This window comes from Pyrus communis, chromosome 2, assembly GCF_963583255.1.
Source record: "Pyrus communis chromosome 2, drPyrComm1.1, whole genome shotgun sequence".
Taxonomy (NCBI): Eukaryota; Viridiplantae; Streptophyta; class Magnoliopsida; order Rosales; family Rosaceae; genus Pyrus; species Pyrus communis.
Genome location: NC_084804.1, coordinates 6,897,058 through 6,969,146, shown reverse-complemented (window position 1 = coordinate 6,969,146; position 72,089 = coordinate 6,897,058). Strand labels below are relative to the sequence as shown.

The window sequence follows — 72,089 nt, the reverse complement described above, 5'->3', positions numbered from 1 at the left end:
ACCTGGGCTACAACCCCTGACTCTCCTCCCTGCGATTCGACTCCTTTGTCGACTCCGAGTCGCTCAAGGACTCCGCCACCGATTCCCCAATCTTCCACAGCTCCGCTGTAGACGACGCTTTCGCCACTCAGCCGGCATCGGAGGCCTTCTCTCCTCCATTGATCTATGCCGAGTCGAACGGCCAGGGCTTTGATGGAGGGTTTGGCGGGTCCGACGATCCAGTTTTGCTGGCTCCATTGGATATGCTGCCTGAGGAGGGCTTCGCTCTCAGAGAATGGAGGAGGTAGGGTCTCGAATTCTAATTGTTTTCGATTGAACCGATAGTTCTGTATAGCAATTAAATTTTGACTCTTTTGTGCAATTTGAAAGTTGGTTTTGATTTGGCTTGATCTTTCTGTTGCTGAGAAATTGAGTGGAAGTTGTTTTGATTTCGGTAGTTTTCAAGAATTGGATGCTTAGTGATCAGTGATCGTCTGGCTTTATCGGGTAAGGAGATAATTAAAGCAATTAAATTTCAAAATTTGGATTTACAGTTCGTATTTTGAGCCTGAATTCATGAAAACAAACATAACCCATTATTTATTAGCGATTAATGATATGATTAATTTAGTTTTTAATCATAATCAATAGCATGTAGCTTTAGCAGAAGTGGGGTTTGGGAAATTGGCTAGCACCCATGTTGCTTTTTGTTTGTCTGCTTTCCATTTCTCCCCTCTCTTGCCATCTTCTCTGTATTTTTGCTGCTTCTCTCTCCCGCACTCCCTTTTTTACTCTTGGTTCTGTGGTTCTCCGGCCGCCATTAGGTTTTTGTGGTCGGACAACGATGGAATCCGAGGACGATGACTACTTCAGCAGCGACGATGACTACTAGAAATTTTTATTTTGAATTCGTATCCCCTAATTTTTATTTTGCCCCAAGCCGGCAAAGGAATCAGGGTAACGGAGCTCAGACTATCAGAGGTATAAATTCACATACCTGATTTTTTTTTATTAATTTCAACCGGATCTGAGAAATTCTAAGTCATGGATCTATGAATGGTGTCTGTTGAGTCTCCGAGTGTCTCTATTTTTTTTTCATTGGTCTCTGTAGTGTCTCTCTGTATTTGTGCATCCATATGGGAATATGATATTTAAAAGCTCATTATTGTCCTGGGAAACCTCCTAAATTATCGATTCCTTGCTTTCTATGTACAATGTTTCATATTCTATGTTCTAATTTTCTAATTTTGGGGTGGAGGGAGTGCTAATATGGTAATTTTCAGGGATTTTGGGTCTTTGCGGGATTTTTTTGGGTAAATTTGTGATTTGCAGTTGATTTTAGGAATTGATTTATGGGTTTGGTTTGAATGCACTGACAAAAGTTATTGTTTCTGTTAACGCATATGATGAAAGGTAAGTTTGAAAGGAGAAAGGGTAGAAGTGGTGTCTGGTTAGAAGGAGAGAGATCCATGGCAGTTGGCACAACCATGGCCACAGCCACGAAGAGGAGACATTGTTGGGGATATCGAAGCTTCTCAAGGAATTGACCGAGTTGGAGGACATGAAAGTACAGATTTGGATTTCATCAGCACGACCAAGATCATGAGCATTTTGATTGTCTGCAGCTCTCAGTTCTTGGTATTTCTTCTTACATTTAACCTGATTGACTTTTTTATTTTGTGGGTTTGGAAATTCAAGTTTTTTTTTTTGTGCAATTTATATTTCCATTGAACTTTTTGAACTGTTCTGTTTGGTTGCCAATATGATTACTTATAGACTATTTCGCCATATGCATTTGCTACAAAATGTAAACTTATTTTAAATGAAACATGTTGAAGTCTCTTTGCATTTGCATAAGCTATTGTGTGTTGTTAAAAGAGAGGGGGCATCTAGCATACAACACACATGCCATGGGTGTACAACTAAGTTTGCCATGGAAGGATTTCTGGATTTCTTCGATGCCTCTCCTTCAGCCAAACCTCTGCATTTACATGAATTTTTAGATTGCAGAGTCTGACAGCATGAAGCATATAGACCGTTAGCAGCTATGGTTTTGTTTTTCAAAACATTTTGGATAGGAAAATCAATGGATTGTAAAGGTAAAACTGAAATTGAAAAACACTGAGGTTAAACATGTACAGTTGATACCGTACCATTTTTATAATTTTTTCCAAAAAAAAAAAAAAAAAAAAGAAATTAGGATCACATGGCTTCGCCAAGCTCACAACACACACGCCATGAGAAGAAATTTAATGACTATTGTATGTTGCTAAAAGAGAGGAAAGGTAAAAGGTAATGGAATAAATATGCTCTCAAAATCTAAAACTAATATTCTCAATGTGTTTGAATTCTCTTCTTTTCATTCTCATTATTTGGCTTCCTTCTTTCATTGTTTGTTCATTATACAACTGTTTTACTTACCATTAAAATCCAATTGATATAGGGTTATGGGGACAGATTGAAGAAGGTGAAGATCACAGGGGTGGGATATTGGGGAGGGTGGTAGGGTTATGGGGAGTGGGCTCTGGTTGGTTTCGATTTGACCGAGGCCACGGTTCGATGGAATTGAGGTGATGTGGAGTATTCATGAGGTCCCAGCCAGACGATATAGGGCCTACGCGTGGGGTTTAGGGGTTTCACGGGGAGGGTTACAGAGGGAGGGGGTGCACGCATGAATTGCAGAGGGAGAGGGAGAGGGTGCACGCATGAATTGCAGAGGGAGAGGGAGAGAGGGAGAAAGAGGGGGAGTATGGTTGCTATATTCGAGCTCTCTTTTTTATTTTTACTTGAATTTGATTTGATTTGATTTTTTTTTTATTTTTTTTAGGCGACAGGTTGAGAATGCGAAAGCTCTGCTGGAGGTGGAGGTGAGAATTTTAATTTAATTCATGGTATATTGCTGTTGTTTTTTTTTTTTTTTTTTTACTTTATTTTTGTGGGATTGTGCTGTTTTTGGAGAAAACAATATTAAATTGAAGTAAAGTTTAGATATTTCTGTAATTGGGATTTAGAGTAAGAGATGAAGAACTGAATGTGATTGCAAAATTAAAAGTTTAGAACTTTTTTGGTTTGGAAGCTAATTTTAAATTCAGTTAGCTGAGTAATTAATAGAGAAATGTATAACGAATGCGTGATATGTTTTTCGATGCGCATGAGCAGACATTGGTACTGCTTCAGCGGCAGCAGCTGCTATATGATGGTAGATGAGGAATTCTGAGATGCTGAGTGCTCTTAGTGTCAGAGATGAAGACTTGATAATGATCGTATCCAATTCCACCTTATGGTTATGGTATGCTTGATAATGTTGTCCTTTATGTGCAATTCACTGTATGATGTTCATGCCTTTAATGGGACTGTCAATATTGGTTTTGTCATCATACATCATTCGTGAGAAATGGGATGGTGAGTTTCTCAATACAGTTTTAATTTTTGTGCGAATAATGTTTGTAAAAAGTCTGTTTTTATTTAGTTCATTGCAGATTCTTATTCTTTTATTTAGTTCACCATTCATGCTTTTAAAGATAAGAAGTGCAAGGTTCTCTCAGATGTTAGTTTTGGGTGGCAATTGAAAGTTACGAGGATAAACAAAAATACCTACCAATTGAAAGGATAAATTCAATTGAAAATATTTGGTTCATCAATTATTATAGTTTGAGCTTTCTGCATTAAATGTCCTGTTTTCGGGAAGAGTGATTCATATAATTGGGTTTTATTAAATTTTTCATGATTTTATACAGTTTTTCGTTTAAATTTGTGGATTCTAAAACACTTTTATGAGTGTTAAAATCTTATTGTATGTCTAAAATTTGTTTGGAATTTGGCGGTTTCTTCAATTTCATCACCACCCATTCTCACAACTTCATCTAAAGTGTTTTGCATGTATAAGATTCGTGTTCATGGAGGTTATTTCAAACAGATTTCAAGCTGTGCTGCAGAAATTTGATCAAATTGGTGGATTTGGGTAAGAAACTAAGAAACCATATTCTTTTCTTTCGGTTTTAAGAACTGAATTTGATGGTTAAGTTTATGTTTGAAGATTATCTTCCTTTCTCCTAAATACTGAGTTTTATGGGATTACATTTGGCAAGTCTGAAAACGAATTAGAAATACTGAGTTTTATGAGATCTATTTGGCAAGATTATCTTCCTTTCTCCTAAATACTGAGTTTTATGAGATCTATTTGGCAAGTCTGAAAGCGGATTGCGTATGTTTATATCTTCCTTTCTCGTAAATACTGAGTTTTATGAGATCACACCATCTTATGTTTATTGTATAATCTTATGCAGTCAGAAGAATTATCATCTTTTTTCTTTCAGATTTCAACATATTTGGAAATACTTCAAATTTTTTGTAGTGCAGTTTGTAGTTAACATGATTACGTAAGTTTTGTTTCTTTAGTAAATTTTTATGCAGGAAAGAAAGTCATTTCTCAGTTTGTAGTTAACATGATTACACAAAGTTCTGATAAACGATCTCATTCACTCGTGTGTTCCTGTGTTCATTCATGATTGTGTTAAATGTATTCAGGTTAAATATGTCTTATTCATGCGAGTTACGCATGAAACAGTTGTTCCCACCACAACACGCGGGCGGATTTTCTAGTTGATACTATTAGTCAAGACTCAAAAGTTGGATCTTAATTCGTTGACTGGTATGCAACAATGAATTTTTCTAGATGCTAGCAATCTACGAATTTTTCTAGATGCTAGCAATCTACGAATTTTTCTAGATGCTAGCAAATATATAGACCGAGAGAAGGCAAAGTCGTTTATGTACATACAAAATATTAAAGTCCCAATTAAGACGTTACTGGCAAATATATGGACTAAGAGAAAGCAACTTTATCCCAATATTTGTATCTTACTAACCGAACACCCAATTATCATTTTAAACACCTTTCATCTTCTTTCTCATGCGTGTTTCAAAGTTTTGTTGCTGTTGTATTTGGTGGATTGGAAGGAATTGTTGAGTTTTTGCAACTATATGAGAAATTTTTAATTGTGACGAGAACACAAATGGTACACCTCATGTTTTAATAGAAGTTGTGGGAAATTTTATTTTTTAAGTTATTAACTTTTTAGCACACATATCCCACTATTTGTATAGTGACACGTGGTGTACCATCTCGTATACTGATCACACTGAAAAATCTCTTGCAACTATATATGAACTAGCAATTGTGGCGTTACATATGTCAATGTTGGGCCTTGGGCATTAAGTTTTGCCATTAATATCCCAACGCCATTGCCAACTATATATGAACTACTATGCTTCGCTACGGTAGTTTACTTTTCCAATGATTGAGATAGGCTTTGGGCATTAAAAGCGACTGTATTTTCTGTCAGCATTTATTTTTATCTTTTACACATTTTTATTAATTTTTTATAATTAATATTCTTCAACTCATTTGATTTGACTGCTTAAAATTAAAAAAGATTTGTGAAAAGCAAAAATAGATATGTGAAGAAATCTTGTAAACGATGAAGTGAGAAGATGAGATAGGATTCGATAGTCACCAGTACTGATTCCCGACAAAAATCCATGGAAGGCCAAACGTAATGGACGTGGATGACTTTTTCTTTTGTTGACCGAAAAAGGTTGACTTGGGTTTTGATATTTCAATATGTATCAGTACTAGGCTTGGCAATTCCTGACACGACCCGATAACCCGACACGACACGACACGAAATTAACAGGTGTTCGGGTCGACACGATAACGAATCGGGTCGTTATCGAGTAACCCGATAAGCACCTATTAAGATAACGGGTTGATTCGGGTATACACGTAGGTAACACGATACACGATAAGCAGAATATTATTTTTATAATTTTATAACCCTAAAAAAAATACTGTAATAATTATATACATTAATTTAACAATTTTATACCCCTAAAAACTATAATAAATATATATATATATATATATATTAAATTAACTATAAAGTCTATAATAATTATAATAATTATATATACTATAATAATTATACCCCCAAAATATTAACTATCTATAATAATTATATAATTATATATATATATATATATATATTAAATTTTGAATTAAATTTTATAAAAAACTATAATAATTATTAATTAATATGCATGATGCATCCATTGATTTGATTCCATTCCATTCCTACCGCCCTTTTTGAAGAAAAATAGAGGGAAAATGAAAATGATAAGAAAAGTTGAAAATGAAACAAAAAAGTGAGGGAATTAAGGAAAGATTTTGGAGGGAAAAGTGAAAATTATAAGAAAAGTTGAAAAGGAAACAAAAAAGAGAGGGAAAAATGAAAATTAATAGAAGTGGTGAGAAATTTTTTTTTTTTTTAAGTTATTAACTTTTTATCACACATATGACATATCTCACTATTTTTATAATGATAAATGTGATATACTACTCCATGTACCAGTAAATTATACGTACAAAATAAATAGATTTAAATCTACTTAATAAATAAATAAATATATATATATATGTAACGTAACAAAACTTTTCGACGCTTATAAACGAAAAATCACGATTTAACGGTTATTTTAACTTCGATTTTGATGATTTTTTATAGCTACACTCCTTGACCCTATATGAATACAATGAATGAGTTTGATCTTCAATTTAAAATATTTACACAAGTGGATACTACAAAATCTTATGTTATACTTGATGAAAGTATAAATAAACTCTAAGTGTTAGTTAATCTATTGTTTTTATGGGATACGAATTCTCTTAAACTAATTTCAACGATCCCAACCATCAAACTTATTTTGTATATGCTTTGAGATCACGTCAACAAAAAATCACAAAAAACAAACATTCAGAGATCAAGTAATGGGACAAAGCTTTTCGACGGTTATAAACGAAAAATCACGATCTAACGGTTATTTTAACTCCGATTTTGATGATTTTTTACAGGTACACTCATTGACCCTATATGAATACAATGAATGAATTTGATCTTCAATTTAAAATATTTACACAAGTGGATACCACAAAATCTTATGTTATACTTAATAAAAGTATAAATAAACTCTTAAGTGTTAGTCAATCTATCGTTTTGATGGGATACGAATTCTCCAAAACTAATTTCAACGATCCAAACCATCAAACTTGTTTGTATATGCTTGGAGATCACATTAACAAAAAATCACAAAAAACAAACATTCAGAGATCAAGTAACGGGACAAAGCTTTTCGACGGTTATAAACAAAAAATCACGATTTAACGGTTATTTTAACTCCGATTTTGATGATTCTTTACAGTACATTCCTTGACCCTATATGAATACAATGAATGAATTCGATCTTCAATTTAAAATATTTACACAAGTGGATACCACAAAATCTATTGTTCTACTTAATGAAAGTATAAATAATGAAAGTACAAATAAACTCTAAGTGTTAGTCAATCTATCGTTTTGTTGGGATACGAATACTCAAAAACTAATTTCAACGATCCAAACCGTCAACCTTGTTTGTATATACTTGGAGATCACATCAACAAAAAATCACAAAAAACAAACATTCAGAGATCAAGTAACGGGACAAAGCTTTTCGACGGTTATAAACGAAAAATCACGATTTAACGGTTATTTTAACTCCGATTTTGATGATTCTTTACAGGTACATTCCTTGACCCTATATGAATACAATGACTGAATTCGATCTTCAATTTAAAAATTTTACACAAGTGGATACCACAAAATCTTATGTTATACTTAATGAAAGTATAAATAAACTCTAAGTGTTAGTCAATCTATCGTTTTGATGGGATACGAATTCTCCAAAACTAATTTCAACGATCCAAACCGTCAAACTTGTTTGTATATGCTTGGAGATCACATCAGCAAAAAATCACAAAAAACAGACATTCAGAGATCAAGTAACAGGACAAAGCTTTTCGACGGTTATAAACAAAAAATCACGATTTAACGGTTATTTTAACTCCGATTTTGATGATTTTTTACAGGTACACTCCTTGACCCTATATGAATACAATGAATGAATTCGATCTTCAATTTAAAATATTTACACAAGTGGATACCACAAAATCTTATGTTATACTTAATGAAAGTATAAAAGTGTTAGTCAATCTATCGTTTTGATGGGATAAGAATTCTCCAAAACTAATTTCAACGATCCAAACCGTCAAACTTGTTTGTATATGCTTGGAGATCACATCAACAAAAAATCACAAAAAACAAACTTTCAGAGATCAAGTAACGTGACAAACCTTTTCGACGGTTATAAACGAAAAATCACGATTTGACGGTTATTTTAACTCCGATTTTGATGATTTTTTACAGGTACACTCCTTGACCCTATATGAATACAATGAATGAATTCGATCTTCAATTTAAAATATTTACACAAGTGGATACCACAAAATCTTATGTTATACTTAATGAAAGTATAAATAAACTCTAAGTGTTAGTCAATCTATCGTTTTATTGGGATACGAATTCTCCAAAACTAATTTCAACGATCCAAACCGTCAAACTTGTTTGTATATGCTTGGAGATCACATCAACAAAAAATCACAAAAAACAAACATTCAGAGATCAAGTAACGTGACAAACCTTTTCGACGGTTATAAACGAAAAATCACGATTTAACGGTTATTTTAACTCTGATTTTGATGATTTTTTACAGGTACACTCCTTGACCATATATGAATACAATGAATGAATTCGATCTTCAATTTAAAATATTTACACAAGTGGATACCACAAAATCTTATGTTATACTTAATGAAAGTATAAATAAACTCTAAGTGTTAGTCAATCTATCGTTTTATTGGGATACGAATTCTCCAAAACTAATTTCAACGATCCAAACCGTCAAACTTGTTTGTATATGCTTGGAGATCACATCAACAAAAAATCACAAAAAACAAATATTCGGAGATCAAGTAACTTGACAAACCTTTTCGACAGTTATAAACGAAAAATCACGATTTAACGGTTATTTTAACTCCGATTTTGATGATTTTTTACAGGTACACTCCTTGACCCTATATGAATACAATGAATGAATTCGATCTTCAATTTAAAATATTTACACAATTGGAGACCACAAAATCTTATGTTATACTTAATGAAAGTATAAATAAACTCTAAGTGTTAGTCAATCTATCGTTTTATTGGGATACGAATTCTCCAAAACTAATTTCAACGATCCAAACCGTCAAACTTGTTTGTATATGCTTGGAGATCACATCAACAAAAAATCACAAAAAACAAACATTCAGAGATCAAGTAACGGGACAAAGCTTTTCGACGATTATAAACAAAAAATCACGATTTAACAGTTATTTTAACTCTGATTTTGATGATTTTTTACAGGTACACTCCTTGACCCTATATGAATACAATGAATGAATTCGATCTTCAATTTAAAATATTTACACAAGTAGATACCACAAAATCTTATGTTATACTTAATGAAAGTATAAATAAACTCTAACTGTTGGTCAATCTATCGTTTTATTGGGATACGAATTCTCCAAAACTAATTTCAACGATCCAAACCGTCAAACTTGTTTGTATATACTTGGAGATCACATTAACAAAAAATCACAAAAAACAAACATTCAGAGATCAAGTAACGGGACAAAACTTTTCGATGGTTATAAATGAAAAATCACGATTTAACGGTTATTTTAACTCTGATTTTGATGATTTTTTACAAGTACACTCCTTGACCCTATATGAATACAATGAATGAATTCGATCTTCAATTTAAAATATTTACACAAGTGGATACCACAAAATCTTATGTTGTACTTAATGAAAGTATAAATAAACTCTAAGTGTTAGTTAATTTATCGTTTTGTTGGGATACGAATTCTCCAAAACTAATTTCAACGATCCAAACCGTCAAACTTGTTTGTGTATGCTTGGAGATCACATCAACAAAAAATCACAAAAAAACAAACATTCAGAGATCAAGTAACGGGACAAAGCTTTTCGACGGTTATAAACGAAAAATCACGATTTAACGGTTATTTTAACTCTGATTTTGATGATTTTTTACAGATACACTCCTTGACCCTATATGAATACAATGAATGAATTCGATCTTCAATTTAAAATATTTACACAAGTGGATACCACAAAATCTTATGTTGTACTTAATGAAAGTATAAATAAACTCTAAGTGTTAGTCAATCTATCGTTTTGTTGGGATACGAATTCTCCAAAACTAATTTCAACGATCCAAACCGTCAAACTTGTTTGTGTATGCTTGGAGATCACATCAACAAAAAATCACAAAAACAAACATTCAGAGATCAAGGAATGGAACAAAGCTTTTCGACGGTTATATACGAAAAATCACGATTTAACAGTTATTTTAATATATTTTTATATGGTATAGTATTATTATTTTATTTCTTTTCATAATTATTTTGGTAAACTTCTCATAATTTGAATGATTTTTAATGTTTGGTTTTTCTATACTTAGTTTATGCGGAAGAGAGTTCTGACATGGAAAACCTTACTGAAAACATCTTCAACATAACTCTTCAAGGCAATAGATGAAGCCAAAGCTTCAATACAATTTCATGATGATCGATGTAAATTGAAGATTTTGTAGATAGAGGTGTAAACTTTTGAGAAAGACTTACAATCTTGAAAACAAAAACTCTTTCATTTTGCATATCCTTGCAAATTTAATATTTGTAATAGATTAGTAGTGTATGTATTATTTTTTTATTAGGCTCTTATTTTCGAATGTAGATATAGTACTTAAACGACAAATGTTTTAATGTTTTGAAGTAATAATTATGTGGCAATGTGTGATATGTGCAAATTTAAAAAAAAAAATATTTTTTTCTTAACGGGTCATAACGGGTCGGATCAACCTGTTAAGGACCCGTTAATATAACGGGTGTGACACGACACAACCCGTTAAGATAACAGGTGTTACACGAAAACGACACGAACACGACAAACACGACCCGTTTGCCAGGCCTAATCAGTACCCACCACAGAAGTTGCCAATGATCTCGACCGTATTCATATATGTATCTTTTGTGAAATTTCAACCTGGGCCGTCAACGTCCTTTATTTAACCTTAGCCGTCAACGTCCTTTATTTGTTGCCACACATTTTGGGATGCACGATTTTATATCAACGTAATGGACGTGGATGACTTTTTCTTTTGTTGACCGAAGGAGGTTGACTTGGGTTTTGATATTTCAATATGTATCAGTACCCACCACAGAAGTTGCCAATGATCTCGACCGTATTCATATATGTATCTTTTGTGAAATTTCAACCTTAGCCGTCAATGTCCTTTATTTAACCTTAGCCGTCAACGTCCTTTATTTGTACTCTCTGCCATCTTATTTGCTTGATATAATATTTTATAATATTGATATAAAAATTATATAAAGAAGATGAAGTGTTCGAGAGTTATTGAAAAATTCTATTTTGAAAGATTCTATTTGATATTTCTCTCTCTCTTTTTTTTTTTTTTTTTCCAAAAAAGGCAACTCTGCATGCTTTTCCACCGTCCAATTACGTGTCGGTAGGGTTACAGGACCATTTTTGTCTCCCTGGGGCCTCGCTTGAAGGTGCTTTTCTTTAAGAGGACACTTCAAGAGTCTTTCACTTGGACTAGATGATTACACACATCATTTTTAAACAAAACACAACCCTAAACCATTTTTTTCAGTAGTGATCTAAACCACTGCAGTGCCATAACGATGGGTATCGTCATGACAACCCATCTCATGGAGCCTCCTCTTCATCCTCCTTCCAGTCAAAATTTCAGTTTTTAATAACATGGTTTGTTTATTTATTATATGACTATTAGATTATTAAATTTGGCTGAATTTTAGTATAATTAATTTTTAAAGAGTGACTTTGAAAGTAAAAGATTCAAATTATGTACACCAGATGAAAATAAATAAATAAAATACAGCGAAATTATTTTAATGAGAATATTGCTATCATTACAATTAGGGCTGGGCAAACGGGTCCTGGACCCGCGGTTAGGGGCGGGTCCAAGTGGATCGGGGTGGGTACGGGGCGGGTCTTATTTTTAAAAATCTGAAACGGGACGGGGCGGGGCGGATCCATGTTATTTGCGGGGCGGGACGGGTCGTAATTACTGAGGAAACGGGTCCCCGACCCGAACCGTTTCCACCTTCCAAAAATTTAAGATTTAATCTGATCCGTTGATTAAAACCACGATCGCACGATCGCACTCAAGATCAAGAGTCTCTCAGATCAGACTCTCAGTCTCAGACAGTCAGACCTCGACAGTTCCCTTCCCCCATTCCCCAAATCTCCTCTCCTCTCTACTCTCTCGTCTCAGAGTCAGACCTCGATCGCTCGCGCTCCCATCTTTTTCCATCGATTCTCCACCCCTACTGACTCGACTCGACTCGACTCCTTGAGACTCATAGTGAGTCAGTGACTGTCGACCTCGACTGTGTCTGTCGACATTACATCAATCCTCCCCAATCGCGAGTTCCGACCACCACCACACGGTCGACACCAACCTCGCTGTCGAGAACACTACCATCATCCTGCAAATTCCTAGGTAATTTATGAATTAGGGTTTCTGATTTGGGAATTTAGGGTTTTTGGGGCTATGATTGCATAAGCTTTTCGATTGATTATATGGACTGCTGCGATTTGATTACTAGCAGAAACTTGTTTATTGGTTTTGAATTTTATGGATCTGCTTATAGATTGTAGATTTTAAGTTGTTTGGTTAAATTTGCAGAAATTTAAGTTGTTTGTAGATTTTAAGTTGTTTGGTTAAATACTTTGGTATTTAAATTTGCAGAAAATTTTCGAATTGTTACAATTTTTGAACTAAAATTGGTAATTGAAGCTGCAATCTTAATGCATGTAAGTCAAAGCCGATAGTTAAGAACTTAAGAGTTAAGAGTATTTAATAGCTTCTTCTGGGTTTAAACTTTAAAGAGGTTGTTTTAGACATTTAATTTATGGGTTTTGTTGCTTTGTTTGTTAAGCATGAAGCTCAGAAGCTCTATTCCCAGAGTCTCTCTTTTAAGTTTTTCCTATTTCAATTTTTTTTCTGTAGATCTGTTCGAATCTAGGGTTCATATATCTATGGGTTTCATTAATATATTGGTTCTGTAATTTACTATAATTTAAATATCCCTATGGTTGGCTAGTTGGGTGCGAATCACATTTGGTTTTCTCATATATAAAGAATATGATTGTCACTTGTCAGGCTCTATACGTTGTTGAAGAAGATTCTGAGTTCAAATTTTATAAATTAATTTTTTTAAAAGGAAAAATTCGATATTTTGTTGTGCATGTACGGTCCGAAACCAACAAGATTTTCAGTTTTGTGAAGGTCGGCTTTCTTGTGTTTAATGCTGTAAAATTATGTCCACTTCTTACGATATGAAATAGGAACTTCAAAATAATTATAAGCGACAAAGCAAGGGGCAATAATGGTTATGTGTTTGAAGTGTGATGGTTATGTGTTTGAAGTGTCATATGAAATGCAATTTGAGTGCACATTTCAATGCCTTGGTTGCACTATTCTCTCCTAACTTAGGTGCGTAATTTTCTGACTTTTCAGAGAGACAGAATCGTGTTGCTGTTGTGGTGAAGGCTACTGGGGAAAGCTCCGAGTCTTCAACATCTATTGTGAAATATGTTCAGAATGTGGTAAGCTCTTTCCCTCTGCGCTTTCATGATCAAATTTTTATATTTATGATTTGTGCTCAGTACATAAAGAACTGTAGAGTGTTTCACGTTATGCTTTGGCTAGCCTGAATTTGTAGGCAATATTTCCTTTCTTCTTTTGATTCCTCTAATGGTTTTCAATTGTGTGCAAAGTTTATGAATTCCCCCTTCAGTAAATTTCGAAAAAGTGTGCATTTTTGTTAGCTATGAGAATGGGCTGTGATATGGATAACACACGATTTTGTTTTTTAGCCAACTTTTGGTCCTAAGAATTTGTCATTCTATGGAATGAAGAAATGCATGCAATATTTTCTTTCTTCTTCATTCGACAGATTGACAAGTTAATTTTGATCTTTTTTTTTTTTTTTTTTTTTTTTTTTTTTTTTTTAATATCAGGCTTACTATTTTCTTCCTCTCGCTTTGATTTGAAACAGTGGGATAATTCTGAAGATCGGCCAGCTCTTGTTGCTTTGGGGTTTGCAGCTGTAGTAGGTTTATGGACATCAACGAATTTGATTACAGTAATTTTCTTATCTCTCTGTTCTTTTCAGTTCTTGAAAGGAATGAAAAGTGTTGTTGCAATAGTTGATACGAGATTGTTGTTGGAACTTGGGCGTTGGAACTTGGATTTTCGGATATTTTGTATGTTGATTTGATTTTTAGATGTTGGAAGATGTAATATTATTATTTTGAATGTATTGTTAATCTATGAACTTGGATGTTGGACTTTGTATTTAGATTGGATGTGAATAATGGTGAATTTGTGCAAAATATGCGTAAATGCAGTATGTGACTTTCTGCAGTTGCAATCTGTGCAAATCTGTGCAGTTTGCAATCTGTGCAGTTTTGTGCAGATTGCAATCTGTGCAAATCTGTGCAGTTTGCAATCTGTGCAGTTTTGTGCAGATTGCAATCTGTATTCTGTACAAATTTTTTTTTTTTTCAAACAACCAAAAAAAAAAAAAAAAAAGGGACCCGTGGACCCGGCCCGAACCGGCCCGTTTCAACCGGGCCGGGTAATGTCCGGTTCTTATATTAAAAAATATAATCCCCGGCCCGGCCCGCCCCGTTCCCTTTGAACCTAGGTCCGGTCCGGCCCCTTCAAAATTGGGCCCGGCCCGGCCCGTGCCCAGCCCTAATTACAATTAATGGAAGAGGAAATATAATGAGCTAGTGTTATCTACATCCCCAAGTGAATGAGAACATTCAACAACGGCAAGTTGCTGAGGAGGAAAGCGTATGCAGAGACTTGGTCCAAATGTAAAGTTGGGTGTGAGAATGTGAGGACAAAAAAGACTAAATTATATAAGGACGGATCCGGGGATGAAATCCATCCAAAACATATCCTCTTTTGACTTTTCTCGCTGCATCATTCAACTCGGAAAAGCGGGATAAGAGGATCTTAGGATCATGTTCGTTTATTGTACATTGTGCAATCATAAATCATTTAAAATTTAAAATTAAATATAAATAGTACTTAACAAAAATTAATTGCATAACGTACGATAAATAGACACGATCACGAATTCTCCCGAAAAAAATCCGGCAAGAGTCTTTTCCATTCAACTCAACTTGCAGATATTTTCATCCCGATTGAATTTTCAGTTCGGCCACAACTTTTGAAAATTCCACCTGAGATTTTTCGTTTTTTTTGAAAATTCCACCTTTGTTTTTCTTTGAAAAAATCCACGTCCACTTATCTAAAATTCATTGTATCGTTGTATTTATACACAAAATTATGAATGAAATATTATTCTTTTACCGGACAAACTTACAATATACATGCAATTTTAGCAATATTTTAAGCTAATCGTGAAACTCCTAAGTTCGATACTTTTATAATCTGCGTACTTGTTTGAATAGGATTACTGGTAGGTAGGGTACAATATTTAACTAGCCTATTCAGAGCCCGAACCACTAATTGCCCATCTTTTTAGAAAGAAAGAAAAAAACTAATCGAATAGTGTGTTTTGTTGGACATAATAATGTGATTAGTTTAAGAATTGTCACAATGACATTTGATGTCATATCAAAATCACCAACTAACAAAGAATTAATCCTTTGTTCTTTCGCTATCGAGAAAAATCCCTCTCCATAATTACAGTAATTGGACAACTGAGCAAGAATGTTTATCCACAAGTCAATCCCTTGATTTTTCAACCAGAAAAATATTAACAATCTAGAATTGTACATAAATATTTCAACACTAAAGCAGCTCAATGTGTAATATTACAATATACAATTCAACTAATATGATCAAAGTCTTGGCCAACTCCAGGTGGGAAATTAAAAAAGTGGCCGCCATTTGATCATGCAACTTGGACAAAATATATTATATATGTATACGTTGTCAATATATGACTAAAATCTAATGGTCTTCTTCTTCTTACATGCGGTGCATGATTCAGCCAATCGGAATGTGCTAGCTGGAGACTGAGACTTAGCTTGAGACTGAACTTGAGCTAGAAGCCGAACCGCTTACCAACAGTTCAAGTGTTGGTCGTTTAAGTTCACGCCGTCGAGGAGAGCAAGTTCTGCACATGTACAATATGAAGATAAAGTTGATGATGAGGATACTATTACTCTGCTTCCTCAGCTGCTTCTGGTTTCAGCTGTCCTTTGCTCAAAATGCTACCACTGATCCATCTGAAGGTTCTCTCTCTCTCTCTCTCTCTCTCTCTCTCTCTCTCTCACACACACACACACTTTGCCACATTTAAGTGTTTTTGACCAGGAACTGGGTTTTTTCCCCTCAACAAAATGACATTTTAAGTGTTCTTCAACAATATGAAATGAAGTTTCGAAGAAATTATTGTAAAGCCCTTTTTCTTCCCATATACAAAACATCCAAAAATTAAGGGTAATTTTCCCTTGTAATAATCAATTTGATCTTTCGTTTGGTTCGAGATAGTCTGGTAAGTGGTAACACAAGTCAAATTATGGTGTGATATAATCTAATACACACAAGGACTGAATTAACTGAGAGTGCAGTGAGTGCGTTGAACTCAATATTTGAACAATGGGACACACAAGCAGTGCCGGGGCTGTGGAATATCAGTGGAGAACCCTGCAGTGGATCTGCCATCAATGGCACCGACTTTCAGGACCCCAGTAACAACCCAGCCATCGTTTGCGACTGTTCTTACGACAACAATGCTACATGCCACATCACCAAACTGTATGTTAAACTACTCTCTCTTGATGAACAAGATTTCCATGCCACTGCTGATTTTTCACTTGCTACCTATATATATTAACGTCATAATTTGACTGTCTCGCTCCATTTTATGTAGTTCTAAATGTTCAATCTTTTTGCTTTCCAGGAGAGTGTATGCTCTAAACAAACGAGGGGTGTTTCCAGAAGAATTTGTGGCTCTGAGATATCTCACATTTTTGTATGAATTTTTTTCAACTCCCTTCTCTGTTTTTGGTTCATCAAAATGATATATTGGATATTAAAAATTGTAGAATTATCAGAGAGATGGACAAAAGGCTCACTTAAAACAACACCGATATTGTCTCGACCTTGGTAACACCTGCACAATCCGTTAGGTGTGGGGTTTATCCCAAAAGGCCTTGGTATTAGTTGGAGTGGGATTTGGATATTTAAACTCTTCTTTCTTTATTTCTCTTGCCGATGTGGGATTTCAACAAAAATATGGTGATGTTGGAAGATTAAGAGTTAACAATTACACTTCCTTTCAATTTTTGTAGGAAAATCGATCAAAATTATTTCACCGGTCCCCTACCGGCATTCATTGGCAATATGTCTGCATTGACTGGATTGTAAGTAGTGAGAGAACATTTCTTTAAGTACTCATACTTGTGATGAGACCCGTAGCAATTTGTATACTTCATTTTGAATATCATAATCTACAGTTATGTTCTTTACGCCTTTTTGCTACTATTTATGCCATAATCTACAAAAAAATCATTATGCTTTTATTGAATAATGCGGTACTAGTTTCCTGTTATGTAATGTAATTAAGTTTAATGGTGCTTATCTTTCCCTAACTGATATCTCCATTCAGGTCAATTGGCATCAATTCATTCTCTGGGCCCATCCCCAAGGAGCTTGGAAACCTTATGGAGCTAACTCTGCTGTAAGCCATGAAAAATGAGAGAGCATACAATAAAATTTTGTGTCGTAAACATTAGATACAGAACCTTCTATCACTCTTCAATAATTGCGTTCCAAGTAAGTGTTTGCCTGTTCAACATGACTTGCAGGGGCATCGGATCAAATAATTTCTCCGGAACACTCCCTCCAGAACTTGGTAATTTAGTCAAGCTCGAGGAACTGTAAGTGCTTCATTAAATCATCAAATTTGAATTACATGTTAATTCCTTACGGATGAGCAAAAATTGCACTTTATCGTATGAAATGGGTATTAATCAGTTGCCTTATGATTTTCACAGTTACATGGACAGCTCTGGAGTCGGTGGTAAAATTCCTTCAACATTTGCCAAGCTCACCAAGATGCAAGCCCTGTAAGAACGGTTCTTAAATCGTATTTTAGATTTGTTCGTTTATCCAGTACTTTGAGATTCCTTTTCTTGGATGAGCTTAGTATAAGTCAACTTTTTGAATTTTAGGCGGGCATCGGACAATCCTTTCTCAGGAAAGATACCTGATTTCATAGGGAATTGGACACAACTCTATCATTTGTAAGTAGAGAAACCTTTGATCTTTTGCAGTTTATGAAAGCAGACCTGAGATGGATAATTTGTTCACAAGCTTCTTATATGTTTCTGTAGGTATTTACAAGGGAACTCTTTCGAAGGCCCAATACCAACCAGCTTTTCTAAACTGATCTCATTGAACTCTCTGTAAGTACAAATGTTGCAAAAATTGTAATTCTCTCTCTCTTTCTCCGAAGACGGGATTTCAGTTTATTTTGCATGTAATGATGTAGGCGAATCAGTGATATATACAATGGGAGCTCTTCTCTGGATTTCATAAAAAATATGAAAAACTTGACTGAATTGTAAGTGAAGATTCTCATCGATCCAGATACTTTCATCAAATTTGATATCTTACTCCATCTACTTTTATCAAATTTTATGTTTTTGGAATACAGAAAACTACGAAACGCATTAATCACTGGTACCATCCTATCTGATATTGGAGAATATCAAAGTCTACAGACACTGTACGTACCAGCAAATATAAGCTTGAGTCCCAACGAGACCAATTAGTTTTCTTTCATTCTGACTGCTCCTCTCAACTTATCGTTGGTGTTGCAGGGATCTGAGTTTCAACAATTTGACAGGCCAACTCCCAAGTTCTTTGTTCAACTTGAGTTCTCTTGAATCCTTGTAATCCCCGTCTTTATTATTATTTTTTTCTTGCCTTATCATACATAAGTTATCAAATCTTCAGCATTCCCTACTTTGATTGAAGATCTGACCTTTTGTTTGTTCATCTCTTTTTCTTTTCTGGGTGCCTTCTACTATAATCGAAATGGCCAGGTTTCTTGGAAACAATAGTCTCTCCGGATCTCTTCCGAGCCAAAAGAGCTATGGACTTCGGACTATGTAAGTCCTCGTTTCTTAAAGTAGTCATATAGAATGCACGGTGCATGTATGTGTTTGTGTATAATCGTAAGCATTCTAATCCTATCTTACACAAGTTCTTAATAACTTTCATGCATTTTGTGTCTTTTGATTCTATTTTGTTATTTGCAGAGATTTGTCTCACAATTTTTTATCAGGAAACTTTCCCGAGTGGGTGACCCCAATATCGCCCGTGTACGTGTCCTTTTATCGTTCACCTTCATTTTACCGTTTAAATCACCAGAACATGTTCGGACAAAAAATTATCGTTGAGATTCGTTTTCACAGTGCTACTTGCCTGCTTACTAAGTTTTGATCCTGTACATGGAATTTTCATTTGATAAAGATATAGTTCTTCATATGTTGATTGATTAATGATTTTATGCAGGAACTTAGTGGTCAACAACTTCACATTTGACAGTTCAAACAATACGTGGGTTGAAGTTTCTCTTACTCGTTTTTTAGACAAGCAATACAATCACTACTCTCCCACTACATGTTTCTATTTGGATAACTAATAATTTTTCTCTGTGTTTGCAGTCCTCCTGGATTGAATTGCCTCCAGAGAAATTTTACATGCAATCGAAATACCCCACGATGTAATCTGCTCTTATGTCACCCATCATTTACTATTTTAACGCAGCGTCTTGTTAGAGGAAAAGGCATTGCTTCTTTAGTTATGTATACATATGGATATAGATAGCAAGCATGTTTCCATAAGTTCAGTAATACGCATAACTGGTTAGAAATATGTGACTGAAGAACATTAGTCTGAGTCTTCAATTTGAAGTTTCATCGCTAATCATGGGTAGATTCTGGTATTACAGCAAGCTTCTCAATCAACTGTGGTGGACAGGAAATGATGGGAAGTGACGGCATATTTTATGAGAGTGAATACTCAAATCTTGGTCTAACAACATTCAGTGTATCCAGTACAGAGAATTGGGCTGTCAGCAATGTCGGTTCGTTTACTGATGAAGATAACCCCCCCGCATCGGTGCACAAGACCCTTGCACAAGTCACCAGAACAGATGTGACCCCGGCGCTTTACCAGACTTCAAGAATGTCCACAGGATCACTGAGATACTATGGCCTGGGCCTTGTGAATGGGCCCTACACTGTAACATTGCACTTTGCAGAGACGGTTTATGAAAGTCGGAATTCGCATACTTGGCAAAGTCTAGGACGGCGTGTATTTGATATCTATATTCAGGTAAGACTGCTTATAGAATAAAAATTCCAACTTATTTGAAGTAAACACCTCATTGGACAGGTTTTCGATGTTTTAAGCTACATTAACTAAAGACCGTGATTTAAAGGAGACTAGAATTATCACCTACCTCTTCATTTGGTTGCTAGGGTACCCGCATGACGAAGGACTTTGACATATCGAAGGAGGCAGGTGGTGTTAACCGAGCAATTGTGAGAAAATTTAATGTTAACGTGTCAAAGAATTATCTTGAAATTCATCTGTTATGGGCTGGTAAAGGGACTTGTTGCATACCCACCTATGGTGATTACGGCCCACTAATAGCAGCTATCCATGCTACTTCAGGTATAGTATGTGTTAACTTATAAAGATTTCTTGTGAGTGGTTTAAATGTATTTTTCTGCTGTTAATTGACATTGAAGAATTCGTCTGTTTTATCACTTAGATTTTACAAAGAAGAATTTTACAAAGAAGAGCAAGACTGGGTTGACAGTTGGTATTGCAGTTCTTGTTGGAGTTGTGAGCTTGGTATTAATATTTGCGATTCTATATATGAGGAGGAAAAAATCAAAAAAAGAAGATGATGAAGGTAAACGACCATATCATTACTGGTACCCAATTCAAGTTTCTCTGCTCTGACATTAACACACAGAAGTAAGAATGCTTTCACAAAAGTAAAACTTACGTCACACTGTTTTGTGAATGTGCAGATATTCTAGGATTAGGCCCCCGGCCATATACTTTCAGTTATGCTGAATTGAGAGATGCAACTGAAGATTTTAATCCTTCAAATAAGCTAGGAGAGGGAGGATATGGCCCCGTTTATAAGGTGAAATTCGTATTACATCAATATCATGTACTTGAAGTAATGACAAGAGAAAGGAGAGAGAGCAAGAGAAGAAAATAACTTTTGTTTTCTTTCCTTTCACGTCACGAAATTGTCTTTCTGTGTACATTGTAGGGTACACTTTCTGATGGTAGAGTAGTGGCTGTGAAGCAACTTTCAGTATCATCTCACCAAGGGAAGAGGCAATTTGTATCTGAAATTGCTACCATATCTGCTGTGCAACATCGGAATTTAGTGAAATTGTATGGATGCTGCATTGAAAGCAGCCACCACATTTTGGTTTATGAGTATCTTGAAAACAAGAGCCTTGATCAGGCACTTTTTGGTACAAACCTATCTACCTTTAGGTTGCACAAAAACAACATTGTTTGCAATTTCAAGCACTCTAAAATTGTTAAGAAATGTTTCTGATTGGATGTGTTCACTAATATTTCAGGAACAAGTAACTTGCACCTTGACTGGCCTACTCGATTCAATATATTGTTGGGAACAGCAAGAGGACTTGCTTACCTTCATGAGGAGTCAAGGCCAAGGGTTGTACATCGAGATGTCAAAGCTAGTAATATTTTGCTCGATGCAGAACTCTCCCCAAAAATATCAGATTTTGGATTGGCAAAGCTTTATGATGACAAGAAAACCCACATCAGCACCCGGGTTGCAGGGACAATGTAAGCCATCCTTTATTGTTTTTCCATAGGTTACATATATTATAGCCACACACATTTATACTTGCATGAAATTATAAGACACATCATGTTAATAATGCCACTAATGATCTCAAGAAACATTGTGCAACCATTTGATTATCTTGCATTGTAGAGGCTATTTGGCACCAGAGTATGCATTGTTTGGACATTTGACAGAGAAGGCCGATGTGTTTGGTTTTGGAGTCGTTGTTTTGGAGATCCTCAGCGGAAGACCAAACTCTTACAATAACTTGGATCCAGAAAAGATTTATCTTCTTGAATGGGTAGGAATTGCTTTCGCTTAGCTTCATTTTGGCATTATTATGAAGAACTTATTTATACGTTCCTTTGACCATGGCATGATGTTTTTTTAGGTATGGACTCTACATGAAAACAACCAAACTCTGGGGCTGGTGGATCCAAGATTGACAGAGTTTGATGAAACCGAAGCAACTAGATTGATAAGTGTAGCTCTCATGTGCACACAGGGATCACCGATGGCACGGCCATCTATGTCACGCGTGGTTGCAATGCTCTTTGGAGACATTGACATAGGCACTGTCATATTGAAGCCAAGCTATTTGATAGATTATGATTTTAAAGATGTAACAACATCGTTAACAAGTAGATTTTTGGTGGAGGATGATACCCCATCAACTTCATCCAAGGGTAGTAATGTTCGCCTCAACTATCAGTCGGGAGGCAGCAATGCAAGTGGTGTTTCTGTAAACGTCACTCAAATCACTGCTAGCTAACATTAGAGGAGAAGGAAGGTGATAAATATCGAGAACTGATTTTCACATGCTCCTTTTACCCCTTTGTGCACCCTTGTACTTGTTTTGGACCCTTTCCTTTTATATAATACACATTGTAATAATTAATTCTAATTGTACTTTAGCTTTGGCTTTTGGTAGTGGGCAGGGGACTGGCATGCCAGATTTGAATACACCTTAGCAGATCGATGTATATCCTACTTATTCATACACAATGTTTATAGATATGTTCATGAACCACCACCACTGGATGGAGATCCCACCACTAAAATTTAAGAATGTGTTCAGAGAATTCAGATAATTTAATAAGGCCTTTTTGGGTCAATAAATTGAGCCTTGATTTTGATTGGATGTGTTCACTAATATTTCAAAGACAAGTAACTTGCACCTTGGCTAGCCTACTTGATTCAATATATTGTTGGGAACAGCAAGAAGACTTGTTTACCTCCATGAGGAGTCAAGGCCAAGGATTGTACATCAAGATGTCAAAGCCATTAATATTTTGCTCGATGCAAAACTCCCCCCCAAAAATATCAAATTTTGAATTGCCAAAGCTTTATGATGACAAGAAAACCCACATCAGCACCCAGGTTGCAAGGATAATGTAAGCCATCCTTCATTGTTTTTCCATAGGTTACATATATTATAGCCACACACACTTATACTTGCATGAAATTTTAATACACATCATGTTAACAATGCGACTAATGATCTCAAGAAACATTGTACAACCATTTGATTATCTTGCATTGCAGAGGCTATTTGGCACCCGAGTATGCAATGCGTGGACATTTGAAAGATAAGGCTGGTGTGTTTAGTATTGGAGTCGTTCCTTTGTAGATCCCCAGCAGGAGACCAAACTCTAACAATAACTTAGATCCAGAAAAGATTTATCTTCTTGAATGGGTAGGAATTGCATTCCCCTAAGCTTTATTTTGGCATTGTTGTGCAAAACTTATTCACCCTTTCCTTGGACCATGGCATAATGTTTTTCAGACATGGACTCTACATGAAAACGACCAAATTCTGGCGTTGGTGGATTCGAGATTGACAGAGTTTGACGAAATTGAAGCGACTAGACTGATAAGAGGAGCTTTCATGTGCACGCAGGCATCACCGATGACAAGGCCATCTATGTCACGCGTGGTGGCAATGCTCTCTGGAGATTGACATAGGCACTGTCATGTTGAAGCCGAGCTATTTGACAGATTATGATTTTAAAGATGTAAGAACATCGTTAACAGGTAGCTTTTTGGTGGATGATGGTACCCCATCAACTGCATCCAAGGGTAGTAATGCTCGCCTCAACTATCAGTCGGAAGGCAGCAATGCAAGTGGTGCTAACACTCCTTGGATTCACCCTGCGCCTTCTGTAAACATCACTCAATCACTGCTCGTTGGCATTATTAGAAAAGGAAGGTGATAAATAATGGGAAATGATTTATGCATGCCTTTTATCCTTTTGTGCACCTCTGTACTTGTCCTTGGGTCTTTTCTGCCTCTAAGGTTTTGGCTATGATGATGTATATCTAAAATAACATACAATTTTATAGATATTTGAGTCAAACTTTCATGTCAATTTTGTGTTAGTATGTTGCAATGTAAATCTCCTCTTTTACCCTAATGTAACTCTTTGGTAAGGTTTTTGCATAAGCCAACTCTTTTACATGAATGATTATTAATTGTTTGTCGATCAATGTCACCTGAAGAAAATCTTTGATTATTAATTGTTTCTCACATGAGTGGTCTCAACGGTAGGGCTGGGTAAAACCAAAATGTAGGGAAGTTCATCCTCACCAAAGCAAATCTCAGTTGAAAAATAACCTCGAATCAATCAAAAATTCCAAAGCAAGATCAACCCGTTTAAGGCTGTGGTGCTCATCTAGTTGTCTTTGTGCCTTTTTTCTTTACATTTGGAAGTGCCAGTGCCAGATCACTTGAGGCAACAAGTCCAGGCCCCACATTTTATTCGTTTCTATTGCCTCCACTCAAAGTGACTGTTAGAATTTGAACGTTATAAGCCTACTATTTTCCAATCCCACTTTTTTAGTTCTTGTCACTCACTTTGCTCTTCTCTACAAAAGTATCAATTACATGTACACACACACACACACACACACACACACACTTATTAGCAACACATATACCCCTATATATACTTTCTCTTAGTCTCATCAGAACTCAAAGAAAGGAGAGCTTTGGAGAAGTGAAAGTAGTAGCATAAACTAGAAGAACAAAGGGAGACATCTTAATCTCCCCCCAGAAGCTGAAGTTGCTGCCTGTCAAGAAGTGTTTGTATGTGGTCAAGGCAAACACCTTCTTGACCATCTTATCTAGCTTCAAATTCGCATTCACTACCCCTTCTAGAATCACATCGAACACGTTCCCAAAATCAACCGTCCAGTCCTGGCTTTTGATCAAAGTCTGCATATATTCGGCCCTCCAATTAAGATCCTCGCCTTGTATCGAATGCAGCTGAGGGTCTTTGCTTTAGGTGACCACATTTCCCTTCCATGGCTCGTCACTCGATTGAAGCAACAAAAGTCCCAAAGCCAAACCGACCGACAAGGTGTTGTCGACATCACATAGCCAACCAATTCTTCTGCTTCCCCTGCTTTGAGTAGACTTCCATCATTTTCTTCCACTTAACATCAGCCTCTTGGTCAAGCTCAAAATACTTGATATAGCTTAATATGTCATGCAAAAGCAGCGCTGCACGCCAGGATCAACCTCATTAGCTACAGCCAGTTGCTCTCGCTTGTACTTCACTCTATAAACCCACCAGGTTCCCAGGCCTCTGGCGCCATAGTTGTTCTCAAGGGCGACAAAACCACCTTCATCAGTCGGTCAATACAACAAAGACTATCATCCCCTTCTCAGAGGCATGATTCTGACCGGAAAACCTTCCTTGCAATGTTTTCGAACAACATATGATGATCAGCGATGGTAGGCAAAAAGGTAACTGCTTGGGTAATCTCCAAGCAATAATCATCATGATGGTCATGGTCCTTGTGATGATGAAATTTTTCAATATCAAACTTGAGGCACTAGGCAAAAATATCCAAAACACAGTTGTGCAAGAAGCGATAATCAACGTCGCGCTTGTATCTCTAAGCCGCCTCGTTGGCCGTGTGGATCACCTTCCTCCTCAACAACAATTCGCCTACCTTCGACTTGGCATCCTTTTCCTTGACCTTCACCATTCCGTTTGAATCCGCCTCTTCCCTCGTCCTCCCAGTAAATTTCAAGTGAGCTTTGCCCCATAAAACCTGCGAGAGAATGCAGGGAAGGTGTAGGATACGTCCAAAGGAGCTGGAAATTGGCACAAGATTGTATGCAAGGGTTTTCGAGTGGTTCTGGTGGAGCCACACCGCCGCCGTGAAGAAAGCTTCGTCTTGGTTGCGTTTTCCACCGTCGCCGTGTCTGTCTATAAAGTTGCAGATGAGTTTGTGGGTGGTTAGAGGATTATGCGACTAGGCCGAGGGAAGCACTTGGTTCATCAAAGTTTTGTGGAATTCCATGGTCGACATGGCATCCTTGGTGCAATGGAAGTACATATCAATGTAAGGGTTATTGATGTTGTGGAAGCCTAATTGGCGGAGCAATTGTTGTGAATTGCGATCAAATGACCTTGTTTCGGCATGCTTCCAGAATCAATATCACTAGCAGAAATGCCCGCGCTTTGCTAAGAGTTTTCAAACCATGAATAATATTTGTAGAAAAAATAACTGAAAATGCTACAGAAATACAATCGCATTCTTAAATGTAGCAATTCAGACAACACACGTTTCACATGAATAACGCTCACAAAACCACACATTTACACAATTATCTCCAAATGAAAGAAAAAGCAAGAGATAGGTGAATTGATCCATAAAATAAGTAGTTCAATTTACATTGCTACTCTCTTGTAACTTATTAGAGCTTCTTTGTAGATCAATCATAATGATTTCTTCATTGCTTTCACCAAATATTTCTACAGTTCTACTCTAGTAGTCCAATTGACAGAAAAAAATAGCAAGGGTGATTTTATTCGCTGCTTTGAATGTGTTGTAAAGATAATACCACCAACTAAGGGTGGCAATTGATTCTTGTAATAACATACTATAAAAGCAAAGGTATGGATAAAAAAGAAAATGCATCCTTTGAAAGATATAGACCAAACCTGAAATTCAACGAATTGTTCTTTTACAAAGCGCAACACCAAACTTGATTTCCCAGCTCCAACATCCCCAGAAGCACCTGAAGAAGAACATCAAACATCACTGTGGTGATCATGACATGCAATACCCAAAGAAAATAAACCTACTCATCACATAATGCTAAAATACATATGCCTACATATCCATAATTCCTATGTTTACGAAACATCTTTCGATAAATCACAACCTTCATTTTAAAATGGACTTTTGTATTTGTATTTTGCTTGTGAGTATGGTCTTGGTTAAAACTTAGCATTCTAGCATTTACTTATATGATATCATACAACAAGAAAGCTTTGAGACCCGAGTCACAGTTTATTGTATTCTCGGAGACCCTCAAAATACCAAAGCTAGACAGAGATAAACAACAACACGAAAGAGAAATTTCTACTTTACATGTACACTGACATTTGCACGTGCAGAGCTCTCTTTCCTCATTTCTTTTCTTCCTCACCTTTTGGTTCTTTCTCCTAGATTAAGGAGATTGCTGTTTTGTTTTTAGTGGTTGCCATCATCATCACATTCAAATCAACTTTAGTTAATACTAGCCTCCCTACACGCACTCACACGCGTGCGGAAGACCCTTTTGTAATTGAGGCGTTCTACGCGCGACTTATATAATTTAAATCATAACAAAATAACAGTTGATCTCTAATCTAATTGCAGACACAATCTACAAAACCGTCTTCTATTGAACTTGTGAAGCGTGGGGTGGAGACCTGAATGTAACAAATTGGTGTTAAGTGAATAATTCCAAACATATAAAATTTTGATCATCACACCGAACGCAAACAGAACAATTAGATAAAGAACTGAAGGCATACACAATCTAATTAGACAAATAAGTGAGCTTTCCCATGCTGAAATCTGAAAGACCAAAAGAAATATCTCATTACACAGAAGACAAAACTTAGCAGGACAAAACTTAAAACTAATCAAACATGGTGAACCAATTATAGAGAACATAACCCTTGTAACCAATCGAGAAAAGATGCTTTTAAATCCCAGAAGAAAATAAAAATTAAGAGGAGTTTTTAATAAACCATCATTTCAATTATTTTCCAGTCTTACATTTGGGATTAAACATAAAATATAACTAAAAATGCCAACTTTCTAAAAAAACCTACGACTATTTTTACAAATTTCCATTACCCAATACTGAAAAATGAGAATCACGAAGCAATGAAGAACAAAACACACGAGAACCAAAAAGTTAAAAACAACACGTAACCATTTCAAAGACCCAAAATCCTGCAAGGACAAAAAAAAATCCCATAAAATCAGTACATCAGCGCTCCCTGCAAAACCCCAAAATCAGAAAATTATAAAAAGAACCCAAAATCAATGGTATGGTCCTCCTTTCTCCATCATTCAGTAACTAATGACCTAATGGAAAAGAACCCAAAATGACAGCTTAAAATATGGAAAGTGCTTATAAAAGCTCATGAATAACTTTCGAAGCCTACATAGAAATGGTATAGAGCAGATAACAACACACAATAAAACTTTGCACAGTATAACCTAAATCCGATATGTTGCATTCCCCACACACAGATTGTTCAAAATTAATTTCGTCTCCGTCTTCTTTCAAATCTGATAAAATCCCCAAAACACAAAAAACAGCAGCTAACTATTTTTTACTCTGTAAACAACAATATGCATCTTAACCCATTTAACATATTCAGAAAATAACATCAAACACATTTAACCATGAGATAATATAGAAGTGAAGTCTCACAACTTTCATAAAAAATTATTACTTTCTTAGAGAAAGGCTTGAAAAAATATGTAAATTACTCACCTCTATTACAAAAATGTTACAACAGCTGATAAAAAAGGCCAAAAATACGAAAAGCCGCACCTCCTGAAATAAAAAACAGAACCAAACAACACATTCACAATATCAATCTAAACGATATCCAGAAAAAAAGAAATGAACAGACAAAACCCATGTAAATATACAAAACAAACCAAAAAAAAGAAAGAGCCGAAGCCAGTAAGAAAATCACAAATCTGATACAGCAAAAGGTAACATAATCTATATCGATTTAATTATCCATCCAAAAAGACATTTGAACGAAGAATATTTTTAAGGATCCAAACAACCATTAAACTAAACAATTAAAAGTAAAAACAGCAAAGCATTCATTGAAGAAATATATATATACACACATACATACATATATATATATATATATATATTATAACGTATTTGGCTCTTTATACCTAAAAGAAAAACATTGGCTTTCTTGTATGCACTGAAGTATGCATGTGTCTGAAATTTACAATCTATAGAGACTCAATCTCAGACTCAAAAGACATTTAAAGGAAAAGTAATAAGAAAAATAAGTAGTGGTTATACCTATACTCCATGTGTGGACTGCAATTTCCAATCACAATTCAAAATTCTAGAGGCCTATAAATCAACCACATAGGAAATGATCAGTAGAAGAAAAAGAAAAACAATTGAAGCCAAAATAGCATCTAACAAATCATTTAGAACCATCACAGAAAACAATTTTTGCATATAAGTAATTTAAAGGAATACCATCAGGTCATGCATATATACAACGTACCCAATTAGATAAGTAGCACATCAACAATTGATGATCAAAAAGTTAGTCAACCTCAATTGCTTGAATCTAATTAACTCAAAGATAATAAACAGTCCATTTAATGCACGGGCTGACTGTCAATTTTACAAAACCATAATTCTGTGCAGTTCAAAAACCAAGTGGAAGAATAGGCAAAAACTATCTCATCGCCTGTAAATGTAATTAACTAAATATTAAACTTCACAGCCACAAATAAACCTAAATTCCTCCTAAAACTATCTCATTTAAGCTTGATTTTACTATAATCTATAAGTGTGGTAAATGATGGGTGTCCTCTCAAAGATCTGTATATCCATTACAGACTAATCTTCAGTCTTGCAGAAAATGATATGTTGACTACAAATTCCCGTACTACTAAAAAACACAAATAATTCTATCTACAAACCAAATAATATGTGCAACTTTATGCTACAATGGTAGAATAAGATGGTTGTACAGGACGACACAAAGATTGAGATTTTTTTTTACTTCTAAAATTCTACACACTTTCGAGCCCTAAATTTTCCCGGAAACAAAAGAAAGTGAAAGAAGTCGTACCTGGTTTGAGAGAGTGGACGCTATCAGCGAGTTTGGTGGAGCAGTGATGGCGGAGATCTCTGGTGAGAAAGCTAATAAGATGGACAAAATCATTGAACAAAAAAAACCTCGATTTTTAAAATTAAAGTCAACAAAAATTTGAACAAAGAAAAGAGAACTCAAACCCGAAACAAATAAGTCGGAGAACTCACCTGGAAACCCAAAGTGTCTGCAGGATTGGCGATTTCCTGAAAACCAAGCTTTTGTAGGTTTAAAATTTCTTCCCTAAGGCAACAGATCCAACATTCTCAACTTTAGCTATTTCAGCTACATAATAGAAAGAAAAAAAAAAAAATTTATATAATTAACTAATCTGATTTAAGATTAATCGAAAAGCTTGGAAATTTCAGCTTTAAAATTACATGTCAGGCTGCAAATCTAATAAAAAGCGTAGAATTTTAAAAATGCTGACCTTAAATACAGAGGCCTTCGCAGGCTGCAAAGAAATGTCAGAAACCCGAAAAACCGGATCTCCTGAAACCAAAAACAAAACCAAATTAACCACCATCACCCATAATTCGAAGCCACAAACAAAATCCCCAATATTACAACCCAAATATTTAAACAAAAAAACCCATTTATAAATCCAAATTTACACTCCCAAGTGCAAGACTCTAAGCTCCAACTGTTCTTTCTCAACTTTAGCTATTTCAGCAACATAACATAAATAAATAAATAAAATTAATTTAACTATAATTAACTAATATGATTTAAGATTAATAAAAAAAACTTGGAAATCTGCTTGAATTCAATCTCAAAATTGAAAACGAACACTTCACTTTTTCAAAAGTTGTACAGAGCGAAAAAATAAAAATAAAAAAGACAAATCAAAGTCTCACGAAGGGCCACAACGACAGCAAAATTGCAACAGAAAGAGGAAAAATGTTCAATCAAACCTTTGGATAACTCTTCTCAGGCACACAAATTCAAAACCACAAAAATCCAATCTAAAACATCGATTCACAGACTGAGATGCACAAAATGATATATTAACAAATCCAAAACGAAACACAAAAATTAAGAACCAACAAGCAAATAAATACTGATATCCCCTGCATACGTGAGCACACGTTCAAAAAGCCTCTCAAAGGCTGAGATTCAACTTTCAAATATGAAGACTTTAAGCCACAATTGTTCTTTCTTAACTTTAGCTACTTCAGTTACATAATCAGAAAAAAAAAAAAATTATATTAACTAATCTGGGTTAAAATCACACCTCAGGCTGCAAGTAGAATCAAAACCTTGGAATTTCAAAATCACTGACCTTAAACACACAGGTCTTCGCAGGCTTCAAAAAACAGTCACAAACTCGAAAAACCCAATCTCCTGAAATCGAAAACAAAACCAAATTAACCATCATCACCTATAATCCGAAGCTACAAAACAAAATTCCCAAAATCACAACCAAAAAATTTGAACAAAAAACCCATTTAAAATCCAAATTTACACTCCCAAGCACATTACATTCAAAGCAGACAATTACCCAAATCAAATCGACAGCAGGAGATGCAATCTTTTATGGGCTTCAAATTTTCTTCAAACCGAGACCAAATTCGCTATTCTTCAGCAAGAGAGCGTTGCCGTTTGTAACCCCCGATGAAAAGATCTAAACAAATTTGACTAACAGTAGACAGAGAACGAGAGATAGAGAGAGAGAGGTGAAAATTCCTCGCTGGTGACGAAGCTAATGAATTCGGAGACGCATTCCTGGACGGTGTTCGACTGATCGGCGCGAGTAGAGAGACGAGATCAGAAAGACAGAAAAATTAGGGTTTGAGAGATAAAGAAACTAGGGCAGAGAGACGGAAAGAAAGAAGCAGAAAAGAGGATGGCAACTGAAACCTTCCACCGACGTCGTTCTTTAAAAATAGCTTTATGACAAATTACCCTTGGATAATTTTATGCATTCTTTTTAGCCGTTTCGAATTTGTTTTGGCCGACAGGCATTTGCGTCCAATTTTTTTGTCGAGGACCGGCCTCCGGCTTTCTATATAAAAGATAATTAACTTTAATAATTGTAATAGGAAGTAATGATTATGTCCAAGTCCAACTTTGGGTCTACATTTGTAGGCTATATCTACAAAAAAAAAATACTAAAAAAGTTCAACCTTTGGGTCCACATTACCTAGTTTTTTTTTGGTAATCTTTTTCAACTATAAACCCTAAACCCTGAACAATCTACCGCTGCAAGCAACATTACATCCGCTTTGCAAATTTTTGTGGAACCATTTTAAAAATTCAAATTTTTAAGCACCTGATGATCAAATTTACTGGAAATTCAAAACTTCAAATAGTATCCCTCCTTACCACAGATATGTAGTTTTAAAAATAAAACCAAAAGGAATAATTCCAATTAACATATACTTGAAAACTACCATAGTAATATTGATTAATTAAACTACTTTTTAAATATACCCAGCAAGGTAACTTCTGGGTTTGACAAAAATTTAAAACCTAGGAATGGACATATCACAATCAATTTGTAAGTATGATAAAAGCCCCTATGACAGTATCAAAGCAACTATAATCACAAAGAAGTTGAGAGATTACTTTCTAATTGTCAAAACCACTATTGGATTTATGCAGACATAAAATCTCACAATATTATTACCACAACCTTATGCATAATAGGAACAACACTATAATCATCTGCCTACCAGAAATTAACTCTTCTACAGCAGAAAGTTTAACAACCAACCAACCCTTGAACAAAGCAAAATAACAACCATTATCATCTGGGGAACAAATCCAAATGGCAGCTTTTAGGTACCTACAATTATAAGCAAAGTTTAGAATTCACAAAAAATACTGGGCAAATACTAAGGCTGCCATTTGAAAAAGCTAAACAACAACAAATTTTGACAAACTAACTACAACTAAATTCAGATGACATTCGATATATGAAGACAATCTGAGAAATCAAGGGCTCTAAAATCAATACCATATTTCATGTGCCTTTTATTGATAGTAACCAGGATAAAAATTTGATTTAGAAACTTGCTATCTTTGTCCTTCTAAATATGATATTTTGGCATCGGCAATATATAAAAAAAAAAAAAAAAAAAAAAAACAAATATATCTGAACTCAAAGAAAATATAGAACGAAAATAAAAAAGCAAATTATGAACGGTTAGAAGCTAATTTCATTAGCAATTAAAGCAACCAAGCTCTCTCAACATAAAGATTCATAACACGCCAGGAACCCAGAAATTTGATGAAAATTTTTCTAATCACTCAATTGGATTAGACAAAAGCATGAATTTTTTTCTAAAGCCCAATTATATTAAATCACAAATTTGAAGCAGATTTTGACATGCAATAAGTCAATAAGATAGGAATCGCTTCAGACTAACGTCAATGGCAGGGCCTCCGGAATCGCCCAATCTAAACCAACCATTAAAAAAAAAAAAATCTATTAACATGATCCTCAACCTAACTATAAAGAGGAGCTTTATAACATGCCAAAACAACCAAGCCCAACAAATTAACGAACTAATTTTTCTTAATCAGTAATAGCATACATATTATCAAATTATCAATCAATAATTCACATATCGTTAAGGGTTAAACAAATATATGACGACTGAAAATTTACTCACACATCTAATATATCCTTGCATTTCTATTTGAATTCAGAGTGTGGAAATCACATCAACAAATCAATGCCCTAAATTTTTATCATCCTGAACTGAAAAAATCTGTAAAATCTAAAATTTTTGACCAAAAATGCTAACTTAGGAATATGAGGAAATTTGCAAATTAGCTAAACAATGCTATTATTTATCCAATCAAAGGCAAACTGGAATGGTGCAGAACTAACACTACAAAATTCGTTAAACTAAACAATGGGTAGAATGTTTATAAGATTTATATTTTATACAAAAATTAATCTTCTAAAAAAATAAAAACCACAAATTTTTTGTTAAGCAATCGCATGGATTATAAATGCCAAAGTTTAGATGATGGTAGGCGTCAGATTACCTCTTTCGCCGAAGATGCGAAACCCCTCATTGCCGACGTGGCGGGGCGGATCCTCCGCCCCAAAATCTGAACCAACACAAAGATTAGGCAGTAAATCACATAATAATAAATTAATCAAGTGTTTTATATAATGAAAGTTCATAAATTGCAGAAGTAGAGGGTGTACCATAGCTGATGAGCTTCCAGCTCCCACTTTTTGCCTTTAAATTCCAACATCTTTGATTCTTTCACACAAAATCACACTGAACGCAAACAAAAATCAGAAACAAAATACGAACTAAGAACTGAAAATTTCGGTGAAAGCACTGAGAGAGATGAGGAGGAATAACAAATGATTTACTGGAAATATGGAAAAAAATCAGATCAAAATTCGGACAGAAATAAACAATACACATTAGGGATTTGGGAAGGGGGACGAACCTGTTTGGCGGATTGGAGCCGGGATCGGATCGACGATGCGATGTGTAAAAAATGAGCGTTGAGGGAGCGGAGCAGCAGCAGCCAACACTTCCCTGCGGTACTTACTTGAAAACCCAGATCAAACCAACCCTTAAGTTTTAAGGTCATTGTGCACGTAGCCCACGTCATCACTTAACGGTAGAGTTATCAGTTTGATTAAAATATTGTTTTAAAATTAAGCCTTTAAGTATGGCTCTAGAACGAAAAAAATTTAATGTACCAAATGTTGAAAATCATGAAATTTAAGGGCAATAAACTGATATTTACCCTAAATTTAAAGAACTAAATTTAACAACCACTGCTTGTTTAGTATGACACAGATTTCCTCCGTTTGATTGCTAAAATAATGTTCAGAAACAAAACAACTTAATTTCCGTTCTATGTCGTGATAGATGTTTATTTTAACTAGCTTATTGAGTTTATAACTTATGAATTTAAGATCTTCAGCTTTAATATTTAAAGATTAATTTTTTTTTTAGTGAAGTGGTTAAAGAAGAGTACAAGAAACGTTCTGTTTATTCCTCCATAATAGATCAAGGAAGATGAGTTGATCCTAAGATTTAAATTTTAACAATTCAACTTTAAATGCTGGCATATTATGGTAGATTGAATATGGTATTTCAAGTTTTAACCCTTTACTGTTTTTTTTTAATCAGTATTTGGCAAGCCATCATACATAATAACATAACTTAAGACTCGTTTGGATGTATTTTTAAAATAACTAAAAACACTTTTAGAGAAAAAATTTTTGAGTTCCAAAAGCACTTAAAGTGTTTTCTGCAAGAAACACCAATTATGTGCTTCTTCTAGGAAGCATTTAAGTGCTTTTCCAGGATTTACTTGCATTTTTACTAAAGATTGATTCTAAAAATATTTTCACCAAAAGCGCTTTGAATCATTTTAAAAGCTCATCCAAACGAGCTATTAGCACTTGCCAAAACAATTAAACATGTAATATCACTTAGCATTTACATTTTTCATTTACAGTTGGTAGCCACAAATCAACTGACTCAACTTTATATCAATATTGAAGCCTTAAAAGTGTAAGTCATCTTTTTCATTCTATTTTATAAAATGAATTAAGGTCTGAAGTTTATATATTCTGAAACTTAAGTATTACACACACACACATATATACATATCACTTCATGAACATAATACATGTAAATACAAAAAAAAATTACAATTTTTTGTATCTGGGCTATATCGATGAAATATTTTTTTATGTAAAAATTTTCTGACATTTTAAGTGTAAAGAATATTGATGCCTGAAATCTTGTCATTAGTTTTTTTTTTCCAACAGAATTTTACAATCGGTTGAATTCTTTTCAAATATGCATAATTTCTTTGTGCGGTTTATCTTTTAGTTTCTTGGTCAAGTAAATTTATATGTCTTTTTTCTCAGATTATTCTACTCGAGATTAGTTGTGTTTTGTGGGTTTAGTTAGGGGAACTGAATTAACTATTTTTTTTGTTTTTTTTTTTTGTTGGGGGGGGGGGGGGGGGGGGGGGGGGGGGTGTTTCTTTCAGAATGTGTTGAATCACTTTATTTGTTGTTTAGCTTATCTTGCGTTTAGATTCGGTGTTATGAAATACTCATGACACTACTCACCAAGGTGCAAAACCATCAGCTGGTCTCTCTGCAAAATCAGTACATTGTCATTTTATTTCTTTAATTTTTGTTTAACCATCCGTAATTCCCAAACCCAAACAAAGCACCAAATTAATATAATTTTTTTTTTCAAAAAGATCTGGGTTAAAGAAATTTTTCGGAGTTAATTCATAATATTTTATAAAAGGTTTTTCCCTCTCTCTCATGATGATTGATGTGGAGAACCAGCCCCGGAGAAGGTGAGAATCCAGCCTTTCCAAATTGCACAATTAGAAGATGTTGCCAAATACTTAATATTTTACTATTGTCAAGGCGAATTTGAACCACATTATTGCTGATCCATTGTGATACCCACTCCTCCACCCACTTAATGTGGATAATATCGTTTGTTTAAAAAAATATTGAATTTAATAGAGTTGGGTGTTTCGTATCCATTCAACAAATTTTATACCGAATTTAAAAAACAAATATACAAGTAAAATAGTAGGTCAAATTCAATATTAGTTATCTTAACTTCTGTTTAGTAGATGTACTCTGTTGTAGGGTTTAATGAATATTATTTTTAGTTGATAATTAATTGATGATTAATTTATTCCATTATTCATTATTTTATCGCCAGATATTTTGAATATTCATTAGCAAAAGATATAGGGGTAACTATTTAATTAATAGAATTTTAATGGTGGATTGCATTTCTTCAGTTATAAATATGGTGAACCCATTATTCAATACTAGCTCAATAGTCATAATGTTTTTATCTATCTTTATTTTTGAATTTTGATATATAATCTATTTGAGTTTTCTACAGAGAATAATCTATTTGAATTTTAACATTAGCAATTTCCTCTATGTATATAATGTGTTGAGTTTGTAGAATAATTGTGGGCTTTTGCCCAGGCTGATCAAAGAGAAATCAGGTCTTAGTCACAATCATATAAAAAACATGATATACAAGGTATAGAAGAAATATGTGCAACTTTGAATTTAATGAATTGTGGTGTTTTGTCTTCTGAGTTTCTAACCTTTTAATATTGGAAGACCTAAAACATTATTCCAATGTATCATTTCTGGAATTTGGTATTTTCTCTTTACTAGAGGATTGAATTGCTTTGTCATAGAGATATTTCAAAAGGGAATCAGGCTTTCGAAGTAAGATACAGATACAAATGATACGAAACTATATATGACTATCTTCTTATCTAATTAACTTCAATTTGTATTTAATACAAATAATTATTTTGGTAGATATGGAATACTTACGTTACATCCTTAGGAGTATAGTGTTTGCCTTTTTTTGAGAGCAACTATTTCGAGGTTTGATTCATAGGGTGAACACTGACAGTATCCGCATTAAAGGGACACGGTTAGTACATTTCAAGTTTTGTTACGTTATTTTCACATAATTAAGAGAATAATTTTATGTTCATTTTGAATATTCATTCATGCTCACCTATTTATATGAGTAGAATCTTTGATTGTTTCATCTCATTTGGGATTTTACTTTTTAGTGAATGTACAGTTTTCATCTTATTTGAGATTCTACTTTTTAAAAGTGGTCAATGAATATATCCATTCCTGTTGATACTTAATAGTGTTGCTCTAACAAGTTCATGATTTACGGTTTCAAGAATAATGCTCTAAATTGTGCTTCATGAACAACTTATACAAGGTTAGCAAATGCTAAGGTAATTGTTTCTATGTGAGTGGATCTAATTTATAAATTCATATTCTCACTGGGGTGTATCTTTGCTAATTGAATTTCTATCATAATTGTTTTCACCAATTTTTTTTTTATTGGAGTAAACGCAACACCATATGATTTAAAATACAGCTTTTACTAGCTCAGTTCATGGGACAACATCTTCTGCTACCTCAACCAACGGTACAAGACGAAAACTTTTCATGTCCCAATCGTAATCTTTTTTGTATGTAAACATCTTCCTAACGTTTTCAACGTAAATAATATTAATCTTCTATGTCACAATCTTCCATATCTTTGATACAATTTATTTAGCAATTTCTAATCCCGCAACAACGCACGGGCACTGTTTTCTAGTATATATTGGATGTCGACACACGTTATGGCAAACTCTACACTTATGATTGCCATCCTCAAACAAACAATGACCGAAGCTCGCCTAATTAGGCTAATTTCCTGCATGTCGTTTTGAATCCTTAAATACGAATTCACCCTATATGCCTAGTGGCCAACTTCCGTATATTATTGTTGAGTATATTCAAAAACCTCCCACTATAAATGTTTTTCTAATTTGTAAATGGGAAACGAAATTGAAAGGGAATAAAATTGACAAGGAATGAATTTAAACTTTCGTGATGATGAGGAATGAAAAGGCTTTATGAAGAATTTGATTACCATGTTTACATTTTTGTTTTGAAAAAAAAAGGACTACATGGTGGCAAAGCTACGAAAATCCATCTTTTTAAAAGTTGAAAAACTTATAGAGACGTTTCAATCTCTCTGACTACCATCTTGTGTTGTTCTAATACATGTTCAATTATGTAAATGCCTTTGCAGTTTGGTCAATTTTATTGAAATTTCAAACAATATTTTTGTCAAGGTGTGCACATCGAAAACACATGGCCACAAATTCCACCGGACCAAATTAGAAACCAAGATATTCGATATAAAATAAGAGTGGCAGCAATTAAAGATAAGATGAGAGAAAATCGGTTAAAATGAATAGACATGTGAACAAAAGTCCTACAAATGCTATTGTTAGAAAAAGACGGAGGATCAGGGTAAAAAGGGTAAAGGAAAACCTCATAATACTTGGAAATAGATTTTAAGAAAAGAATGGTGTACCCAGGGATGATGGAAAACTTGACGCAAATCAAAGCACAGTAGCGTTCCGGGAGACATATAGCCCATCCCGTTTAGTGGGACAAAGCTTTGTTGTTGTTGCATTTGGTGGATTGAAAGGAATTATTGAGTTTTTGCAACTATATGAGAAATTTTTAATTGTGACGGAAACACAAGCGGTACACCACGTGTTTTAATGGAAGTTGTGGGAAATTTTATTTTTTAAGTTATTAACTTTTTAGCACACATATCCCACTATTTGTATAGTGACAAGTGGTATACTATCTCGTGTACTGATCATATTGAAAAATCTCTCGCAACTATATATGAACCAGTAGTTGTGGCGTTACATATTTCAATGCTTGGCCTTGGGCATTAAATTTTGCCATTAATATCCCAACGCCATTGCCAACTACATATGAACTACCACGATTCGCTACGATAGTCTACTTTTTCAATGAATGAGATAGGCCTTGGGCATTAAAAGCAACTGTATTTTCTGTCAGCACTTATTTTTACCTTTCATAATCTTTATTAATTTTTTATAATTGGAAATAGACTTTAAGAAAAGACATGGAGTACCTGGAGATGACGGCAGACTTGACGCAGATCAAAGCACAGTAACGTTCCGGGAGACATACAGCCGATCCCGCTTAGCGGGACAAAGCATTGTTGCTGTTGTATTTGGTGGATTGGAAGGAATTATTGAGTTTTTGTAACTATATGAGAAATTTTTAATTGTAACGGGAACATAAGTGGTACACCACGTGTTTTAATGGAAGTTGTGGGAAATTTTATTTTTTAAGTTATTAACTTTTTAGCACACATATCCCACTATTTGTATAATGATGAGTGGTATACCATCTTGTGTACTGGTCACATTGAAAATTCTCTCGCAACTATATATGAACCAGCAGTTGTGGCGTTACATATTTCAATGCTTGGCGTTGGGCATTAAATTTTGCCATTAATATCCCAACGCCATTGCCAACTATATGAACTACCACTCTTCGCTACGATAGTCTACCTTCCAACGAATGAGATAGGCCTTCGGCATTAAAAGCGACTGTATTTTCTATCAGCACTTATTTTTACTTTTCACATCTCTTTATTAATTTTTTATAATAAATCTTCTTCAACTCATTTGATTTGACTGCTTAAAATTAAGAAGGATTTGTGACAAGCAAAAATAGATGTGTGAAGAAATCTTGTTAACGAGGAAGTGAGAAGATGAGATAGGATTCGATAGTCACCAACACTGATTCCCGGCAAAAATCCATGGAAGACCAATATCTCTCGTGTGTGGACGTCATCTCACGCGAAGCAAGTATGAAAAACAAGACGTTGTTGCCACACGTTTTGGGATACACGATTTTATATCAACTTAATGGACGTGGATGACTTTTTCTTTTGTTGACCCGAGGTTGACTTTGGGTTTAGATATTTCAATATGTATCATTACCCACCACAGAAGTTGCCAATGATCTCGACCGTATTCATATATGTATCTTGTGAAATTTCAACCTTAGCCGTCAACGTCCTTTATTTGTACTCTCTGCCATCTTATTTGTTTGACATAATATTTTATAATATTGATATAGAAATTATATAAAAAAGATGAAGTGTTCGAGAGTTGATGAAAAATTTTATTTTGAAAGATTCTATTTGATATTTCTCTCTCTTTTTTTTTTCCAAAAAAGGTAGCTCCGCATGATTTTCCACCGTCCAATTACGTGTCAGTAGGGTTACAAGACCATTTTTGTCTCCCTAGGGCCTCGCCTGAAGGTGCTTTTTTTTCAGAGGACACTTTAAGAGTCTTTCACTTGGACTAGATGATTACACACATCATTTTTAAACAAAAACACAACCCTAAACCTTTTTTTTCAGTCGTGATCTGAACCACTGCAGTACCATAACGATGGGTATCGTCATGACAGCCCATCTCATGAAGCCTCCTCTTCATCGTCCTTCCAGTCAAAATTTCAGTTTTTAATAACATGGTTTGTTTATTTATTATATGACTATTAGATTATTAAATTTGGCTGAATTTTAGTATAATTAATTTTTAAAGAGTGACTTTGAAAGTAAAAGATTCAAATTATGTACACCAGATGAAAATAAATAAATAAATAAAATAGAGCGGAATTATTTTAATGAGAATATTGCTATCATTACAATTAATGGAAGAGGAAATATAATGACCTAGTGTTATCTACATCCCCAAGTGAATGAGAACATTCAACAACGGCAAGTTGCTGAGGAGGAAAGCGTATGCAGAGACTTGGTCCAAATGTAAAGTTGGGTGTGAGAATGTGAGGACAAAAAGAGACTAAATTATATAAGGATTTACAAGTGGTTGTACTACTTCTTATATTGCCAATTAATTTTACAAAAATGCTACTCTTACCATATATTTGTATCATTATTTATATCATCTCTCTAATAGAAATAGAATTCATATGCGTTGGTGGACACTACAGTTATTAGAGAAATAAAATAAATGATAATATAAATAGGTAGTAAGCGTAACATTACTTTTGATTTTATTGTTGAATATCAACTTTCTTAATTGGGAAAAATGTATGATACAAGTCGCATATTTTGTAGCTGCCTTTCTTTTAAGAACAATACTTGGTTACTCAACGGGAGTACCGAAATTTACTCACTTCTGATGTGCCCCAATAATATTACAACATGTAAACATGTGTATTTCAAAACTTTATCCCAATATTTGTATCTTACTAACCAGACACTCAATTATCATTTTAAACTCATAACCAAACACCTTTCATCTTCTTTCTCATTCTGTTAGATGCCATAGCTAATCCACATCCACGGACCCCAGCCACCCCATATCCTCCTTCCACCAGATCCCCCCACACCCCCGCATCAGAGGATTTGCTCTCTCTTTCGTTCTTTCTCTTCGAACCAACATCAAAAGGAAGTGGCCGATGATGACATGGTTTCAAGAATAATGCTCTAAATTGCGTTTCATGAACAACTTACACAGAGTTAGCAAATGTTAAGGTAATTGTTTCTATGTAAGTGAATTTAATTTGTAAATTCATATTCTCACTGGGTTGTAGCTTTGCTAATTGAATTTCTATCATAACTGTTTTCACTTTTTTTTTTAATTTTTTTATTGGAGTAAACGCAACACCATATGATTTAAAATACAGCTTTTACTAGCTTTTACTAGCTCAGTTCATGGGACAACATCTTCTGCTACCTCAACCAACGGTACATGACGAAAACTTTTCATGTTCCAATCGTAATCTTTTTTGTATGTAAACATCTTCTTAACGTTTTCAACGTAAATCTTCTATATCTTTGATACAATTTATTTTGCAATTTCTAATCCCGCAATAACGCGCAGGCACTGTTTTTTAATATATACTGGATGTCGACACACGTTATGGCAAACTCTACACTTATGATTGCCATGTTAGGTCATCCTCAAACAGACAATGACCGAAGCTCGCCTAATTAGGCTAATTACCTGCATGTCGTTTTGAATTCTTAAATACGAATTGACCCTATATGCCTAGTGGCCAACTTCCGCATATTATTGTTGAGTATATTCAAAAACCTCCCACTATAAATGTTTTTCTAATTTGTAAATGGGAAACGAAATTGAAAGGGAATAAAATTGACAAGGAATGAATTTAAACTTTCGTGATGATGAGGAATGAAAAGGCTTTATGAAGAATTTGATTACCATGTTTACTTTTTTGTTTTGAAAAAAAGGACTACATGGTGGCAAAGCTACGAAAATGCATCTTTTTAAAAGTCGAAAAACTTATAGAGACGTTTCAATCTCTTTGACTACCATCTTGTGTTGTTCTAATACATGTTCAATTATGTAAATGCCTTTGCAGTTTGGTCAATTTTATTGAAATTTCAAACAATATTTTTGTCAAGGTGTGCACATCGAAAACACATGGCCACAAATTCCACCAATTATTGGGTGGATTAGAAGGACCAAATTAGAAACCAAGATATTCGATATAAAATAGGAGTGGTAGCAATTAAACATAAAATGAGAGAAAATCGGTTAAAATGAATGGATATGTGAACAAAAGTCCTACAAATGCTATTTTTAGATTTTAAAGTAAAGGAAAACCTCATAATACTTGAAAATAGATTTTAAGAAAAGAATGGAGTACCCAGGGTTAATGGAAAACTTGACGCAAATCAAAGCACAGTAACGTTCCGGGAGACATATAGCCCATCCCGTTTAGTGGGACAAAGCTTTGTTGCTGTTGTATTTGGTGGATTGGAAGGAATTATTGAGTTTTTGCAACTATATGAGAAATTTTTAATTGTGATGGAAACACAAGCGGTACACCACGTGTTTTAATGGAAGTTGCGGGAAATTTTATTTTTTAAGTTATTAACTTTTTAGCACACATATCTCACTATTTGTATAGTGACAAGTGGTATACTATCTCGTGTACTGATCACATTGAAAAATCTCTCGCAACTATATATGAACCAGCAGTTGTGGCGTTACATATTTCAATGCTTGGACTTGGGCATTAAATTTTGCCATTAATATCCCAACGCCATTGCCAACTATATATGAACTATCGCGATTCGCTACGATAGTCTACTTTTTCAATGAATGAGATAGGCCTTGGGCATTAAAAGCAACTGTATTTTCTGTCAGCACTTATTTTTACCTTTCATACATCTTGATTAATTTTTTATAATTGGAAATAGACTTTAAGAAAAGACATGGAGTACCCGGAGATGACGGCAGACTTGACGCAAATCAAAGCACAGTAACGTTCCGAGAGACATACAGCCGATCCCGCTTAGCGGGACAAAGCATTGTTGCTGTTGTATGTGGTGGATTGGAAGGAATTATTGAGTTTTTGCAACTGAATGAGAAATTTTTAATTGTGACGGGAACATAAGTGGTACACCACGTGTTTTAATGGAAGTGTGGGAAATTTTATTTCTTAAGTTATTAACTTTTTAGCACACATATCCTACTATTTGTATAGTGACGAGTGGTATACCATCTTGTGTACTGGTCATATTGAAAATTCTCTTGGAACCATATATGAACCAGCAGTTGTGGCGTTACATATTTCAATGCTTGGCCTTGGGCATTAAATTTTGCCATTAATATCCCAACACCATTGCCAACTATATGAACTACCACGCTTCGCTACGATAATCTACTTTCCAACGAATGAGATAGGCCTTCGGCATTAAAAGCGACTGTATTTTCTATCCGCACTTATTTTTACTTTTCACACCTCTTTATTAATTTTTTATAATAAATCTTCTTCAACTCATTTGATTTGACTGCTTAAAATTAAAAAGGATTTGTGACAAGCAAAAATAGGTGTGTGAAGAAATCTTGTTAACGAGGAAGTGAGAAGATGAGATAGGATTCGATAGTCACCAGTACTGATTCCTAGCAAAAATCCATGGAAGACCAATATCTCTCACGTGTGGACGTCGTCTCACGCGAAGCAAGTATGAAAAACAAGACGTTGTTGCCACACGTTTTGGGATACACGATTTTATATCAACTTAATGGACGTGGATGACTTTTTCTTTTGTTGACCCGAGGTTGACTTTGGGTTTAGATATTTCAATATGTATCAGTACCCACCATTCATATATGTAGTGAAACTTCAATCTTAACCGTCAACGTTCTTCACTTGTACTCTTTGTCACCTTATTTTTTTGACAAAATGTTTTATAATATTGATAAAGAAATTATATAAAAAAGATGAAGTGTTCAAGAGTTGATGAAAATTTTTATTTTGAAAGATTCTCTTTGATATTTCTTCTTTTTTTTCTTTTTTTTTTTCAAAAAAGGTAGCTCCGCATGATTTTCCACCGTCCAATTACGTGTCGGTAGGGTTACAAGACCATTTTTGTCTCCCTAGGGCCTCGCCTGAAGGTGCTTTTCTTTCAGAGGACACTTTAAGAGTCTTTCACTTGGACTAGATGATTACACACATCATTTTTAAACAAAAACACAACCCTAAACCATTTTTTTCAGTCGTGATCTGAACCACTGCAGTGCCATAACGATGGGTATCGTCATGACAACCCATCTCATGAAGCCTCCTCTTCATCGTCCTTCCAGTCTAATAACATGGTTTGTTTATTTATTATATGACTATTAGATTATTAAATTTGGCTGAATTTTAGTATAATTAATTTTTAAAGAGTGACTTTGAAAGTAAAAGATTTAAATTATGTACACCAGATGAAAATAAATAAATAAAATAGAGCGGAATTATTTTAATGAGAATATTGCTATCATTACAATTAATGGAAGAGGAAATATAATGACCTAGTGTTATCTACATCCCCAAGTGAATGAGAACATCCAACAACGGCAAGTTGCTGAGGAGGAAAGCGTATGCAGAGACTTGGTCCAAATGTAAAGTTGGGTGTGAGAATGTGAGGACAAAAAGAGACTAAATTATATAAGGATTTACAAATGGTTGTATTACTTCTCATATTGCTAATTGATTTTACAAAAATGATACTCTTACCATATATTTGTATCATTATTTATACCATCTTTCTAATAGAGATATGATTCATATGCGTTGGTGGACACTACAGTTATTAGAGAGATAAAATAAATGATGATATAAATAGGTAGTAAGCGTAACATTACTCTTGATTTTATTGTTGAATATCAACTTTCGTAATTGGGGAAAATGTATGATACAAGTCGCATATTTTGTAGCTGTCTTTCTTTTAAGAACAATACTTAGGTACTCAACGGGGAGTACCGAAATTTACTCACTTCTGATGTGCCCCAATAATATTACAACATGTAAACATGTGTATTTCAAAACTTTAAACTCATAACCAGACACTCAATTATCATTTTAAACTCATAACCAAACACCTTTCATCTTCTTTCTCATTCTGTTAGATGCCATAGCTAATCCATATCCACGGACCCCAGCCACCCCATATCCTCCTTCCACCAGATCCCCCAACACCCCCGCATCAGAGGATTTGCTCTCTCTTTCGTTCTTTCTCTTCGAACCAACATCAAAAGGAAGTGGCCGATGATGACATGGTTTCCGGCGAAGGGCAGAGAAGTGGTTCTGGGTACGTCTTTTGGGTAAATTATAGTATACAATTCAACTAATATGATCAAAGTCTTGGCCAACTCCAGGTGGGAAATTAAAAAAGTGGCCGCCATTTGATCATACAACTTGGACAAAATATATTACAGAATAAATTACATAAAACAAGCTTAACTATCGGTCTAATCACAATTTTATACCTCATATTTTAAATATTGCAATGTCATACCTCGGTTAAATTTTCTGTCAATTTAACTGTTAAATGATGATGTAGTAGGAATAAAAAATTAATTAATTTATAATAAATTACTAATTCTTATTTAACAATTAAACTTAATTAAAAAAAAAAAAAACTCTCGTCATTTCCCCAGAAATCGTCTCCTCCCCCTCCCTCCTCCGTCCCCCTTCTTCCTCATTCGTTCCCTTCACTCCCTCATCCGTCCCCCTTCTTCCTCGTCCATCCGCCGCCTTCGAGTCCACCGATTCGGACCAGCGAGTTCGTCATATCAGATCGGCACATATTCAATCTGTTCGACGGGAAAGATCCGGTGTTTTGACTCCCTCCCTGGTTCTTGTGGGGGTTGCAACGAAATGATCTGGCTACGACGTCGGCGAGCACATACATGTCTTCTTCGGCATCAAAATCGGTTCGGTTTTCTTTGAAACGGCAGTGGATCGATTCGAATGATGGTTGGGAGAAATCGAATGGTGGTTGATGGAGAACCGAACGGACGGAGACGGAAATGAGAAGGTGTAGAGGTTGACACGCATCGGGGAAGCGAATCTGTAGAAGTGGTGGTAACCCAGAAAATGGGAAAAAAAAAGGGGAAAGAAAAAGAAAAAAGTTTGACTGTAATGAACTTCCATTCTTCAATTAATATTATGGAGGATTTGGAAAATCCGGAGTTCTGGGCGAATTTTCAAATGGCCACTTCTTGAATTTTTGAAAATTTAATTTCTCTAATTTCTTGAATTTTCTGGGTTTGTATTTGTGTTTTTTGTTTTGGGTTTTGTTTTTTGGGGTTCGTCTTTTTGGCTTCCTGGAACTCTCGCTTTGCAATTTTATTTGGTGGTATTTCTTAGAACAATGGTGAACAAGAAGAAATTGAAGAAATGGCAGTGGGGCGAAAGCCCCAGTCGGTGATGGGATTTGAAGAGAGGGAAAAGGATAAGGGGATGGTTTCTGATGCTCAGTTTTCCGAAATCTTAGTGAACTTTTGATGAAGAAATCAAATTAGTTTTCTGCAAAGACTGTTGGAGCAAGATGAGGGTTCGGTTTTGGTTTGCCATCAAAACCCACTTATTTGGGGTCTGGTTTTGGTTTGCCATCGAAACCCACCTGCGTTTTGCGATCGGCGGTGTATCAGTTGTTCCCGGGGAGGACGAAAATTAGCTGTATTTAAGGAGGACGAGGAAGAAGGGGAGCGGAGGAAGGGGTGATGGGAGGAGGAAAGGGGACGATTTCCAGGGAACAAGGAGGAGGGGGGTTTTTTTTTTGGTTAATTTAATTGTCAATAAAAAATTAATAATTTATTAATAATTAATTAATTTTTTTATTCAAGTTGGCAGAAAAGTGGGTCTCGTTTCTACCCGTCATCATTTAACAGTCAGATTGATAAAAAATTTAACAGAAATTTGATATTGCAATAAATTCATAAATTGAGAAATGACATTACAATATTTAAAATATGAAATATGAAATTGTGATTTGACATGTAATTTTTTGTAGTTTATACTATATTATATATGTATACGTTGTCAATATATGACTAAAATCTAATGGTCTGCTTCTTACATGCAATGCATGATTCAGCCAGCCGGAATACAAGTGTTGGTCGTTTAAGTTCACGCCGTCGAGGAGAGCAAGTTCTGCACATGTACAATATGAAGTTGATGATGAGGATACTATTACTCTGCTTCCTCAGCTGCTTCTGGTTTCAGCTGTCCTTTGCTCGAAAGGCTACCACTGATCCATCTGAAGGTTCTCTCTCTCTCTCTCTCTCACGCACGCTTTGCCACATTTAAGTGTTTTTGACCAGGAACTGGGTTTTTTCCATCTGAAGGTTCTCTCTCTCTCTCTCTCTCTCTCTCTCTCTCTCTCGCACACTTTGCCACATCTAAGTGTTTTTGACCAGGAACTGGGTTTTTTCCCCTCAACAAAATGACATTTTAATTGTTCTTCAACTATATGAAATGAAGTTTCGAAGAAATTATTGTAAAGCCCTTTTTCTTCCCATATACAAAACATCCAAAAATTAAGGGTAATCTTCCTTTGTAATAATCAATTTGATCTTTCGTTTGGTTCGAGATAGTCTGGTAAGTGGTAACACAAGTCAAATTATGGTGTGATATAATCTAATACACACAAGGACTGAATTAACTGAGAGTGCAGTGAGGGCGTTGAACTCAATATTTGAACAATGGGACACACAAGCAGTGCCGGGGCAGTGGAATATCAGTGGAGAACCCTGCAGTGGATATGCCATCAACGGCACCGACATTTATAGCGCCGATATCAACCCAGGCATCGTTTGCAACTGTTCTTACGACAATAATGCTACATGCCACATCACCCAACTGTATGTTAAACTACTCTCTCTTGATGAACAAGATTTCCATGCCACTGCTGATTTTTCACTTGCTACCTATATATGTTAACGTCATAATTTGACTGTGTCGCTCCATTTTATGTAGTTCTAACACTATGTTTGAATGAGGAAAATAAACATGGACTTTTGGTAAAAGTTATAATTTATAAATTGACAGACACCAATTCTCTTGTTTGGATTCATAAACATAGAAATTTAGAATTTCCGCGTGGAAAAAAAAAATTGGAATTTGGGACCTCCAAATCTCAAGTTCAAATTCCATGTAAATAGGTGTCATTTCTCAATTTCTATGATTGAGAGTTTAAAAATAACAAATTCCGTATTCAATTCCATTGTTATTTTAGGTTAACCAAATAAGAAAATTTACAAATTCTAGAAAATAAAATTTTTTCATTTCAATTTCCGTCATTTTTAAATTCCTTAACAATCTTAAATTTCTTCACCCAAACATAGTGTAAATGTTCAATCTTTTTGCTTTCCAGGCAAGTGTATGCTCTTAACAAACGAGGGGTGTTTCCAGAAGAATTTGTGGCTCTGAGATATCTCACATCTTTGTATGAATTTTTTTCAACTCCCTTTTCTATTTTCGGTTCATCAAAATCATATATTAGATATTAAAAATTGTAGACTTATCAGAGAGACGGGCCAAAAGCTCGTTTCCAACAACATCGATACTGTCTCCAACTTAATAATCACTACCTGCACAATCCGTCAGGTGTGGGGTTTATCACAAAGGGTCTCATCATTAGTTGGAGTGGGATTTGGATATTTAAACTCTTTTTTTTTTTATTTCTCTAGCCGATGTGGGATTTCAACAAAAATCTGGTGATGTTGCAAGATTAAGAGTTAACGATTACACTTCCTTTCAATTTTTGTAGGATGATCCATAAGAATTATTTCACCGGTCCCCTACCGGCATTCATTGGCAATATGTCTGCATTGACTGTATTGTAAGTAGTGAGAGAACATTTGTTTAAGGACTCATACTTCTAATGAGATCCGTAGCAATTTGTATACTTCATTTTGAATATCATAATCTGCAGTTATGTTCTTTACACCTTTTCGCTACTATTTATGCCGTAATCTACAAAAAATCATTATGCTTTTATTGAATAATGCAGTACTAGTTTCTTGTTATGTAATGTAATTCATTGGCAATAATGCAGTACTTATCTCCATTCAGGTATATTCGCTACAATTCATTCTCTGGGCCCATCCCCAAGGAGCTTGGAAACCTTAAGGAGCTAACATATTTGTAAGCCATGAAAAATTAGAGCCATGAAAAATTAGAGAGAGTACAATAAAATTTTGTGTCGTAAACATTAGATACAGAACCTGTTGTTATAAGCTAAAAATCTGGTTATGAATGAACAATCGAAGAATAGAAAATGAGAAGGATAACAATGGAAGAATATTCTGAAGGTTTCTCTCTAGCAGAGCATATTCTCTTTATCTCTCTACAATTCACACACACTCTGTGCTTTACATAACCGTTGGAATCCAAGGTGAATTCTCTCTCTTCACAAAACAATCTCAGCCTTACATCCAGCTAGTTGCTAGGATCATTACACCTGGCATTATTTGCCTTACTACATTAGAGCTGCACACTTGGTATTTTAAACTCAAGTGAATACACAAATTTGATTCACAGCTTATTTCCTAATCAGCTATAGACTTACAATTCAACAGAACCTTCTATCACTCTTCAATAATTGCTTTCAAGTAAGTGTTTGCCCGTTCAACATGACTTGCAGGGACATCGGATCAAATAATTTCTCCGGAACACTCCCTCCAGAACTTGGTAATTTAGTCAAGCTCCAGCAACTGTAAGTGCTTCGTTAAATCATCAAATTTGAATTACATGTCAATTCCTTACGGGTGAGCAAAAATTGCACTTTATCGTATGAAATGGGTATTAATCAGTTGCCTTATGATTTTCACAGTCACTTGGACAGCTGTGGACTCGCTGGTGAAATTCCTTCAACATTTGCCAAGCTCACCAACGTGCAAAGCCTGTAAGAACGGCTCTTAAATCGTATTTTAGATTTGTTCGTTTATACTTTGAGATTGCTTTTTTTGGATGAGCTTACTGTAAGTCAACTTTTTGAATTATAGCTGGGCATCGGACAATCCTTTCTCAGGAAAGATACCCGATTTCATAGGGAATTGGACACAACTCACTGATTTGTAAGTAGAGAAACCTTTGATCTTTTGCAGTTTATGAAAGCAGACCTGAGATGGATAATTTGTTCACAAGCTTATATGTTTCTGTAGGTATTTACAAGGGAACTCTTTCGAAGGCCCAATACCAACCAGCTTTTCTCAACTGATCTCATTGGAGTCTCTGTAAGTACAAATGCTTCAAAAATTGTATTTCTCCCTCTCTTTCTCCGAAGACGGGATTTCAGTTTATTTTGCATATAATGATGTAGGGGAATCAGTGATATATACAATGGGAGCTCTTCTCTTGATTTCATAAAAAATATGAAAAACTTGACTAAATTGTAAGTGAAGATTCTCATCGATCCAATACTTCTTTTTCCTTTTGAAAGTTGATATCTTACTCCATCTTCTATTTATCAAATTTTATGTTTTTGGAATACAGCACACTGCGAAACGCATTAATCACTGGTACCATCCCATCTGATATTGGAGAATATCAACTTCTAGAGACACTGTACGTACCAGCAAATATAAGCTTGAGTCCCAACGAGACCAATTAGTTTTCTTTCATTCTGATTGCTCCTCTCAACTTATCGTTGGTGTTGCAGGGAACTGAGTTTCAACAATTTGACAGGCCAACTCCCTAGTTCTTTGTTCAACTTGACTTCTCTTAAATCCTTGTAATCCTCGTCTTTATTATTATTTTTTTCTTGCCTTATCATACATAAGTTATCAAATCTTCAGCATTCCCTACTTTGATTGAAGATCTGGACTAATCCTTCTAGATTTTGTGCACATCTGACCTTTTGTTTGTTCATCTCTTTTTCTTTTCTGGGTGCCTTCTACTATAATCGAAATGGCCAGGTTTCTTGGAAACAATAATCTCTCTGGACCTCTTCCGAGCCAAAAGAGCAATCAACTTGAGACTATGTAAGTCCTCGTTTCTTATAGTCATATAGAATGCACGGTGCATGTATGTGTTTGTGTATAATCGTAAGCATTATAATCCTATCTTACACAAGTTCTTAATAACTTTCATGCATTTTATGTCTTCTGATTCTATTTTGTTATTTGCAGAGATTTGTCTTATAATTTTTTATCAGGACGCCTTCCCCAGTGGGTGACCACAATATCGCACGTGTACGTGTCCTTTTATCTTTCACCTTCATTTTACTGTTTAAATCACCAGAATAAGTTCAGGAAAAAAAAAATTATCGCTGAGATTCGTTTTCACAGTGCTACTTGCCTACTAAGTTTTGATCCTGTACATGGAATTTTCATTTGATAAAGATATAGTTCTTCATATGTTGATTGATTAATGATTTTATGCAGGAACTTAGTGGTCAACAACTTCACATTTGACAGTTCAAACATAACGTGGGTTGAAGTTTATCTTACTCGTTTTTAGACAAGCAATACTATCACTACTCTACCACTACATGTTTCTATTTTGATAACTAATAATTTTTTTCTGTGTTTGCAGTCTTCCTGGATTGAATTGCCTCCAGAGAAATTTTCCATGCAATCGAAATACCCCACGATGTAATCTGCTCTTATGTCACCCATCATTTACTATTTTAACGCAGCGTCATGTTAGAGGAAAAGGCATTGCTTCTCTAGTTATGTATACATATGGATATAGATTGCAAGCATGTTTCCATAAGTTCAGTAATACGCATAACTGGTTAGAAATATGTGACTGAAGAACATTAGTATGAGTCTTCAATTTGAAGTTTCATCGCTAATCATGGGTAGATTCTGGTATTACAGCAAGCGTCTCAATCAACTGTGGTGGACAGCAAATGACGGGAAGTGATGGCATATTGTATGAGAGTGAAGACTCAGATCTTGGTCAAGCAACATTCAGTGTAACCAATACAGAGTGGGCTGTCAGCAATGCCGGTTCGTTTCCTGACCAAGATACCCCCCCATCGTTGAACGAGACCCTTGCACAAGTCACCGGAACAGATGTGACCCCGGCGCTTTACCAGACTTCAAGAATGTCCACAGGATCACTGAGATACTATGGCCTGGGCCTTATGAATGGGCCCTACACTGTAACATTGCACTTTGCAGAGACGGTTTATGAAAGTCGGATTTCGCATACTTGGCAAAGTCTAGGACGGCGTGTATTTGATATCTATATTCAGGTAATATTGCTTATAGAATAAAAATTCTAACTTATTTGAAGTAAACACCTCATTGGACAGGTTTTCGATGTTTTAAGCTACATTAACTAAAGACAGTGATTTAAAGGAGACTAGAATTATCACCTACCTCTTCATTTGGTTGCTAGGGTACCCGCATGACGAAGGACTTTGACATATCGAAGGAGGCAGGTGGTGTTAACCAAGCAGTTGTGAGAAAATTTAATGTTAACGTGTCAGAGAATTATCTTGAAATTCATCTGTTCTGGGCTGGTAAAGGGACTTGTTGCATACCCAATTATGGTGATTACGGCCCACTAATAGCAGTTATCCATGCTACTTCAGGTATAGTATGTGTTAACTTATAGAGATTTCTTGTGAGTGGTTTAAATGTATTTTTCTGCTGTTAATTGACATTGAAGAATTCGTCTGTTTTATCACTTAGATTTTACAAAGAAGAGCAAGACTGGGTTGACAGTTGGTATTGCAGTTCTTGTTGGAGTTGTGAGCTTGCTATTAATATTTGTGATTCTATATATGAGGAGGAAAAAATCAGAAAAAGAAGACGATGAAGGTAAACGACCATATCATTACTGGTACCCAATTCAGGTTTCTCTACTCTGACATTAACACACAGAAGTAAGAATGCTTTCACGAAAGTAAAACTTATGTCATACTGTTTTGTGAATGTGCAGATATTCTAGGATTAGGCCCCCGACCATATACTTTCAGTTATGCTGAATTGAGAGCTGCAACTGAAGATTTTAATCCTTCAAATAAGCTAGGAGAGGGAGGATATGGCCCCGTTTATAAGGTGAAATTCGTATTACATCAATATCATGTACTTGAAGTAATGACAAGAGAAAGGAGAGAGAGCGAGAGAAGAAAATAGCTTTTGTTTTCTTTCCTTTCACGTCACTAAATTGTGTTTCTGTGTACATTGTAGGGTACACTTTCTGATGGTAGAGTAGTGGCTGTGAAGCAACTTTCAGTAGCATCTCACCAAGGGAGAAGTCAATTTGTATCTGAAATTGCTACCATATCTGCTGTGCAACATCGGAATCTAGTGAAATTGTATGGATGCTGCATACAAGGCAGTCACCGCATTTTGGTTTATGAGTATCTTGAAAACAAGAGCCTTGATCAGGCACTTTTTGGTACAAACCTATCTACTTTTAGGTTGCATAGAAACAACATTGTCTGCAGTTTCAAGCACTCTAAAATTGTTAAGAAATGTTTTTGATTGGATGTGTTCACTAATATTTTAGGAACAAGTAACTTGCACCTTGACTGGCCTACTCGATTCAATATATTGTTGGGAACAGCAAGGGGACTTGCTTACCTTCATGAGGAGTCAAGGCCAAGGGTTGTACACCGAGATGTCAAAGCGAGTAATATTTTGCTCGATGCAGAACTCTCCCCAAAAATATCAGATTTTGGACTAGCAAAGCTTTATGATGACGAGAAAACCCATATCAGCACCCGGGTTGCAGGGACAATGTAAGCCATCCTTTATTGTTTTTCTAGAGGATACATACATTATGGCGACACACATATATACTTGCATGAAATTTTAACACACATGTTAATAATGCCTCTAATGATCTCAAGCAACATTGTGCAACCATTTGATTATCTTGCATTGTAGAGGCTATTTGGCACCGGAGTATGCATTGTTTGGACATTTGACAGAGAAGGCCGATGTGTTTGGTTTTGGAGTCGTTGTTTTGGAGATCCTCAGCGGGAGACCAAACGCTTACAATAACTTGGATCAAGAAAAGATTTATCTTCTTGAATGGGTAGGAATTGCATTCGCCTAGCTTCATTTAGGCATTGTTGTGAAGAACTTATTTATTTATTTATACTTTCCTTTGACTGTGGCATCATGTTTTTCAGGTGTGGACTCTGCATGAAAATGACCAAACTCTGGGGCTGGTGGATCCAAGATTGACAGAGTTTGATGAAACCGAAGCAACTAGATTGATAAGAGCAGCTCTCCTGTGCACACAAGGATCACTGATGGCACGGCCATCTATGTCACGCGTGGTTGCAATGCTCTCTGGAGACATTGACATAGGCACTGTCATGTCGAAGCCAAGCTATTTGACAGATTATGATTTTAAAGATGTAACAACATCGTTAACAAGTAGATTTTTGGTGGAGGATGATACCCCATCAACTTCATCCAAGGGTAGTAATGTTCGCATCCAAGGGTAGTAATGTTCGCCTCAACTATCAGTCGGGAGGCAGCAATGCAAGTGGTGCTTCTGTAAACATCACTCAATCACCGCTAGCTGACATTAAAGGAGAAGGAAGGTGATAAATATTGAGAACTGATTTTCACACGCTCTTTTTACCCCTTTGTAGATGCCTATAAACAAAAGCCACGAGTTGGCTCTAGATGAGTTAATGCCAATTGTTGATTCATTAGTGTCACCCTAATGTGACTCTTTGGTAAGGTTTTTGCATAAGCAACCTCTTTTACATGAATGATTATTAATTGTTCGTCGATCAATGTCACCTGAAGAAAATCTTTGATTATTAATTGTTTCTCACATGAGTGGTCTCAACGGTGGGGCTGGGTAAAACGAAAATGTGGGGAAGTTCATGCTCACCAAAGCAAATCTCAATTGAAAAATAACCTCGAATCAACCAAAAATTCCAAAGCAAGATCAACCCGTTTAAGGCTATGGTGCTCATCTAGTTGTCTTTGTGCCCTTTTTCTTTACATTTGGAAGTGCCAGTGCCAGATCACTTGAGACAACAAGTCCAAGCCCCACATTTTATTCGTTTCTATTGCCCACTCAAAGTGACTGTTAGAATTTGAACGTTATAAGCCTACCGTTTTCAAGTCCCACTTTTTTAGTTCTTGTCACTCACTTTGCTCTTCTCCACAAAAGTATTAATTACATGTACACACACACACACACACTTATTAGCAACACATATACCCCTATATATACTTTCTCTTGGTCTAATCAGAACTCAAAGAAAGGAGAGCTTTGGAGAAGTGAAAGTAGTAGCATAAACTAGAAGAACAAAGGGAGACATCTTAATCTCCCCCCAGAAGCTGAAGTTGCTGCCTGTCAAGAAGTGTTTGTATGTGGTCAAGGCAAACACCTTCTTGACCATCTTATCTAGCTTCAAATTCGCATTCACTACCTCTTCTAGAATCACATCGAACACGTTCCCGAAATCAGCCGTCCAGTCCTGGCTTTTGATCAAAGTCTGCATATATTCGACCCTCCAATTAAGATCCTCCCTTTGTATCAAATGCAGCTGAGGGTCTTTGCTTTAGGTGACCACATTTCCCTTCCATGGCTTGTCACTCAATTGAAGCAACAAAAGCCCCAAAGCCAAACCCGCCGACAAGGTGTTGTCGACATCACACAGCCAACCAATTCTTCTGCTTCCCCTGCTTTGAGTAGACCTCCATCATTTTCTTCCACTTAACATCAGCCTCTTGCTCAAGCTCAAAATACTTGATATAGCTTAATATGTCATGCGAAAGCAGTGCTGCACGCCAGGATCAACCTCATTAGCTACAGTCAGTTGCTCTCGCGTGTACTTCGCTCTATAACCCCACCGGTTGGCAGGTTCCCAGGCCTCTGGCGCCATAGTTTTTCTCAAGGGCGACAAAACCTCCTTCATCAGTCGGTCAATACAACAAAGACTACCATCCCCTTCTCAAAGGCATGATTCTGACCGGAAAACCTCCTTGCAATGTTTTCGAACTGCATATGATGATCAGCGATGGTAGGCAAAAAGGTAACTGCTTGGGTAATCTCCAAGCAATAATCATCATGATGGTCATGGTCATGGTCCTTGTGATGATGAAATTTTTCAATATCAAACTTGAGGCACTGGGCAAAAATATCCAAAACACAGTTGTGCAAGAAGCGATAATCAACGTCGCGCTTGTATCTCTAAGCCGCCTCGTTGGCCGTGTGGATCACCTTCCTCCTCAACAACAATTCGCTTACCTTCGACTTGGCATCCTTTTCCTTGACCTTCACCATTCCGTTTGAATCCGCCTCTTCCCTCGTCCTCCCAGTAAATTTCAAGTGAGCTTTGCCCCGTAAAACCTGCGAGAGAATGCAGGGAAGGTGTAGGATACGTCCAAATGAGCCGGAAATTGGCACAAGATTGTATGCAAGGGTTTTCGAGTGGTTCTGGTGGAGCCAAACTGCCACCGTGAAGAAAGCTTCGTCTTGGTTGCGTTTTCCACCGTCGCCGCGTCTGTCTATGAAGTTGCAGATGAGTTTGTGGGTGGTTAGAGGATTATGCGACCAGGCCGAGCGAAGCACTTGGTTCATCAGAGTTTTGTGGAATTCCATGGTCGACATGGCATCCTTGGTGCAATGGAAGTACATATCAACGTAAGGGTTATTGATGTTATGGAAGCCTAATTGGCGGAGCAATTCTTGTGAATTGCGATCAAACGACCTTGTTTCGACATGCTTCCAGAATCAATATCACTAGCAGGAATGCCCGCGCTTTGCTACGAGTTTTCAAACCATGAATAATATTTGTAGAAAAATTAACTGAAAATGCTACAGAAATACAATCGCATTCTTAAATGTAGCAATTCAGACAACACACGTTTCACATGAGTAACGCTCACAAAACCACACATTTACACAATTATCTCCAAATGAAAGAAAAAGCAAGAGATAGGTGAATTGATCCATAAAATAAGTAGTTCAATTTACATTGCTACTCTCTTGTAACTTATTAGAGCTTCTTTGCAGATCAATCATAATGATTTCTTCATTGCTTTCACCAAATATTTCTATAGTTCTACTCTAGTAGTCCAATTGACAGAAAAAAATAGCAAGTGCGATTTTATTCGCTGCTTTGAATGTGTTGTAAAGATAATACCACCAACTAAGGGTGGCAATTGATTCTTGTAATAACATACTATAAATGCAAAGTTATGGATAAAAAAGAAAATGCATCATTTGAAAGATATAGAACAAACCTGAAATTCAACGAATTGTTGTTTTACAAAGCGCAACACCAAACTTGATTTCCCAGCTCCAACATCCCCAAGAAGCACCTGAAGAAGAACATCAAACATCACTGTGGTGATCACGACATGCAATACCCAAAGAAAATAAACCTATTCATCACATAATGCTAAAATACATATGCCTACATATCCATAATTCCTATGTCTACGAAACATCTTTCGATAAATCACAACCTTCATTTTAAAATGGACTTTTGTATTTGTATTTTGCTTGTGAGTATGGTCTTGGTTAAAACTTAGCATTCTAGCATTTACTTATATGATATCATACAGCAAGAGAGCTTTGAGATCCGAGTCACAGTTTATTGTATTCTCGGAGACCCTCAAAATACCAAAGCTAGACAGAGATAAACAACAACACGAAAGAGAAATTTCTGCTTTACATGTACACTGACATTTGCATGTGCAGAGCTCTCTTTCCTCCTTTCTTTTCTTCCTCACCTTTTGGTTTTTTCTCCTAGATTAAGGAGATTGTTGTTTTGTTTTTAGTGGTTGCCATCATCATCACATTCAAATCAACTTTAGTTAACACTAGCCTCCCTACACGCACTCACGCGCGTGCGGAAGACCCTTTTGTAATTGAGGCGTTCTACGCGCGACTTATATAATTTAAATGATAACAAAATAACGGTTGATCTCTGATCTAATTGCAGACACAATCTACAGAACCGTCTTCTATTGAACTTGTGAAGTGTGGGGTGGAGACCTGAATGTAACAAATTGGTGTTAAGTGAATAATTCCAAACATATAAAATTTTGATCATCACACCGAACGCAAACAGTAGAATTAAATAAAGAACTGAAGGCATACACAATCTAATTAGACAAATAAGTGAACTTTCCCATGCCGAAATTAAGGGGGTGTAGTCAAACTTAGATTTGAGAAGATTTTAAAAGACTTTAAAATCTTAGTGTGTTCAACTAAAAGATTTTAAAGGATTTTAGAATCCATTCAAATCTAAGTGTAGTCGATTAAATTTTTTTAAAGGATTTCAAAATTCATCCAAATCTAAGTATATCAAAAAAATTAAGGAGGGTGTAGTCAATTTGGATTTCACAGGATTTTAAAAGACTTTTTAAAGTGACAGATTTCAAAGGATTGTAGAATCCTTACAACTTTCAGATTGATTTTTAAGGATTCTTATGGATTTTGATTAAAGATTTGAATGGATTTTGAGAGATTTATTGTCATTTAAAAAGAAAATTATTTTTTAAATAGAAAATAAAGATTAAAAATAATAAAAACTTGAAAAGAAAATTTAAGAACTTCACCTAGTTCTCCCAACCCTCCATGTTTTAATTGGACATAGTACATGCCATTTTCTGCCACTACCATTTTATTCCTCGTTGCAGAGGACCTCAAAATCATAAAATGGAATAACTGCTTCAGCATTACATCAGCCTTACAAAAGTAACGAAAAACTTCTCACAAGCAACCGACATCAAAGCATTGTTGACACATTAAGGAAAATATATTGTTCAACCATGAAGAGACACAAACAACAGCAATCAGATGGATTCAATAGTCAACCCATACCAATCACATTGGTATTTACGAAATTTCAGGAAGAACCCTATCTCTAAAAACATCCATGCAATTTACAAAAGAATATATATAGTATACTTAACCAAAACTTGAATTAACCCTATCTCTAACTATGTATTGTGACAACACTGTAAATAGGTTCACTCCTATGTAAATAGGAAAACGATATCAGTATTAGCAATGAAGCTCAGGTTACCACGTCAGGGAGGGATGCAGTGGATAATTAGCTTGATTTGCCTTTGTGTGTTATACACCTCCAAAAAGCAATCTAAATAAGAAGAAATATTCTCAATGAAATGGGAAGAGAAGAGAGAGAGAGAGAGAGAGAGAGAGAGAGAGAGAGAGAGAGAGAGAGAGAGAGAGAGAGAGAGAGAGAGAGAGAGAGAGAGAGAGAGAGAGAGAGAGAGAGAGAGAGATCGAAGGGGGTTGAAATAAATCCTAAGGGTGGAGGTATGATTATTTATAGTCTTTTTAAGCTTACCATCTATTCTCAAATCCTACAAAATCACCCATTCAATGAAATCCTTCAAAATCTATAAATTTTTGAATACATATAGATTTGCATAGACTCAATAAAAATCCTTTAAAATCCTAGTTGACTATCCCAGGATTCTAAAATATTTTAAAATCCTTTAGTAGACTACCCCTGTATTTGAATGGACTCTCTTAAATTCTTTTAAAATCCTAGTTGACTACTCCTCGATTCTAAAGTCTTTTAAAATCCTTTAAAATCCCTCTAAATCCTTATTTGACTACACCCCCTAAGATTTTAGAGGATTTCAATAAGTTGTGGATTTTGTGGGATTTGAAAGTAAGAAGTATATATAACAAAAATTAAAAAGAATCAAACTTCACCTCCTAGGATTTCAAATCCTTTTCCATCTACTGCTACTGCTGCTGCTGAATAAGTAGTCACAGACGAGCAAAGGATCATTAGAAAACATGACTCTAGTTGCATCACATTGTATAAGAAAAGTATACAATTGGAAAAATTTAAAGACTAAATATATTGGCAGGGGCAGGGCCTGGAGAGGAGGAAGGCAGTTCTTTGGACCTGGTAAGTTAAAACCATCAAAGCTGCGAGGGCGCCCAACGGACAATACCAATTCGTACAATAACTCCAATTAACACCCCCAAGACTCAGTTTTCTTCGCTGCAATTTCAGTCACAACCCTCTATGCAAATACACCATATTTTTTTGCAAGACCCAGTCGCAGAAGCAGCACAGCACCCTAAAGCTCCAGAAATTGAAAATATTCAGAGCTCCATTGGGAAGATTTTCTCTTTTTTATTTCAATAAAAAAATTATATGAAAATCTACCGCAATCCACCCAAATCTACAAACTAAATTCATTTATATTGTTTAAAATTCATATGAATTTGTAAGAGTTTTAAATCCTCGTAAATTTTATTCAATCTATCACTTTTAAAATCCTTTAAAATCTTAGTTTGGCTGGCCCTAAAATCCCTACAGCTAAATAAAGCTACATCTCCCCAAACCAACCGAAATCCCATCACTCTCTGCCGCCAAATATAAATCCAATCCAAATCTCACTGTCGTCGACTCCATCCCCAAATCGGCCCAAAACTCATCATCACTCCCGGCTCTATGTCATCTCACCGAATTTCACATGGCTCAGCCGCCCTTCCCCTAATTTCAAACCCCAGACACACATATACACTACCGTCCATCTGTGTTGTTCGATTTTGTCGATGGGGATCCAGGTCGAAGATCCGAGAGCAAAATTTTTGGTGCTCGTTTTCGCTGGAAACCATGGCTTATCTGGCAAGCCATATCCAAAACTACGAGGTCCGATTCCTCCCCGGGTTCTTTGACTCTCGCTCAAATTGGACGGATTTTCGAGTGGAACTGTTCGCCATGGCCTGCAGCAACGCCGCGGCCGAGTTGCTTGGGGAGACTGAGATGGACGCATCACAAAAGAGAAAGAAAGAGAGATGGCTTTCTCCAGGAGGGCTTGCTGGCGATAGAAGGGGTGTTGTCCCTGCGTCAGGATTTTCCCTTAGTGCACAACAGATTTGGAAAGTAATCAAAGAGAACAAGGACTTGGATCTTTCCGCTCACACCCATTGATAATTTGTGGTCTTCACTTCTCATATGCATATATTATGTACACATACTGTAATTTAATTAGGTTATGGTTGCTACGGTTCGGTGTGAAGAGATTGCCAACCAGAAATTCAAACAGTTGGTCCACGATGAGGTATGTGGTCGTTTATGAAATTGAATTTTTTTTAACTTTTCATTCCCTGATAGTTGGAGAAGATTAGTTTTTCTTTCTTTCTTCTCGTGTCCTTATGAAGAAAGTAAAGAAACTGGGAAGAAGACTGCAACGGCAGAGAGAAAGAAGGAGAGGAAAAAAATATGAACGGTTAGATCAATCTCTTGGTGTATATTATTAGTAAAAAAGATAATTATGGAAAATTTAAAATAGAAGGATGATAAGATATATTTTAAAAACTTACCATGTGACGAGTTTTAATTGGATTCTAGTGTCCTATTTTTTGTTACCAAATTACCCATAAACATCACGTTCGGTTCACCCCCAATGAAAAGATTCTTTGTTTTTAAAGCTCAAGACAAATTAAATAACATGTCTATTATTTTTTTAAATAATATAACATGTATTAAAATATTATTAAGTCAAATTGAAAAATGATTATATAGGTATTCAATATTCTAGTGAGTACAAAGTATTATCCTAGAATTTTTGCCAACTGAGAAAATGGCGGACTTTCATGGGGTAAATTACCAAGTTTGACCTCTTTCTTGGTGAGTATTTGCTGCTTTGCCATTTGTTGCAAGGTCTATGGAAGCAGTATGCTAGAGATTTTCCTGTGTACCAGAAACACATTTCGATACATTAAGTGTAATAATATAATTAATTGAAAATTAAAAAAAAAAATTCAACTAATTATATTACGACACTTGATGTACTGAACTGTATTTTCAACATACTAAAAATTTCTCATAGCATGCATACGTTGTCTCTTCCCCTGCACCGCACACCATTGTACACCTCACAGGTCCATGTGTCAATGGATGCATGGTGTAAATAATGTCTCACTCGTTGGTTAGCTCTTCTCCTCTACAAGTTTACGAACATCATCACCTTCCAATCTCAAACCCGAGAACGATGATGCTCACAGTTTGATGAAATATAGATTATGAATTTGGATATTGGCTTTGCAATTTTTCCCATTAGTCTAGTTTTTCGTTCAGTCTACAATTCGGTTGGACATGCCAAAGATTATTTGCATAATTTTTTAATTTAATTGGATCCCTCAGTAAAAAGAGGGCTTCGAACTTAAAAAAGTTTTGTGAGTTTTTGAACATTGAAGATAATAAAGTCCATGGTTTTGTACTGGTTGTTTGTTTATTCTTTTTGAAAGAATAAAAAACCGTTGGCTTTGAGATCTAAGGTTTTATGTCTAATAGTTAAAAACACTAGGAAATGTGTCAGATTCAGCTTTAAAATTCGGAGATTTTGGACCTTGAAGCTTTTCTTAGGGAATAAAATAAATATCAGAATCCTTCTTTTCCTATTTAAACGTTAATTGTTTTATTGTGATTTTGTATGTTTTCTTCGACGCCCGTTATTCTTAAATTAAGATAGTGTTTTTTTTTGTTAGGGAGTGAAGATGAATTTTAGAGACTGGAAAACAAAATCAGTAACATATAAACTTAAAATTGCAAATTAATCCAAATAATAACAAATAATTAGATAAAAAGTTATAGCCATATACATTTCTATATAATTTTTGAAAAAAAATGAAAAATTATGTAATATGAATTTGTCTGTCAGAACATTATAATTACTTTAGTCTAAATTAGGGGAGAGGTGGCACTGTGCAATTTTGGGGTAAATTTCAGTTTATTTACGAAATTGCCATTTAGTCTCTGCCCCCTGATTTAACGTTATTTGCAAAATTGCGACTGGGCTTCAGAAAGGGTTTTGGGTCTTTGGGCTGGAATTTCCGTTCGGATTGGAATTTTCGGTTTTGCGATCCACACTTTCATCATCGCCGTGTGGGATCGCCGGCCGTGTGGGATTTGGTGAGGGGATGGTTACGTGTCCATCATCGTCGAAAGGTCTGCTTCGACCACAACGTCTCGACTTTTCTTTCCGTTCCAACTTCTCTCTCACAAGCCTCTGCTTTAGTCGCTCTCGATCTTCGCCTTTTCTAAGGCGTCCGAGGGACAAATGCAGTCACGAACGCCACTCTCACTCACCCTCCACCGTTGCACACGAACCCAATCATAATTCTGAAATCCATACACAACCCAGATGTTAATCCTTCAGAGAATGGCAATGGCCACTTCTTCTTCCTTCCTCTCAATCCCTCTCCTAAAGACCTCTTCTTTGCTTTCCCCAGTTAAACACTGCGCTTCGTCACTGAGCTCCGAGTTCGGGGCTCTGTCCCTCTACGGCGGCTGAAATGGAGTCTCCACCTCCTCGGCGATGGCCACGGAGGCTCAGATCTCGACCCAAGACGACAAATTGAAGGATGCCCAGATGGAGGTAGCTGATAAGCCTGAGAAAGTCGTGCTTCCAACCAACGAGTCCTCCGAAAGCCTCATCACAATTCGACACACGGTATTTATTGAAATTTCATTGCTTTGGATTGGATTTATAATTGTGTTATGTTAAATTGAAGTAGGAGTGCTTTCCTGTTGAACTTTTAGACTCTTAGGAGCTTCCCGTTTTTGAAAGTTTGATGCTTTTAATAAACTATTTTCAATTCTACGTTACTAATTGTCACCTGATTCTGTTGTGAAGAATGAGGAAGTGAGGATGAAGAAAATAAGAACATAACTTTTCGGTAATTTGAAATTTGATCGAATAGCACATGGAAAAATGGGTGTACAGCAGTACATAAGCTGCGAAAATTTTCATCCTGTTTTTGGGAATGTGAGAAGATACATGGGTTTCTATATTTTGATAAAGTGTTGAGGTTGAGCTATGTTCATTTTTTTCTGAATTTCCTTGTAGTTTGGTATTAATGGTGCCTTTTCCGCTGTTATGGTGATGAACTATTTATATGTGTTTGACTGCAGTGTGCACACGTGATGGCCATGGCTGTTCAAAAAGCTCTTCCCGGATGCAAAAGTGACAATTGGTCCGTGGATAGAAAATGGGTTCTATTATGATTTTGATATGGAGCCTTTGACGGACAAAGAGTTGAAGAGAATCAAGAAAGAGAAGGTAAGTGGAATTTCTGTGTAAGTTATCATGTTTGTATCAAAGTTTTGGAACCATGAAACTTTTGAAAACTATTTCTTCTGTGATTTGTAGGATCGCATCATTGGAAGAAACTTACCACTCATAAGAGAAGAAGTTTCAAGAGATGAAGCTCACAAAAGAATAACCGCTCTCAACGAACCATACAAATTGGAAATTTTGGATAGTATTAAAGAAGATCCCGTTACCATATATCATATTGGTAAGGGTTTCACTATTTTCAGGCTCAATATAGTATGGAAGGTGATGATTTAATGTGCAGGAACTGTGCATAAAGGAATAAAAAAGAGAGGGCGGGGCTGTGCTCAGGGAAAACAATGTTGTTGGTGCTCTTTAAAAATGAGTTATTGATATGCAGGTTGAAAAGGAGACTAATTTGAAGGTGGGAGGAACCTTTTGGTCAAGCTAACCAAATTATACTTATGTTTACACATATGCATGCTTGTAGTGGGATTTGATTGTGTTTTGAACTAGCATCCTGTCATATTGGACTGTCTTTATGTCATAATTCCTCATAGTATGCCGAATTCTTCATAGGTGATGAATGGTGGGACCTATGTGCATGGCCCCATGTTGAAAAAAACTGGAAATATTAACAGAAAAGTTGTCGAACTTGAGTCTATTGCTGGTGCCTACTGGAGAGGAGATGAAAAGAAACCAATGCTGCAGAGGATCTATGGCACTGCATGGGAGAGTGAGGATCAATTGAAGGCATTTCAAAGAGGAAGCTAAATGTCGAGATCACAGGCGCCTTGGTCAAGTTCTTGACCTGTTTTCTATACAGGTACTCAGAATTGCCCTGAATCTCTTTCTGCTGTTTACACAGATTTATCAGTTAGCAATCCCATTTTTTGTAATTATGAGGATTCTTGCATTGAACATTTTCATTGTTGAATTTTCACAGAATGATGCTGGTGGGGGTTTAGTGTTCTGGCATCTGAAGGGTGCTATTGTGAGGCATGTAATGGAAGATTTGTGGAAAAAGATCCACATAGAGCGTGGTTATGATCTGCTGTATACTCCACATGTTGCAAAGGTGAACCTTTGGCAGATAAGTGGTCATCTGGATTACTACAAGGAGAATGTGTATGATCAAATGAATGTTGAGGATGAACTTTATCAGCTTCGACCGATGAACTGCCCCTTTAATATCTTGGTTTACAAAGGGAAGCCTCACTCATATCATGAATTTCCTATTTGAGTAGCTGAGTTGGGAGCCGTATATAGATACAAATTATCTGGAAACTTGCATGGTCTTTTTCGTGTAAGAGGTTTTACTCAGGTATGGTGTTAGTATTTGCAAACTGTTAGTCTATAATCCTAGGTGTATAAAGTTTTTTTTTTTTTTGTTTAACCTCGGGACCTGTTGCAGGATGATGCCGCATATTTTGTCTAGAAGATCAGATCAAAGATGTATTAGGGGTGTCCTAGATCTTACCGAAGAACTTTTGTTGCAATTTGGCTTCATCAAATATGAGGTCAATCTCTCTACGAGGCCAGAGAAAGCTGTTGGAGATGATGATTTATGGGTGAAACCGTAAAAGCAACATCTGCCCTTAGAGATGCTTTGGATGATAAAGGTTGGAGCTATCAAATTGATGAAGGTGGTGGTGCCTTTTATGGTCCAAAGATTGATCTTAAGTTGAGGATGCCCTTGGAAGGAAGTGGCAGTGCTCAACTATACAGGTTAATCCTGAACTCATGACGGGATAATGAGATTGATCTTAAGTTGAGGATGCCCCGTCTATCTCTGTATCACTTTGTAAAATGTTCATTAGAGATTTGGGCATGTTTTTTGAATTGAGCGAATTACATGGATTTGTTTGATAGACTAAAGCCACTTATTATTGTTATTTTAAATTGTTTGATCTTTTGTATTTCCCAAATTGTACAGGTTGATTTTAACCTACCACAGCGTTTTGACTTAACATATGCTGACTCAAACTCTGAAAAGAAGCGGTCTATCATGATTCATAGAGCTGTTCTTGGGTCATTGAAGCGATTTTTTGGGGTCCTTATAGAGCATTATGCCAGGGATTTTCCATTATGGCTTTCGCCGGTACAAGCTTATGTTTTACCAGTTACTGACTCGCAGGTTTGTAAAGCAGTTGCACGTGTAATGGTTCAATTAACTCAAGTACCCTCAACACACCTGCACAACGGTTACCTGGGCTACAACCCCTGACTCTCCTCCCTGCGATTCGACTCCTTTGTCGACTCCGAGTCGCTCAAGGACGCCGCCACCGATTCCCCAATCTTCCACAGCTCCGCTGTAGACGACGCTTTCGCCACTCAGCCGGCATCGGAGGCCTTCTCTCCTCCATTGATCTACGCCGAGTCGAACGGCCAGGGCTTTGATGGAGGGTTTGGCGGGTCCGACGACCCAGTTTTGCTGGCTCCATTGGATATGCTGCCTGAGGAGGGCTTCGCTCTCAGAGAATGGAGGAGGTAGGGTCTCGAATTCTAATTGTTTTCGATTGAACCGATAGTTCTGTATAGCAATTAAATTTTGACTCTTTTGTGCAATTTGAAAGTTGGTTTTGATTTGGCTTGATCTTTCTGTTGCTGAGAAATTGAGTGGAAGTTGTTGTTTTGATTTCGGTAGTTTTCAAGAATTGGATGCTTAGTGATCAGTAATCGTCCGGCTTTATCGGGTAAGGAGATAATTAAAGCAATTAAATTTCAAAATTTGGATTTACAGTTCGTATTTTGAGCCTGAATTCATGAAAACAAACATAACCCATTATTTATTAGCGATTAATGATATGATTAATTTAGTTTTTAATCATAATCAATAGCATGTAGCTTTAGCAGAAGTGGGGTTTGGGAAATTGGCTAGCACCCTGTTGCTTTTTGTTTGTCTGCTTTCCATTTCTCCCCTCTCTTGCCATCTTCTCTGTATTTTTGCTGCTTCTCTCTCCCGCACTCCCTTTTTTACTCTTGGTTCTGTGGTTCTCCGGCTGCCGTTAGGTTTTTGTGGTCGGACAATGATGGAATCCGAGGACGATGACTACTTCAGCAGCGACGATGACTACTAGAAATTTTTATTTTGAATTCGTATCCCCTAATCGCTGATCTCCTCAGGTTTGCCCCAAGCCGGCAAAGGAATCAGGGTAACGGAGCTCAGACTATCAGAGGTATAAATTCACATCCCTGATTTTTTTTTTTTTTAATTTCAACCGGATCTGAGAAATTCTAAGTCATGGATCTATGAATGGTGTCTGTTGAGTCTCTGAGTGTCTATTTTTTTTCACTGGTCTCTGAAGTGTCTCTCTGTATTTGTGCATCCATATGGGAATATGATATTTAAAAGCTCATTATTGTCCTGGGAAACCTCCTAAATTATCGATTCCTTGCTTTCTACGTACAATGTTTCATATTCTATGTTCTAATTTTCTAATTTTGGGGTGGAGGGAGTGCTAATATGGTAATTTTCAGGGATTTTGGGTCTTTATGGGATTTTTTTTGGGTAAATTTGTGATTTGCAGTTGATTTTAGGAATTGATTTATGGGTTTGGTTTGAATGCACTGACAAAAGTTATTGTTTCTGTTAACGCAGATGATGAAAGGTAAGTTTGAAAGGAGAAAGGGTAGAAGTGGTGTCTGGTTAGAAGGAGAGAGATCCATGGCAGTTGGCACAACCATGGCCACGGCCACGAAGAGGAGACATTGTTGGCGATATCGAAGCTTCTCAAGGAATTGACTGAGTTGGAGGACATGAAAGTACAGATTTGGATTTCATCAGCACGACCAAGATCATGAGCATTTTGATTGTCTGCAGCTTTCAGTTCTTGGTATTTCTTCTTACATTTAACCTGATTGACTTTTTTATTTTGTGGGTTTGGAAATTCAAGTTTTTTTTTTTGTGCAATTTATATTTCCATTGAACTTTTTGAACTGTTCTGTTTGGTTGCCAATATGATTACTTATAGACTATTTCGCCAAATGCATTTGCTACAAAATGTAAACTTATTTTAAATGAAACATGTTGAAGTCTCTTTGCATTTGCATAAGCTATTGTGTGTTGTTAAAAGAGAGGGGGCATCTAGCATACAACACACATGCCATGGTGTAGAACTAAGTTTTCCATGGAAGGATTTCTGGATTTCTTCGATGCCTCTCCTTCAGCCAAACCTCTGCATTTACATGAATTTTTAGATTGCAGAGTCTGACAGCATGAAGCATATAGACCGTTAGCAGGTATAGATTTATTTTTCAAAACATTTTGGATAGGAAAATCAATGGATTGTAAAGGTAAAACTGAAATTGAAAAACACTGAGGTTAAACATGTACAGTTGAAACCGTACCATTTGTATAATTTTTTCCCCAAAAAAAAAAAGAAAAAAGAAAAAAAGCAATTAGGATCACATGGCTTCGCCAAGCTCACAACACACACGCCATGAGAAGAAATTTAGTGACTATTGTCTGTTGCTAAAAGAGAGGAAAGGTAAAAGGTAATGGAATAAATATGCTCTCAAAATCTAATACTAATATTCTCAATGTGTTTGAATTCTCTTCTTTTCATTCTCATTATTTGGCTTCCTTCTTTCATTGTTTGTTCATTATACAACTGTTTTACTTACCATTAAAATCCAATTGATATAGGGTTATGGGGACAGATTGAAGAAGGTGAAGATCACAGGGGTGGGATATTGGGGAGGGTGGTAGGGTTATGGGGAGTGGGCTCTGGTTGGTTTCGATTTGACCGAGGCCACGGTTCGATGGAATTGAGGTGATGTGGAGTATTCATGAGGTCCCAGCCAGACAATATAGGGCCTACGCGTGGGGTTTAGGGGTTTCACGGGGAGGGTTACAGAGGGAGGGGGTGCACGCATGAATTGCAGAGGGAGAGGGAGAGAGGGAGAAAGAGGGGGAGTAGGGTTGCTATATTCGAGCTCTCTTTTTTATTTTTACTTGAATTTGATTTGATTTGATTTTTTTTTTATTTTTTTTAGGCGACAAGGTTGAGAATACGAAAACTCTGCTGGAGGTGGAGGTGAGAATTTTAATTTAATTCATGGTATATTGCTGTTGTTTTTTTTTTTTTTTTTTTTTTTTTTTTTACTTTATTTTTGTGGGATTGTGCTGTTTTTGGAGAAAACAATATTAAATTGAAGTAAAGTTTAGATATTTCTGTAATTGGGATTTACAGTAACAGATGAAGAACTGAATGTGATTGCAAAATTAAAAGTTTAGAACTTTTTTGGTTTGGAAGCTAATTTTAAATTCAGTTAGCTGAGTAATTAATAGAGAAATGTATAACGAATGCGTGATATGTTTTTCGATGCGCATGAGCAGACATTGGTAATGCTTCAGCGGCAGCAGCTGCTATATGATGGTAGATGAGGAATTCTGAGATGCTGAGTGCTCTTAGTGTCAGAGATGAAGACTTGATAATGATCGTATCCAATTCCACCTTAAGGTTAAGGTATGCTTGATAATGTTGTCCTTTATGTGCAATTCACTGTATGACGTTCATGCCTTTAATGGGACTGTCAATATTGGTTTTGTCATCATACATCATTCGTGAGAAATGGGATGGTGAGTTTCTCAATACAGTTTTAATTTTTGTGCGAATAATGTTTGTAAAAAGTCTGTTTTTATTTAGTTCATTGCAGATTCTTATTCTTTTATTTAGTTCACCATTCATGCTTTTAAAGATAAGAAGTGCAAGGTTCTCTCAGATGTTAGTTTTGGGTGGCAATTGAAAGATACGAGGATAAACAAAAATACCTACCAATTGAAAGGATAAATTCAATTGAAAATATTTGGTTCATCAATTATTATAGTTTGAGCTTTCTGCATTAAATGTCCTGTTTTTGGGAAGAGTGATTCGTATAATTGGGTTTTATTAAAATTTTCATGATTTTATACAGTTTTTCCGTTTAAATTTGTGGATTCTGAAACACTTTTATGAGTGTCAAAATCATATTGTATGTCTAAAATTTGTTTGGAATTTGGCGGTTTCTTCAATTTCATCACCACCCATTCTCACAACTTCATCTAAAGTGTTTTGCATGTATAAGATTCGTGTTCATGGAGGTCATTTCAAACAGATTTCAAGCTGAGCTGTGTTGCTAAAATTAGATTAATCAAAATCAACCCAATTAAGTCCAAAATTTTAATGCTCGCAAGTGTACGAATCGTAGTATAATATAGTAGGCAAGCACAAGATCGTTCCAACTAAGATTGAATGTAATTCTAACTATCTAGCTAAATTTAAGTTTCATTTGAATTGGAAAAGAAAAATTGATGATTTGAATGAGAATTTTGAAATGGTGATGTAAATAAAATGAAATGAACTTAGCTAAGTGATGACAACGACAAAGTAAACAAATTATAATTCAATTGTGAAAAACACCATAGCATCCGATTCACCATAACCAATCCTACTTAATTCCAACAGTTAATTATTAACAAATAAACATCCAACTTGACCGTCTAGTTCCTCTCATTCATATAGTATCCATGGCTCTAGATTACTACGTATATTCATATGTGCTGATAATCTATGGCATCTAGACTACTAAACACACACAAGTTCATTAACAATTTGGGAACTAACTAAAAGACCGCATGAAACATAGTGTATGGCATCTACAACAAGGAATTCATGGTAACACTTGCAAGACGCTAAAACTGAATTAACAACATGACATATGCGTTCACTCGCATCACATACACTCGATTCAAACCCAAGTGGTAGCTAATCACAAGAATTAAAATCAAGCTCATAAGCACAACAAAATGATACTCAAAGTAAATGAAAATTCATAAATAATTAAACTGAGAAATTAAGAATTCATAGTTAGGCTACATCGTAGCCCTAGCAAATGAAATTAGTTCCAAAACATAATCGAAATTGGTATTGAATCCATAAGAAATAAGAAGAAAATTTAGTTTAGAAAAAGCTTGAAAAATCCCCTGCTTTGCCGCACCTCTAGTATTCCTTCTTCCCTTCCTGTTTTTCTTCTTCTTCTTCTTTTCTTTTTTTTTCAATCATCACCAGGCTACCTTTTTTCGCTCTCCAATCAGCCGTTTCTTTTTCGTAACTGTCGAGACCTTAACGCCCATTTATTGATAAAAAATAGCAGGTAAGAAGCAGAAAAAGAATTGAATTCTTCACTTGCCACTTCGTACACTCAAGCACCCATGTTGCCTCTTTTCACTCTCCGCTTCATTAGTAACTGATATTTCATCTTCCAATTCCACTTCCAACAAATCTTGAAGTAACCAAACTGCCCACTGCAAGTGAACGGAA

The 72,089-nt window shown here is 35.8% G+C and overlaps 1 protein-coding gene, 1 long non-coding RNA gene and 3 pseudogenes across 5 annotated transcripts; 4 read left to right on the top strand and 1 right to left on the bottom strand.

The window, feature by feature from the left end:
• The window catches only part of LOC137726336 (threonine--tRNA ligase, chloroplastic/mitochondrial 2-like), an 8,575-nt pseudogene extending 3,302 nt beyond the window's left edge, over positions 1-5,273 (top strand).
• A 10,292-nt stretch (positions 5,274-15,565) lies between these two features.
• LOC137724509 (probable LRR receptor-like serine/threonine-protein kinase At1g56140) lies at positions 15,566-22,859 on the top strand. The gene is made up of 24 exons (XM_068463252.1): positions 15,566-16,304; positions 16,644-16,830; positions 16,976-17,047; positions 17,367-17,438; positions 17,684-17,755; positions 17,883-17,954; positions 18,072-18,143; positions 18,249-18,320; positions 18,411-18,482; positions 18,569-18,640; positions 18,734-18,805; positions 18,900-18,971; positions 19,125-19,190; positions 19,341-19,403; positions 19,597-19,641; positions 19,749-19,807; positions 20,036-20,421; positions 20,568-20,763; positions 20,864-21,007; positions 21,129-21,247; positions 21,380-21,590; positions 21,702-21,933; positions 22,085-22,235; positions 22,326-22,859. Exons 1-24 carry the CDS (start codon positions 16,193-16,195, stop codon positions 22,704-22,706), a joined length of 3,072 nt encoding a protein of 1,023 aa, XP_068319353.1. The 5' UTR covers positions 15,566-16,192; the 3' UTR covers positions 22,707-22,859.
• A 1,098-nt stretch (positions 22,860-23,957) lies between these two features.
• On the bottom strand, positions 23,958-34,646 carry LOC137724512 (uncharacterized). 4 transcript variants are annotated; one of them, XR_011067425.1, is made up of 13 exons: positions 34,519-34,646; positions 34,265-34,340; positions 34,099-34,164; positions 32,844-32,887; positions 31,382-31,443; positions 30,530-30,591; positions 30,270-30,384; positions 30,079-30,149; positions 29,289-29,342; positions 28,728-28,790; positions 26,890-26,966; positions 25,865-26,409; positions 23,958-24,085 (listed from the first exon to the last, which is right to left on the bottom strand). It is a non-coding gene; the product is annotated as an uncharacterized lncRNA (long non-coding RNA). The 4 variants fall into 4 exon arrangements; XR_011067424.1 differs by lacking the exons at positions 23,958-24,085; positions 25,865-26,409; positions 32,844-32,887; ... (1 more) ...; positions 34,265-34,340; positions 34,519-34,646 and adding an exon at positions 31,601-32,063 and having other exon boundaries at positions 26,589-26,966; positions 31,334-31,443; XR_011067423.1 differs by lacking the exons at positions 23,958-24,085; positions 25,865-26,409; positions 32,844-32,887; ... (1 more) ...; positions 34,265-34,340; positions 34,519-34,646 and adding an exon at positions 31,601-32,063 and having other exon boundaries at positions 26,589-26,966.
• A 13,132-nt stretch (positions 34,647-47,778) lies between these two features.
• Positions 47,779-56,697, top strand: LOC137724508 (probable LRR receptor-like serine/threonine-protein kinase At1g56130; annotated as a pseudogene).
• A 6,913-nt stretch (positions 56,698-63,610) lies between these two features.
• Positions 63,611-70,456, top strand: LOC137727028 (threonine--tRNA ligase, chloroplastic/mitochondrial 2-like; annotated as a pseudogene).
• Positions 70,457-72,089: the final 1,633 nt, after the last annotated feature.

Bases quoted from the DNA above. Each gene is read 5' to 3' on its own strand.
- LOC137724509 (XM_068463252.1), top strand. From the start codon at position 16,193: ATGTACAATATGAAGATAAAGTTGATGATGAGGATACTATTACTCTGC. The intron at 16,831-16,975 runs GTATGTTAAACT...TTTGCTTTCCAG, and splicing joins ACATGCCACATCACCAAACT to GAGAGTGTATGCTCTAAACA. The intron at 17,048-17,366 runs GTATGAATTTTT...CAATTTTTGTAG, and splicing joins CTGAGATATCTCACATTTTT to GAAAATCGATCAAAATTATT.